This window comes from Nicotiana tabacum, chromosome 13 (assembly GCF_000715075.1).
Source record: "Nicotiana tabacum cultivar K326 chromosome 13, ASM71507v2, whole genome shotgun sequence".
NCBI lineage: Eukaryota > Viridiplantae > Streptophyta > Magnoliopsida > Solanales > Solanaceae > Nicotiana > Nicotiana tabacum.
The window spans coordinates 79,264,056-79,336,144 of NC_134092.1; the positions used below are offsets into that span (position 1 = coordinate 79,264,056).

Sequence of the window (72,089 nt, forward strand, 5' to 3'; positions counted from 1 at the left end):
CAGACTGATGGACAAGCCGAGCGCACAATTCAGACGCTCGAGGATATGTTACGAGTATGTGTGTTGGATTTTAAAAGAAGTTGGGATGAACATCTACCTCTTGTCGAGTTTGCATATAATAACAGTTACCACTCCAGTATTCAGATGGCTCCGTACGAGGCTTTGTATGGGCGTAAGTGCAAATCTCCTATAGGGTGGTTTGATGTTGGGGAATCTGGGTTATATGGGCCAGACCTGGTTCAACAGGCCATAGAGAAAGTAAAGCTTATCCGGGAGCGACTGTTGACAGCTCAGAGTCGTCAGAAGTCATATTCTGACGTGCGGCGACGAGACTTAGAGTTCAGGATTAATGACTGGGTATTCTTAAAGGTATCACCTATGAAGGGCGTGATGAGGTTTGGCAAGAAAGGCAAGCTTAGCCGACGGTATATTGGGCCTTATAGGATCATTCGGAGAGTGGGCCAAGTAGCTTATGAGTTAGAGTTGCCCTCAGAATTGGAGTCTGTCCATCCGATTTTTCACGTATCTATGCTACGGAAGTGCATTGGTGATCCTACCCGAGTGGTGCCCACGGATGATGTACAGATTACAGAGGACTTGTCATACGAGGAAATTCCAGTTGCCATCCTAGACCGACAAATCCGCAATCTACGAAATAAGGAGGTAGCTTCCGTAAAGGTTTTATGGAGGAGCAAGAATGTAGAAGAGATGACATGGGAATCGGAGGAAGAAATGAAGTCTAAATACCCCCACCTATTTCAAACTGAAGATATGGCTCGAGATGGGATGCTACAACACAGCTCTATTCAGGCTAGCAGGTCAGCAGGTAAGCTTTTATTTTTCACCTTTAGTATTTATGATTTACGGTTGGTGAGGCAAAGTGTTGCTATTTATAAACATTGGTCATGTGTGGCATGCATAGTATGTTTTCTGGCTACGTACAGGTTGGTTTTAACCTAGTGTACGAAGGATACTCTGGCAAAAGTTTCCAAAGTCTCTAAGAGTAAACATTCGAGGACGAATGTTTCCAAGGGGGAATGATGTTACACCCTATATTTTCGTACATAAAAATGCATCGTAAGCAAACTAATGTAGGACCAAAAATGAGATAATATTTAAAAGTATATAAATTAATTTAATCATGTTACCTCTGAGGTTACAAATATTGAAGATCATGAACAACAAGTACAAAGAGGGTTGGACGGTTCAGAAGCTAAAGCAATTGAAGAAAATAATATTTCGTCGAAAGTCGACAAGTTGGGAATGTTATAACATATACCTTTGGGGTGAGACTAGGGTGCTTAACATGATAAGGAGATTATGTTATGATTTATATTAGTCGTATGACATCCGTGTGTTATGTTTTGAAGTCAAGAGAGTTGTGGAACAAAAGTCGATGAAAGTCATCACAAGTTACATTCATAAGTTTTACTGAAACTTTGGGTCACATGTAACTGCGATTTTCTCCCAATATACTTAGAGTTATGGGGTGTTCCACCCATCAAATTAAATATCTATGAGTCTATTTTCTAACGCATTAAACCGTTTGTCAATACAACATTGGAGTAGAAAGATATGGGCATTTGTACGATACTGTGCAAGCTGCTAGGTGACAAGTAGGTGTGTCACCTACTTGCTTAAATGAGAGCCCAAAAAAATGGGCCATTTCGGGTCGTCCAAAGAGGCCTTTTAAGGGCCTATTTTCTTCATATATTAGACTTAAAATAGAGCATAATAACCAGATATAAGCTCTGCAAAGAATCCTCCCAAAAATTTCCCACAAACCCTAATTGATTTTCTCTCCCTTTCAAGTTCCAATTGGAGGTAAAACCTAGAGTTTGAAGAACCAAGATAAGAGCTGAGTTATCCAACAAATAAGGTGAGTTTACTTCTCTCTTTCATCCAATTTTTCTTCTGTAAATTCATGGTAAGTCGTTCTATACTTGTAAGAACTCACGGCACGTTGATCGGAAGCCGTGAGTTCGAGTTATTCACTTGTAGCGGACTGTTTTGTGGACTGTTTTGTGTTGCTGTTGGGCTGCGTGTTTTACTACTATTTTGTGGAGTTTTGGATGAGGAAGGGGGTTTATAAACACCATATAAATGTAGGGTGGTTGTCTGGTCGTTCGTCATAACATTTTCGGGTCGTTTGACACTACTACGGTGGTCGTTTTGTGTACGAAGAGATTGGGGTGTGTTGGGCTGTTTTGTAGTATTTGATGGTGTATATAGGGCTGAAAAATGATGTATATATGTTGTTATTGTTCTGTTCTTGTATTGTTGGTGTTATCTTGAATTTGGAGGAAGTAAGGATTATAGGGGAGATGCTGCCCGTTTTAATACAAAATAGGTTTGTCGTTCGTTGTGCGATAGTTGTACCTTTCGTAACTTGACGATAGTATTATTATCATTCTTGTAGATTAAGGTGCGAAGAGGTGAGTTCAACTTGGTGATTGGAAAGATTGTGATAAGGTATGTTAAGGCTAAGCCTTCATTCATTTTGGCATGATCTCGTAGCTACATGTGTTAGTAATGAGACAAAAAGAGAAGTTCATATTCATGAATTTATTCACACTATTCTAGTCTCATAAGTTACAATATTATTCCTTATCGAGACTCTATATTCAATTTTAGTATTGTCTTCTTCCAGTCAAGAGAGCAGCAAGCCTATATATACAGTATTACAGTATTTTCATTACCATCGAGCTATAATCGATGGGCAGGCCCCTATTGGGCAACCTCTGATCAGATGGAAAGTTATATACCGAGCCTACTGTGGCCGAGCGCCTATGAGCGAGCCCAGCATGGTCGAGATACATAGCCTAGTATGGCCGAGTGCCTATGAGCGAGCCTACTATGGCAGAGCAGTTATATATACCGAGCCTTATAAGGTCGTACAATTATTTTACTTACTATATTGAAGGAGTTGAGTCAGTATCAGCAAGTAAGTATATCTCCAGATCATCTTTGACTCCCAGTTACTTCCAGTTATTATATTATCAGTTCAGTTTCGATTTTTAGTTATGTTATTGCCTTACATACTCGGTACATTATTTCGTACTGACGTCCCTTTTCTGGGGATGCTGTATTTCATGCATGCAGGTTCAGATAGACAGACGAGTAGATCTCCTCAGTAGGTGTTTCCCGAGTTCAGCCTGATCGGTAAGCTCCACGTCTTTCGGAGTTGCCAGGTCTAGAGTGTTGTGTACATCTTATGTATATTTGTATATATGGTATGGGTAGGTCGGGGCCCTGTTCTGATCATAGTACATCTATCAGTAGAGGCTTGTAGACATATCCTGTTGGTTAGTGCAGTATGTTGGGTTTGTAGGCCTGGTATGTATAATTTGGTGGTTTGTCAGCTGTAGTAGCTATGACGGCCTTTTCAGCCTAGCTTTATATTGATGTTTAGTTAGCGCTAGTTTCCATTCAGTTTTATATTTTGCTTCGCAAATTGTCTTGCAAGGTGGCCCCACGGCCAAAGTATGACATTATGTGTTCAGAGTCCCTTAGTCGCAATTTGGTACGCCAGGTTAGGTGAGGCACCGGGTGCTTGTCTCGCTCCTAGGTTCGGGGCGTGACATTGATAGGTTTGATTCATAGTTGACTTTGTTGATATTGACATCCGTTTTGGATTCTGAGCCTTGGAATAGGTTCGTATGGTGATTTATAACTTGTGTGAAAACTTTGGAGTCATTCGGAATTTTTTAGACGTGTTTAGCGTAAGTTTAGAATTTGGAAATATAAAATAGTTTATTAAGTTTTAATTGAGGTACAATTAATGGTTTTGATGTTATGTTGTGTGATATGAGGCCTCGAGTAGGTCTGCATTATGTTTTGGGACATGTTGGTATGTTCGTATAGGGTCCCGAGGACTTGGGTGTGTTTCGGGGTACTTTCGGACCTTTTTGAAATACTTTGAGAAAACTGATGTTCTGGTGTACTGAAGCTCTTCGTGTTCGCGAGTAGTGGGTCATGTTCCTGTAGAAGGTTCTAGGGTTCATGGTGTTTTTTCATCACGTTCGTGATATAGAGAACGCATTCGCCAAGCATTATAGTCTAACGGGGTTTAAGCCATTACTTTTGTGTGGGCAGTGTCGCGTTCACAAAGGCCTGGGCAGCGTGGACCATCGCATTAGCGTAGATGAGGTCGCGTTCATGAAGCATAGCTAGGCTGGAGGTAGAATGACCTTTGCGATCGTGAAGGCGCTACCGAGAACACGGATGGTACTATTAGGCAGTGCATATAAGTTGTTATTTTCGGGCTAGGAACTCATTTTACAATATTTTGAGATTGAGAACTCGAATATGGATTGGGTTAGTGTTTTGACTCGGATTTGATTATTGTTCATGATTCTGTAAGGCCCCGTAAAATTTTACTAAAATTCGGGGTTTCATGGTGTCGAGGTAGGCTAATATGTTTGAGGACTTTTTGGGTTGTACAGTACGTAGAGGTATTGCGCACAGGTAGGCAGGAAGAGCGGACCATTCAGATGCTCAAGGATATGTTGCGCGCTTGTGTTCTTGACTTCAAGGGTAGCTGGAATGATCATTTTCCACTCATAGAAATCACCTACAACAACAGGTTCCATGTTGCACCGTTCGAGGCTTTCTATGGTAGGAGATGTAGATCTCCCATTGGGTGGTTCGAGATTGGGGAAGCAGAGTTGATAGGACCAGACCTCGTGCATCAGGCTATGGAGAAGGTTAAAATCATTAAGGAACGATTGAAAACTACCCAGAGTTGTCAGAAGTCCTATTTGGATGTATGTCACAGGCATTTGGAGTTCAAAGAGGATGATTGGGTATTCTTGAAGGTTTTCCCCATGAAGGGTATAATGTGGTTTGGTAAGAAAGGAAAATTGAGTCTGAGGTATGTCGGACCATACAGAATCATTCAGAGGATTGGTCAGGTGGCTTACAGGCTTGAGATACCTCCAAAGATATTCTTAGTGCACCCGGTATTTCATGTATCTATGTTGAAGAAGGTAGTTGGAAACCCGACACTCATTGTTCCAGTTAAGACTATTGAGGTTAGTGAGGAATTAACTTATGAAGAGATTCGAGTTGCCATTCTTGATAGGCAAGTCCGAAAGCTGAGAAATAAAGAAATTTCCTTCGTGAAAGTGCTATGGCGAAACCAACAGGTTGAAGAGGCCACCTGGGAGGCCGAGGAAGAGATAAAGAAGAAGTACCCTCATTTATTTGAATAACTATGTATTTAGGTAGTTGTGTTATATGAAAATGTTAAGAACTTACCTTCTATGAATTATGTATCACCTGTACAGTTGATATTAAGGGTGTTCCTTTCTGGTAATTTATTGTTTATGAGGCTGCGGTTGGTGTTGTTTTCATGTTATGTTGCGTCGTTGAATTATGTATATGTTGTTACGATTGGTTTCTAGGATTCTCTGATAGGTGGATAGGCCCAGTGGGGAAACTCTGCAGAAATTTCTGGAAATTTGGGGAGTTAGTCAAATTTGGAACTGCTGGTATATGAATTAAGAGCTGAGTTGCTTTGGATGCCGATGGTAAATTTTGACCCTCATTCAAGGACGAATGATCTTAAGCGGGGGAGGATGTAAGGCCCCGTAAAATTTTACTGAAACCCGAGGTTTCATGGTACCGAGGTAGGCTAATGTGTTTGAGGACTGTAGTATAGACCTTTTGAGGACTGTGTTTGAGGAATGTGTTTGAGGACTGTAGTATATCGAGGTGTTGAAAGGAAATTGTTGCAGAACGTGGAATTTTTGCGGTCCATTATGCGACCGCAGAATTATTCCACGGACCAAAGAACCGTCGCGGAGTGGAGAAGAAAAAGGGGAAAGTTTTGGAGACCATTATGCAGTTCAGTATGCGACTGCATAATCATTTTGCGGGCCGCACAATCCATTGCAGAACTAGCATAAAGATTTGCGGAGGCAGATTTCGCGGCGCGTTATATGGCCGGATAACCGTTCTGCAGACCGCATAATGGCCGTAGTCCTGACCAGTCCTACCCAGTTTTTGGGACCATTTTTGCGATCCCCTTTGTGGGCCGCATACTTTTTTTGTGGTCTGGTCTGCGACCGCAGACCAAGCTTCGTAAGCTTAAGCTTGGGAAAATTTCACTCGATTTCAATTTTTATAAAACGCCTTTGGGGGTTATTTTACAAGGTTCCAACTACTATTTTAGAGAGAGGAAAGTGCTCTAGAGTGAGAGGAGGAATCCCTAAGAATTTTCTTCATCAATCCTTGCTCAAGTCTTGGAAAATTCAGAAGGAAAACTTGCTAGTTATCTTCTAAAGAAGTAAGGTTCCATACCCTAGTCTTCAATTTCGAGTTTGGGGATAGAAGATGAGTAATGGGGAGTGTGACTCTTGGGTATGAGAGTGTTATTCATGCATACATGTACCAACAAGTTTTGCGGGAAGGTTGTTGATCTCAAATGGGTAAACATTGGGTTGTGGGCGGATGGAATCCACCATAGAAGAACCTTGAAATCATAATGCATACCTAGTGCTTGATAAAATGATTAAATGATCTGAACTCACGAATATCTTCCTAATTATGGTTCAATTTTGTTATGTCTCTAAATAGATTGAAGTTGCTAGAATTTTCAGAACATTGTAGTAATTTAAGGAATGCTCAAAGCGAGGTATGTTGGCTAAACTTCTCTCTTAGAATGGAATCCCACGATGTTCTCATAAGTCTCAAGTATGATAGGCCAAGTTCTTATTTCTCATGTTCCGAGTTAATCATTATGAATTTGACTATTCCGAATAAACTTTGGGTCGAAAGCTATATGTTCAAAATATTTTCCAAATGCTCTTATAATATTGTGTTATCCTTCTGGAATGTATTCAAATGTGACCATGTGTCGGAATATTATGAATTCAATCATGTCTCAATTGCAAGTTATTATGCCAAATTGTGGAAGAAAACTCAATGTGCTTAAGACTCGTAATTGCTCATATGTGTACTTAAAGTCTTAATTTGAAATGCCTTGTTATTGATAATCCATGATGGTGCTTGAAAGTGAAAGAGGTGAGCATGAAATATGAAATACGGCCAACGTGCCAAGAATGATATTACATTTTTGGCCAATAGTGCCAATGAAATGGAAAGACATGTGTGAGATTATGAAATGAGCTGAAAATCCTTTATATATAATAAACATTTCTGGATACTTTGGGAGTATCGTTAGTCACCGAGGAAGGGTAGGTTGAATAACCTAACCCTGAACCCACACATGCCGGTGTAGGAGTGATTGAGGGGTAAATCCCCATACTGATGTGTTGAGGATATTCCCCTTAAATGGGATGAGATTTATGTGTTGAGATTGTTTCCCCTTGATTGGTATGAGATTATTACTAGAGGAATGTGATGTCGATGCACACGGCATTGTGGTGAGACAGCCTAGCCGATCGGGTCGAGATCAGATGTCATGCCGCACACATGGTTGTGATTGTGATTGTGATTGGATGTCTTTGGGTGAAATGGCCTAGCCGATCGGGACGTGATCGGACTCTGTGCTAAAATGACGGTGGTATATCGATACTAAAGAGCTCCCAACCTAAAATAATGAAATTTACTTGAATACTTATCTTGCTCCTAACTTGATGTTTTGGTATTGTTTGAGGTTTCCATTGATCCTATGATTTTTTCTCCTGTATTGTTACTCGTTCTATTGAGAGGGTGTTTACTTACATACTAGTACTATTCCATATGTACTAACGTCCCTTTTGTCGGGGGCGTTGCATCTTCAATAAGTGCAGGTGGTTCCACAGCATGCGGCATTGGTCGGTGATAGCGGTACACCCTCTTCCCAGTTGACTTGGTGAGCCCCACTTTATTTTGGGGTCGTCTATCTTTTGTTCCTTGTGTATTGTGTTTTGAGGTATAGTCGGGGCCTTGTTACCGGCACTTTCATAGAACTCTGTTGTATCTGTTAGAGGCTCCGTAGACATAGTGTGGGTTGTACCTTGGTTATGGGATAGTCAAACTAAAGATGTTGTAATTGTATCACATGTTTCCACTTCTAAACTATGAATGTGTGATGTAATATTTTGGAGACTTATAAATGACGTGACTAATGGTAATGAATTGTTGTTGTTCACAGGATCTTCTCATCGTCTAATTAATGAAATATATCTCCTCTTTATTCATGGGTAAGTTCGGGTAGAAGGCATTGCATAGTCTTGCTTGACTGGGTATCTCAGTTGAGCGTCGGTCGCACACCCCAAGGTCGGGGCGTGATAGATTCCATCTTTGATTTTGGCATTTGAGTGGTGAATCTAAAAGAGAAAATTGGAGGGGTGGGGGGAAAAACTTTTCTAAAGTGAAAAATTGTGATTTGAACATCGATTCGGAGTCGGATTTGGATTAAACTTATATGGTTGGACTCGTATTCGAATGGTTTATCGAAATTTGTGAATTTTGTCGGGTTTCGAGATGAGAGCTCGGGTTGATTTTTTGGTTGACTTTGAGTATTTGATTAAAGATTCGACCTTTATCGTTTGGGTTTGATTCCTATAGCATTATTTGATTCTATTGAGTTGTTTTTGGCTAGATTCCAGCCGTTTGGAGATCGATTAGCGCGGGGAGGAATTTTTAGAGTATTATTTAGCTTGTTTGAGATAAATGTCTTTCCTAGCTTTGGTTGAGGTAATTTTTCCTACTAATTGATATTGTTTGCTACATGCGGAGTGATGTATATATGAGGTGACGAGTGTACATACATGTGCCATGGGTATTCATGCTCGGGGTATATTCTAGCTTACTCTATGCTTTATTTGATTGTGTGTTCTACTTGATTCTATGTGTTGTTCCATTAACTGACTACGTGAGCATGATAAACCAAGCTAGAGGAAATGTTGAGACTATTAGTACCTTATTTTGAATGTGTTGAGCAAATCTTGAGACTTATGCTATACTTGCCTTGAAAGTAGATGCACATATGTTATGGAAACACATATGTACTTATTTTTTGTTGTGCTTTGATTGGGACATGTACACTCTGTGATACATATGTGATATTTTGTATGACTACTTGAACTTGGTTTCTATATACGATTTTGCCGTAGTCATGTTTTATATGTTGAACCCCATCCAAACTTTTGTTGATTATGTCCTTGTGCACTTTATTGATGAGTTATAAGGGTATGCTTCTTGATGACGATTTTTTATAATGCATTATTGTGATTGTGGCACATGTGGATATGTTTTGGGTGGAACGATATGGGTGGCTATTGTGATTTTTGTAGGGTGGAGCGATACGAGTGGCTACTGTAGTTTTGTCGGGGCGGAGCGATACGGGTGGCTACTGTGATTTTTGTAGGGTGGAGCGATACGAGTGGCTATTGTAGTTTTGTCAGGGAGGAGAGATATGGGTGGCTACTACGATTTTGTCAGGGCGGAGCGATACGGGTGGCTACTGTGATTTTGTCAGGGCGGAGTGATATTGGTAGTTATTGTGATTTTGTCCAGGCGGATCAATATGGGAGGCTATTGTGATTTTATAAGGGCAGAGCGATACAGGTGGCTATTATGATTTTGTCAGGCAGAGCGATACAGGTGGCTATTGCAATTTTGTCAGGGCAAAGCGATACGGGTGGCTATTGTGATTTTTTTAGGGCGGAGCAATACGGGTGGCTATTGTGATTTTGTCAGGGCGGAGTGATACGGGTGGCTATTGTGATTTTGTGTGGGCACGAGGTGCCATATTTTTGTGTTTCTATTTGATGACTTGTTGTCAAAATTGGGTGCTGCTTTGATTTTGCAAGTGAATTCTTTATTATTTGTCGTGCGTTTTACATATTTTTACATTGCATCTAACATTTTAATCTATGACTTGATGGTTATTTGAAGATTTGTTTGCCAAGATGGAATTACCTGAGTAGAGTTGACATCTCCTGTGTTTGTGAAGTTGTTGGTAGCATATTGGATTGATGTGATAAAGAAAGATATCATCATGCACTGATACATTTGATTCTCGAAAGATTCTCTTGAACGTGTTATTTGGTAATTGATACGGAATCGGATCATGTAGGTCACCTTTACTATTGATATTCTTTATGCTGTAACTGTCTATCTGGAATATGTTTTATGTGTTATACATGATATTGAGCTACATAGGTTCTGCAAGTGAGTACCTTTTGACTTAAAAACCTCATCACTACTTCTCTTAGGTTAGTCAAGATACTTACTGAGTATATGGGGTCGGTTGTACTCATACTATACTTTTACACCTTGCGTGCAGATTCTAGAGCTGAGTAGCTGTAAAGACGGAGCTTTGTATTGCGGACGTACCCGCATGCCGAATTCATGCTACCTTTTTGTTTATGGTAGCTTAGGATTTCATTTCTGTTTATGTAACTTTCAAACAAATATTGTATTTATTCCTTTCATCAGCTTTGTAAATCTAAATCATAGCAGCTCATGACTTGTACTACCAGTCATGGGGTAGTTGTATCGGGTTATGTTGTAATTTTTATTAAATATATTGTTGATTTATCCGCTTAGTAGTAACTCATACTATTTGTCTTACCTAGTGGATTGGGTTAGGTGCTATCACTACTTGGTGGAGATTTGAGTCATGACAGCAACGTTTGGGAGATGGAAGAAACAGCTTTAGACTCATAGAAGATCTCTTCAGAGCAGGTATTTTGGTTTGAGGTACTACTGGGTGCATAAGAGGGAATAAGTGGCTCACGAGTTATAGGACAACAAGATTTCATATTGGGATCACTTGTGATGAGTTTTTATTGAGGTCCATAGTATACTTGGGAAGAGTAGTGTTGTCGTGAAGGCGGGTCATGAGTAATCTAAAGGAGTTGGGTCCATTTAGCGGTGGCTTGGGTCAGCATGGTAATAGAGACGATCAGTTCCTTTGGTATTATAGGGTTGTGCATGTGCTTTGTGGTGATATTATTAGGATTGGCAGTTGTATGACTTGGTTGATTTGGAGGGATTTAGTTCGGTTGGTTTGGTCGTGTGCATATGGGTTTTGAAGAGTTCATGATGATGTTGACCACGACTTTCAGTTGGTGTCTTCTACAGGCATGAAAATTTTGTTGCGTGTTGTGATTTTCTCCTGAATTGAGCTTAGTGAAAAGTTTTTGGTTGATGGAGTATGTATCATATTTGTGATTCAGAGTTGGTAATGGTTTTTCGTATTCTCGCATATTAGCATGATAGATACTGTGAGTTGTATAGAATTGGGATTGAATGGGCAAGGTTGTGGTTTAGTTTTAAAAGGAATGTCCTGATTTCCACACATCGTGAGAGATTTCAGATGATTAAGAGTATGCTAGAACTATTTTTATATCGCATGAGAAGGGTGTGTTTTAGGGAAGATGCATTGTGCAATGATTGTAGATGCTTGACTAGTACTATAGAAATGAATGGTTAGTAGTTATTTATGTTCAGGTTTTGCTGCATAGTGCGGAAGGTTATGGAAATATCTCCCATGAGATAATTATGTATGTGTGACGTGTCAGTTACTTGATCAGAATAGTTAGAGATTAGGTATGGAGGTCTTGGTATTCTCACGGTTTGGAGATTATATTTTTGAGAGGCAGACTATACCTCTGGTTGCAGACTGGGGAAGTATGTTCGGGATTTGACAGTTGATTGTATGTGTCATGGATGGGGCCACTATGGACCTTTAGATGGATATTGACTTATTTTGGAATGATATTAATCGGTTTTGAGGCCATTGGTAGGCCTTGTGAGGATGTTTATTCTACATTGAATTGAATTCGCGTATTCAGCGTAGCATTTTCTATGGGTGTGTCATCGGGCGAAATGGATGTTATTCGTGCCTTGAACTGTTTCAAGTGTTAGTTCTTTATGTCATGATGGGTTGTGAGACTACTTAGGCCTCATTTGTTTGCACTTAATGGAGGTCTGAATCTTAATCATTCAGATCTTAGTCATTAAGTGCATTTGATTTTTAGATCTGAATCTTGATAATTCATATCTTAACCATTAAGTCTATTTGTTTTTTTAGTTTTACAACCACTTAATGGGCCTAAATAGATCTTAATCATTAAGATCTATAACATAGTCTTAATATCATTAAGATGTTATACATTCAAAAATTTATGTAAAAAAATGACATTTCACCATAACTCTTACACTTTCACCACTAACCACCACCACCATTGCTATCGCGGTTCCCCACCGTTATAGACTACCAACACCACAAGCCACCACCCATTACTACCAATCCTTAGCCATAACCACCATCGCTATCAAGCAGGAATGTTAGTTATCACCACCATTAGCCATCATTTACAACCATCACCAACAATCACTATTACCATAATAATCATCGATCACCACCATCAGCCACCACTATATATCACCCATCACAATTATCAGTCACCACCACCATCAATCACCACCGTTTACTACTACTATCATCCACCATTTACTACCTATAATCACTACCATCAACCAACACCAGTGTTATCAGAGGCAAAAAGCACAAAAAAGTTCAAAGGCCTATTGGGGCTTTAAGCGCAAATAAAATAGGGGCTTTAATGAAGAAAGGCTCAAATGGAGAAAAACTACACACATATGTATCTGTCGTCCAAGACTAATATCTATAAGCATAAATACCACATATATGGAAAAAGAAATTGAAGAAAATTTACGATAAAGTAAAATATCAATTGTTTAGTGTCGGCTCTTCATGATTACACTCATTTGCAAAGAAAAGCATGTCTTAGACCCTTGATGACAACACCGAAGCGCCCGCTAAGCGAGGCAAAGCGCTCAACATGTATTGAGCCTCGCTTCAGGGCGTGCTCTTTAAGCTCACCTTTGATAACACTGACCAACACTACCACCAGCTACTACCCAGTAAACACCCACAACCACCACCGACCATAATATAATCTTAGAAAATATTTTACTAATATAATATTAAATCAATTATTAATATTTGATTGAATTTATATTTATTAATGTCTAAATAAGAGAAAATAAACAGTCTTAATTATTCAATATTCAGATCTTAATATAATATCTTAATATTCAGATATGAATTTAGATTCAGACGTTTTAATCTTAATACACATATTAATATTAAGATGCGTATTCAGATTCAGACGTCTTCATATTAATAGAAACAAATGAGGCCTTAGTTATTCACACGTATGATGGGGTTCTGTTTAGGCCTTGTGGCGATGTTTGAGCAAGATGGCTCTTGAGATGTTGATTTTCTTATTGCACCTTATCGTGCTTGGTCATTTTCCATAGCGCATTGTGATATCCGTCTCAATGTGGTTATGTTTATACACTTTACGTGCTTGTTGTTGTTTCACATGTGATTAGTGATTATGAGTACTATGGATCGATGGGTATCTCCATAGGGACTGATATATGTGGATCGGGTAGCACGCCGCAACGGTAATTATGTATGGATGGCTTGCACGTTGCAATGGGGTTGTGTTGGATATAATTCCTGGAGCTCGTTTTGTGTGTTTTCTTTCTCCGTTGTGGGATTAATTCAAAGAATCATGCTTTTATGGTTTTTTCCGTTAAACATGTTAGATAGGTCCCTTTTAATATTTTTCCCATTACTGATAATATTCGTGTGTTTTCTTGTTGGCGCACGAATTGCGTTGTATGAGGTTCTTGATGGTATTTGATATGGTCTATTAGTCGAGCAACTTGTATTGGGGGAGATGAGGTTATTGGACCTAGAATTAGTGTAATCGAATTTGTATAATGTATGTTGGGAGGAACAATGTCATTGATCAACTCAGAATTTGGCAATAGTTTTTGTCGAGCAGGAGAACTCCTTGACTTATTGATTCGACGGGTGGTTATGAGTTTTTACACAATTATTTCATCATTTGCATAATGGTGGGAATTAGAATAAGGTTTCATATGTCATGAGGTATATTATTGGATTTGGTAACGAGCAACTATTGTGGTTGGAAGATACTGCTATAGGTATATGAGTGATGCGGTACATCATATGATTATATCTTGGGAGTATAATTATGTTTTGATACAGCTTGTTGAGATTAATACAGTGTATATATATTAAAATCGGATCTTGGGGGAGCTCCAGAAGTTAGAATTTAGTTCTAAGGAAAGCAAGCTATGGTTGAAAGAAGAATTTTCAGGTAGGATTGTTTTAATGGGATTATATGGATTAAGGTGGCACGAGATCACCCATTTTCATGTGTATGATGAGTCCTACAGTGATTTTGGTGAATTGGGCACGAGTCTTGACACGTTCAAGGATGAACGTATATTTAAGTGTGGGATAATGTAACGACCCGACCAATCGTTTTGAGATTTAGCACTTCATTTAGGGATTTGATACTTTGAGTAGCTTCATATTATGCATTACGATATACGTGTATGGTTGGTTTTGATTTTCAAGAGATTCGGAGTTGATTTGGAAGAATAATTCTCAATTCGAAAGCTTTAAGTTGGAAAAGTTGACCAAGGTTTGACTTTTGAGTAAAATACATCGGAATCGGAATTTGATGGTTTCACAAGGTTCATATGGTTATTTTGGACTTGAGCGTGTGTTCGAATTTGAATTTGGATGCTCCTAAAAGGTTTTGGCTCTATTTGTCGGAAGTTGAAATTATAGGTTTGACCGAGAGTTGACTTTGGTATTATCAGGCTTTGATTGGTGTTCCGGGATATTTTATAGGTTCATTTGGTCGGTTGAAACTTGTGTGCAAAGTTTGGGTTCATTCCGGATTGGTTAGGCTTGAGTCGGACGCTTGGTTTAAAGTTGGAAGTTGGAAGTTTATGAATTTAAGTGATTGATCTTGATCGACAATTCTTAGTTTTGAAGTTATTTGTAGTGTTTTGAGACATTAGATGAGTTTGGAGAATGTATTTGGACTTGTTGGTATGATTAGAAGGGATCCCATGGAGCTCGGGTGAGTTTTGGGATGGTTTCAGACCACTTTTGGTTGTGAATGCATTGTTGGTTCTGGTACACCTAATCTGCGGAGTATTAGTCACAGATGCAAGGTCGCACCTGCATGCGTGAGGTTCGCATATGCAAAGATGGTGAGTCCAGGGTGTTGGCCGCTTATGCAGAAGTAAGTTCGCATGTGCGGAGTCGCACATGCGGATGAATGAGTGCACCTGCGGAGCTAGGCTGGACTGAGGAGTTGTGCTTCTGCACTTAAAGAGTCGCACATGTAGTATCGCAGATGGGACAATAAGGGCGTAGATGCGATGACGGCATGCACTATTGGAACTCGCAGATGCGAGTAGAGGAGTCGCAAAAAGCAAGCTCGCATATGTGAGTTGGAGTCCGCAGAAGTGAGAATGCCTTGCAGCATATTATATTTGAGGTTTTGCTTCATTTTACCATATTTTGAGATTGGGAGCTCGGATTGGAGTGATATTTTAGGCAAGTTTCATCCACTTCGATTTGGGTAAGTATTCTTAACTCGGATTTTATTATTATTTATGATTTTATTAGTGAATCTAAGGAAGAAATTTGGGGGCTTTGCCTACACTTTAAGAGAGTGTATTTTGGGAATTTGAGTATCGATTTGGACTCAATTTTGAAAACTAATTAAATATTTATACTCGGCAGATTATGAGTCATTGAATTTTGGTATTGGTTTCGGATTTTGGGCACGTGGATCGAGTTGACTTCGGTTGATTTCTGGGAATTTCTTCAAAGATCAAAGCTTTCTATATTGGGATCACTTTCTGTAGTATTATTGACTCTTTGGATGATGTTTGGCTTGGATTTACACGATTGAATGGCTAGATCGAGGTCTTGATGCGGTTCGAGGTTAAAGACTAGCCCGGATGAGGTAAGTATCTTACCTAAGCTTGGTTTGAGGGTAATTTACTCATTGGCTGTGATATTTGTTATGTGTTGGGGGGTGACGTATATGCGAGGTGACGAGCGTATATGCGTGCACCGTAGTTATTCATGATCCAGGTAGTTCATAGGCATTATATGCCTTATTTTACTATCATGCTTATTTGATGACGTGTTTTCTCCACTTGTATGACTACATGAGCTATTATCCATGCTAGTGTCTAGGCTATGTGCTTATCTTTTGATATATGATAGGGCTATTTTTGCTACGCTGAGCTGTTTGCCTTAGTTGTAGTCATACTTTTTAGTCATGATATTTTATCCGCGTGTTATATCACCATCTTTGTATTCTTCATAAGCGATATCTCATATGTTGTTAGTGATCTTGCTTGTGGGACACGGGTTTGAGTGGATTTATGGCACGTTCGTATAATTTGTACAATATATAGATTTCTGATACTGTGAAATGTTGTCATAGTGAGATTTGAGCGGATTAATGACTGAACTGGGGCCATAGAGCCGTATTGATATTGATATTGAGGTGATGCATATGTCAGGCCCATATTGGGCTGAGTGGTATAAATATTGAGGTGACGCGTGCGCTAGGCCATTTGGGTTGTGTTTTGATGATCGTTGACTTTTCATCCGATCAGCGCTTGAGCTAGGATACACCCCTCCGGAATCAGATGATAACCCCTGCTACTTTAGGCCATGTGAGTACGGGCACACATTATGTGCTGGGTGAGGGACTTATGTCAGGCACCCGTATAGAGCTAAGAGTGTGTATAGGTGTGTATCTGAGGATCTGTGGGCATCTTGCCAGGCACTGAGAGTTTTGAGACTATGATTTAGGGGCACCATGTGCCATACACTTTCAATGTGCTGAGATTTTGTATACTTGAATATAATATTTATTTATTTGGCATGAAAAACTGACGTGCAGGCACAGAGTTGTAATTTTTCTCATGCTAACTAGTATTCAATGTCTCCACTTGATGGTTAGATCTTGATATTACAGTTTTGTCTTGTTAAATACCCGTCTAAGTGAATTTTGTGGAAGTTGATGCCTTGACTGTTATATCTTAAAAGTATGCCTATTTCTCCTCCTATTATGTTAAGATGAGCATGTTGTTACTTGAACTACTTTTCTCTATATGCTATTATTTTGTGTTATTCTTGTTGTTGGCTATGAACTGTGAGAATTGGACCTTGCCAATCTCGTCACTGCTTTTAGCCCGAGGTTAGGCTTGCTACTTATTGAGTACATGGGGTCAGTTGTACTCATAGTATACTCTACACTTCGTGTGAGGTCTAGGTGTTGCTGATACGGCGGTTGCCAGTGAGCTGTATCCGGATTTGCTTGGAGGTTTTGAGGTAGCACTGTTGTTTGATTCGTAGGCCTTGAAGTCCTCTATTTTATCTTATGTTCTTACTGTTCAGTCTTCCAGACAGTACTTTATTTTGTTCAGACATTGTATTTGGTATTCTATAGAGCTCATGCACTAGGTGACACCAAATTTTATGGTGGATTCATTTGTATTAACATTTTAACTTAGGGTTATTTATACCATTCCCCTTTTGAGAATATTTCTCATTATTGTTAAAGTTATTTTCGCATATTTGTTGTTGGCTTGCCTAGCAAGCAGTGTTAGGCACTATCAAAGTTTTAGTAAAATTTTGGGTCGTGACATTTTGAGATGCGCAGGTTTTTTTTCTATGCGTTCACCACAATGGAATCGTGTTTACGTTGTGTGAGGAAGATTGGCCTTCACATTCGCAGCTGGGGCATCTCACTCACGAAGGAGTGAGGCACGTTGGGGATGGTTTGGTGCTTGGCCTTCGCATTCGCGGGAAAAAGACCTTGTTCGCGTTGGCCCTTTGAGTTGTTCATGGCATTTGTGGGCTGGAGACTGCTTCGCAAAGGTTAATTTGAGGTAGTGCACTTTTGTGATATAATTTCGAGACGTTACCCATTCTCTCATATTTTGAGTCCTAAACTTCGAGAGTTTTTTTTTTGGCAATCCACTGGGCAAGTACCTAGGGCTAATTTTTTTATATATATAAATCCAAAGAAATAACCAAGAGTATCAGGAGGTCTTACATGATGAAATAAATAAAATTTGACAAATACATAGATCTTATTATCCATTTTGTGCTTGTGATACCCAAAAAGGATATTACATTGTGATCTAGTATAAAAATAGAATATAAAGTGTAAAACATGTAAAAATACTAGAGTATTACAAATATAGCCATTTTCTTCATTTGCGCGGACTTGTTTGGCCTTATGACCCGTCCTGATGTACTTCTCAGCAATTGTGCATTCCATATCCACTGCTAACAGATGCATCATGTGTACATAGAATCTGCCTTCCATTGGTGTTGCAATATGTAGTGTCGAACTGTGGCCATTTTCATTTTCCAGCACTGCCCAGCAACAGATGCTAGTGATGATTGTCCATTTTTGTGTCCAATTTTCAGGCATGCTGCTCCTATAAAAATTTTACATTGCTCGTAGCTTATCTCCCCTGAACATCCTACATGTTGCAGATGATAAACTGCTCCATTTGGTATTTTTCAATGCATCCATATTACCAGTTGAAGAGCCTTGTGTCGTGCATGAAAGAAGTGGGCATCTGTTGTAGAAGGTGGTTATTTTGGGCCCTTTTCTTCTGTTGCAATGTTGTTTCGTCAGCACCATTTGTAGTTTCAACACGTTGAAGTTGTTTGTCTTAATCTTCTTCTTGATCTTCGATTTTCTGTTTGTGCATATTAAGAAACACAAAAGTGTATTGTTGCTGCACTCATTCATGGTAAACAAATCAATGGCCTTCACTGCCATTTCTCTACTAGCCCAATTCATTTCTTCCTCATGTTGTATAGTATCTATTGTTTTCCAGATTTGTTGTCTGCTGTTTGCACCAATAAATATTTTCTTCCAGTAGTTGTTGCATAACCACTGAAAAACAGTGTACTCCACAAATGCATTGTTCTTTATAATAGTCCAAAGAGTAGTCGTCGATCCCTTATTTGAACACCATAACCGTATGTCGAAACTGATTTTCAAGCATTTGGGCATTAGGTATTCCTTTTGAATGTTTCTTCTGATGTGATTATATGAGGAACCACCCAAGAATTCCAGTTTATTCATGTTGATATCAACCTGCCTATCTTTCTCATTAGCCATCATGCTTATGCTTACTATTAATTTTTCTCCAAGGGAATGTGCATTATGTGCTAATACCACCCTTTGGAGCGTAATGAATAAGTAAGGCATGTTTACAGTAACGTTTCCTGCAAGCAATTTCCAATCTTCCCACTAGTCCATTTTCATTGGCTTTAAGAAAACTACGTTAGTGTAAAAACGCATCTCTCCAGTTGTAAACATTTGCATTCCAGACTTGTTTGCAATCCATCCATTCAAGATCCCTTTTTTTACTCCAGCAGAACATTTGTCAGTGTTATGTTTCCCTTTTTGTTGTTCTGTCTTCTATGCATGCTCGCAATGCATTGGGATACCTTTTTGTATGTATACACAAGCTCTGTCCACATATGTTGAATTTTGTAGCATGTTACTCATGTAGTTGGCCATTGTTTTGCTGATAAGACATCCCCTTTTTACATTCTTAAACTCCTCATTGTCCTCCTTTTTTGCACCAGCTTTATAGTTTGTATCTCCCACATACTTAAGATATGTTGTTGCTTCTGAAGCTCTATGCATGAGCTGATTGAAGGTATAGAGAAATTGGGTGTTTCCAGTAGTCCTGCACAGCCTACTATACTTCTTTATGACCCATTAAAATATGAACTCCTCCCTATTGATAACAGAGTACTCTGCTATTTTTTTTTTCTTTTCATACACTTTCTTTATCATATTTCTAGTTTCTTTTAGGCTTCACTCTCAGGTATGGACATTGCATTTTGTCATTGTTTACGATCTTTTTACCATGCGTGTCCAGGTCGGTGAATCTAGTAGCTTCAATATTTCCAAAATTCAATGCATAATTAGCTAAGTAATCTGATAGACGATTACCTTCCCTCAGTAATTGGGTGAATGTAATTGTGCATCTATGTCTTAACTTATTTATTTCCTCCACAATTTCAGTCACATTCCAAGGAGCTATCCACACTTCATCTAACACATTCTTCAGTGGCATTGAATCCGTTTGTATCAGGACTTGTGTGTACTGCTGATTTACACAGTAGGACAACCCCTCCAGTATAGCCCAAGCTTCTGCCTCAGTATTAGTAGTTTCAGGTATTTCCTTTCCTCTAGCATATACTACATTTCCTTCTTCATTCCTCAATACAAATCCAATGGAACTTCTTCCTGGATTACCCCTCGATGCCCCATCTGTATTTACTTTGATCCACCCCAAGGCTGGGAATTCCCAAAGCACCTTTTTGAACTGCAGATCTGGAGTATAATTTTCCATTCTTTGCAACAGTTCTGGCCATTTGTGAGGTACGTTCAGCATGGTAGGTTTTCTAACTTTGACAATCGATTGTAACACAGATGATGCTTGATAGATAACCCTGCTGACTAATACCACTTCCCTATGTTTGAAGTTGTTTCTTCTTTTCCACAGCTCCCAAATTATCACAGCTGGTAATGCTTGCAAAATTGGTTCCAGTTTTGGAATAACTGTAGCAGTCCAACATTTAACTATTGCTCGATGCAAAGTCAGCCCTTCCATATTAATTCCTGCCCTTGTTAAAAAATATGACCATACCTTTGTTGCAGCCTACGATGTGAAGAACACATGAGACATAGTTTTCTCATTTGGTTGATCGCAATACCAGCACCTTGAAGGCATGCAGTAGCCTAGTCTTCGCATGAAGTCATCTAGTGGTAGTTTAACTTTTCAGACCTTCCATAAAAAGAAAGAGATCTTAAAAGGCATTCCCTTTACCCACATCTTATTGAAAGCATTCCTTTGATCTTGCCTTCTCCTCAAGTAGTTCCAGGCAGAACTAACAGTAAAGTTACCTCTACTTTCCAACCTCCAAAAAGGTTTATCCAATGCATCTTGCGTAGTTGGTGGCCTTATTGTTTCCACAATGTGAACAACATATTCCTCTGGTAGAATTTATAATAGCTTATCAACATCCTATGAGTCCTCTACTACTACGTCACTCACATTATTAATAAACTCATCCATTATAAAATCTGGATTCATAAGGAAATACAAAGCTCCAAGGCCAGTCCAATGTTTATACCAAAAGAGGGATGATCCCATTTTTGTGTGCCATCCTATTTTGTGTTCAGAAATGTCTCGACATTCTAGCATCCTCCTCCATACATGAGATCCTTCTCTCCAAGGAATATTAGGGTATCATCTGCGTATGCAAGGTGATTTATTTTTGGGCTCCATTTGGGCATTCCAAATCTACAAAAGTATAGATTATGATGTAATGCATTCAACCCTCTTGGCATCGCTTCTGCCGCTAAGATGAATAAAGTAGGCGATAGCGGATCTCCTTGCTTTACTCCCCTTGTCTATTTAAAAAAACCATACGACTGTCCATTTAGCAATACAGAGTACCAATTATTAGAGATTATACCAAAAATCAGAGCTATGAACCTTTCATCAAAACCTATTTTCCTCAAGACCTTTGTCAAAAATAACCAAGATACTCGATCATAGGCTTTCGTCATGTCTAATTTAATGACCACATTTGGCCCCACTTTAGTTCTCAGTCTAGTATCAGTAATGATCTCCTGAGTTAGTAACACATTCTCAATTATGCTTCTGCCCTTAACAAAACCAGATTGCTCATCAGAGATAAGATTAGGAAGAATCCCGACTAACCTTTCATGGATAACTCTTGAGAATATTTTGTTAACAAAATTACTCAGGCTGATTGGTCACATATCTGAAAATGTGTTAACCTCCTTCTTTTTTGATAAGAGCACCATATTATTTTGTGTCACAAATCTTGGTAGTTCATGGCCACAGAAGAATACATTAACCATCTGAAAGACGTCTTCACCAATTGTATCCCAACATATATGAAAGAAACACCTAGTGAAGCCATCCGTACCTCCTGCACTCTCACTGTTTAATCCAAAACAGCATGTTTTACTTCTTCTCTCGCTGGTGTTGTTAGTAAGCCCATGTTCTGTTCATTACTAACCATGTGAGGTACATTGTCAATAATTCTGAAAGCATCAGGGACACTGCCTTCATGAAATTGGTTACTGAAATATTTGACACTTCTTCTGCAATTTCTGGAATATTTTCGATCCAGTCACCTACATCATTCTGAATCCTTTTTAATTGTAATCGTCTCCTCCTCCCATTCACTTGAGCATGAAAAAATTTAGTATTTCTATCCCCGTCTTTGAACCAAGCCATGCCTGCCTTTTGTTTTCAGAACTCCTCTTCTAAGGCCAAATATCTTATCAGTTCTGCTTCAACCTTTTGAAGCCTTTGTCAATTATGTTGAGTTGGGCTTATTTCAAATTGAGCTTCATGAATAATGACGACTTCTTCAAGGCTTGCAATCTTTTGAAAAATGTCCCCATATGTTGTCTTACTCCAAGTTGATAGAGCTTTCTTCAACTTCTTCATTTTGTACTAAAAGAGATAGAATGGACTTGCACTAAAGTCGGCAGTCCAGTTTTCCTTGACAACATCAGTGAAAGATTCATGTTTTATCCAAAAGTTTAGGAATTTAAAAGATTTCTTGACTGGGACAGTGTTAGTAGAAGCTGCCAATAATAATGGGCTATGGTCAGAGCCAATTTTCGGGAGGTGGGTAATCTCTAATCCTGGAAATGTTAGCTGGAATTCAACATTCGTTAAACATCTGTCCTGACGCTTGAAAATGCAGTCCCCTTCCGCTCGTCCATTTCACCATATGTAGATACTTCCCTTAAATCCTATATCGTATAGGTTACATGTATTTACACAGTGTCTAAAGTCAAGCACTCCATTCATGTGGACTGGCAACCCACCAAATTTCTCCTCTTCATCCCATATAATATTAAAGTCTCCTCCAACCATCCATGGTAACGACAAATCATTTGCAAGTGCATACATCGAGTCCCATAGTTTGATCCTTTCTATCGCATCATATTTTGCATACACCAATGTAAGGACAAAAGCTTTTTGTGTATGAACATGATGTAACTTCAAAGTTAACTGCTGCTCCATATCTATCAATATCACAACGTCATATACCTCATCGACAAATGCCCAGATCTTGTTGGTAATATCACCAAATGCTTGTGCGAATCCAATTTCCCTCCTATATTTGTCCAACTTCCTAGCATGCTGCATTGGCTCCATTAATCCAATTAAATTCAAAGTGATGTTGTCTATGCATTGTGATTGTCCTTTGAAATGCCTTCTTTGTGTTTACTGATCTTACGTTCCAGATGAGTGCATTCATGGCAACAAATTGGATTTAGACAATGTTCGTCGTGTTTGAACACCAGTAGGCTGCATATTTGTGCTATCTTTCTGCTGCTTCTTCCTACCCTTTCCAGTAGATTTCCCCTTGTCAATTATCCTTGGTGATAAATCACCTTGTTTAGCTACATTCATAAAGTTTTGGTGCAGTTGACTCCTCATCTAGATCTTTTCCTTTATTTTCCCTGTTGCTATCACATACAGTGTGTTCCTCGTATTGCACAGCAATCTGATTCTTTGTATGTTTAGAGAGCACCACTGTATTCATTTTGTCGAGTGAAACTTCCTTTGCATGCATGTTTACTCTACCTTTTGCTGACTGTTGTTTTCCCGACTTACAACCTGAAAGTCATCAGGTATAGCAACATTTTGTTTTAACAAGACAGCATCGTGTTCATCACCCGAATTGATAATTGCATCAGTGTTCAGTTCAACTACTTTAATTGTCAGCACTGTTGCATCATACTTAGTTCCTCCTTGATTAATTGCATTCATATTCATCACCTGAGGGTCTAAAATTTTCTTGTAGCTGTTCAGTGTTCTGCATTTCCTTATTGATTTTGGTTCCACTGGTGTGCTCCTTGGGAGTGGTCTCACATTGCTGAACTGTAACTTGCATAGATGAATTTCCTTTATTATCACTTCTTACTCCATGATCAATTGCACTACCATTTTGTTCTCCAGCTATAGGAATTGATGCATCTTGTTCCACTGCATCAGCAATTTTCAAAAGTGAATTGTTAGTGCTCCGGTCTTTGTTTGCCTCTTGTATTAGGTCCTTCATTCCAGTCTTAAGGTTAGAATTAGGAAAAGGAAAAGGGTTCTGCAACATGATGGTATCTTCACCACTCTGATTTTGTACCAGTAGAATCCTTGGCCTTCCCATTAACACTTTGTTCTGCTTCCTCTACCTCCTCATCAATAGATTCATCATCTGCTTCCATTACATCTGGTATTTCACCTTCCTCAGAATCCTCTTCTATTTGATCAGTCCATAATTTCCCTCCACTTAACTGCAGCCTCTCTTTTTCCATAGGTTCTTCAAATGAATTAGTTGTATCAGCATTTTGTGATAGTATTTCCTGACACGATCTATTAGTAGCCACTAAGTTACCACCTGCAAAGGTCATGTTCACCCATTGAGCAGTAGACTCCTTATGTAGTTAAATATCTATGTTGTTTTGGGCAGATTTATCCCCCACCAAAACCAGTTGGTTGTTCTCGTTTATATCACTTTGTTCCACCTTGAAACCACCATGTGCCCACTTCTTCTCCATATATCATCAGTAGGTAGTTTGCCTTTCCATAGTCTCCATAGAAATAAGAATATTTTAAAAGGCAGCCCCTTGGTCCACAACAACTTGTATTCAGCATCTGTGGGAGATCTATGTCTCAAGATTTGCCATGTACTACATACTCTGAATCTCCCTGAAGCTGTAGGCATCCACCTAGGTGGTCCCAATACTCATCATTGTTGTCAAAGGGGACCTTCTGCCTAATGTGATCTGCAATATCTTTAGGAAAAGATTGTTCCAACAGCACATTCCAATCATCTCCCTCTCTCAACTGAGCAACCTCCTAAAGATCTTCATTGATGTGGAAATCTGGAGGGACCAAGTGATATAATGCCCCCTAGTCCAGTCCAGTTCTCATGCCACACATTAGTCGACCCCCTATTTATCTCCCATAGTATTTCATGTTCAACTTCTTCCCTTGCCTCCAACAACCTTTTCCAAACATGTGAGCCTTCCCTAAATTGGACAACAGTAGGTGGTTCTTTTTTATAGTATTTGTTCCACATAAAGTTTGACCATAATGATTTGGTAGTTCTAAACCTCCACCACAACTTAGCAAATAATTCTTTAGAAATATCTACCAAGGATCTAAAACCTACACCCCCCCTCCCCCCTCCTTAGGAAGGCATAGGTTTTGCCATTTTGTCCAGTGCCTACTCCTGCCTTCTTTATTATTGCTCCAGAAATATCTAGCAAATATTTTGTGTAAGTGTTCAAGCATATTAGCAGGTGGATCAAGTACAGAAAGGATGTGTGTAGGCATGCTTTGCAACACACTAGAGATCAATGTAGCTTTTTTCCCATAGGACAATAGTTACCCCTTCCAAGAATGCAGTTTTGCCTTCACCTTCTTTATCAAATCATTGTAGTGGTCCTTTCTCCTTCTTGTGTAAAATATTGGGCATCCAAGATAGGTAAAATTAAATTCTCCCTTTGAGAAACTAGTGATATTTCCTATTGTATTAACCAAAGTTCCAACAACATTGGTATGCATGTAGTAAGAACTCTTTGCCTTGTTAATCAATTGTCCAGAGGTGTGCTCATATTGTGTCAAAACCTCAACTATCTTCTGTAGGGAATATAGATCAGAAGAGGCAAAAATGATAGTGTCATCAGCATAGGCTAAGTGGTTCAAAGGGTCAGTCCACTTAGGCAAACCAAATCCTTTAAATTGTTTGTCTTCAAAAAGTTTATTTAGGGACCTAGACAAAGCTTCTGCTGAAATAATAAACAAAGCTGGAGATAGAGGATCCCCTTGTTTGACACCCCTAGTTGAGTGAAAGAAACCTGAAGTTTGCCCATTAATCAGGACAGAATATGAGTTGTTAACAATCAGATTCCACACTATGTTGACAAAGCATTCTGCAAATCCCATTTTCCTTAACATATGCATCAAGTACTTCCATAATACCCTATCATATGCCTTTTCCATGTCCAGTTTGATGATCACATTGGCAGGTTTACCCCTCAGTTTTATGTCAGTAACAATTTCTTGAGTCAGCAAGATATTTTCAAAGATACTTCTCCCCTTGACAAAGCCAAACTGGTTTGACAGATTAAGGAAGGCAGAATGTTCTCCAGCCTATCATGAACCACACTAGAAAACACTTTGCTTATAAAATTGCTCAGACTTATAGGTCTGAGATCAGAGAATGTTTGGACCATTGGTTTTTTAGGCAACAATACAAGATTTGTATGAGTTATAGATTTAGGAAAAGAGATTCCCCCATAAAACAGTATTAGCATATTGTGGATGTCTTCCCCTACAATATCCCAGCAAGCTTGCAAGAACAATCCTGAGAAGCCATCTGGACCACTTACATTGTCACTGCTCAATGCAAAAACTGCTGCCTTCACCTCTTCTCTAGTAGGACTTCTACAAAGCTCTAGATTCTGCTCACATGTCACCATTGAAGGTACATTGTGTAGGAGTTCAAAGCTTGTAGGATCATCTTCTTTAGTAAACTGCTTTTGAAAGAAATCAACTGCAGCATCGGTCATTAAGTCTTGTGACTCAATCCATGCACCCTCACTATTCTGAATTCTTTTGAGTTGGAGCTTCTACCTCTTATCATTGACATGGTTATGAAAAAATCTAGTGTTTCTGTCTCCCTCTTCAAACCATGTCATTCCTGCTTTTTATTTCCAATACTGCTCCTCTATGTTCAGATACTTCTTCAATTCAGCTTGAGCTTGTTGAAGTATTCCTCTGTTCTCCATTGTTGGTGCTTCTTCAAACAAAATCTCCTTAATTCTAACCACATCTTCTCTAATTGCCAACTGCTTGAATATATTCCCATAAGTGAGTTTTCTCCATTTAGAAAGAGCAAGCTTAACCCTTTTTAGCTTCTGCTTGGAACTCAAGAATGGATCTATAGTGAAATTAGCTATCCAATTTTACCTAACAACTTCTATAAAGGTTTCATGTTTGGTCCAGAAGTTTAAGAACTTGAATGGTTTAACAAATTGCATTGCCTCCTCTCCACAACTCATCAAGAGGGGAGCATGATCTGAGCCTGTTCTGATGAGATGCTCCACCTCTATGTTAGGGAATAATGATTGGAAAGGCAAGTTAACAAAGAATATGTTCAAGCATTTGAATATGCATTCTTCATTTGGCCTGCCGTTCCACCAAGTGAAGGGACTGCCTTTGTAACTAAGATCAAACAGTCCACATGAATTAATACAAAAGGCAAAATCCTCATACTCTGGGGGGTACACTGGAAATCCTCCTATCTTCTCTTCTTCTCCAAGGATTACATTGAAATCTCCTCCAACCACCCAAGGGAGTTCCATATCAGAAGCAAGATAATACAAATTATTCCACAGCTCCAGTCTTTCCTGTGAGGAGCATTTTGAATATACAAAGGTCATAATGATGTGCTTACCAATTCCATGATGTAATACTTTGATTGTTAGTTGTTGTTCAGTGTCTATCAGGAGCTCCCACTCCACATCTTCATCTATGAGTAACCATATCTTCCCACTGACATTTGATAGTGCACTTTCCATTCCTAACCTTCTCCTATACTTGTTTATGAACCCTTATTTTTGAAAAGGCTTTAATGGTGCTACAATGAAGAAGCCATGTTGTTTTTGCATGTTGATAACCCTTTGAAAGGCCTGTTGAGTCTTGACAGACCTTATGTTCCAGATGAGTGTTTTAATCATCATTTAATTGTTGAGGCTGCCCTCTTGGGCATAGTTCTTGTTGGTGGTAGTGTTTCCTTAGCTTGTCTTTGATTTTTTTTCCTTTCTTACCCTTCTTGTTCGACAACCTAGGTGACAAATCTCCTTCTCTTGCAACAGCCTTAAAGTTTCCAAGAGTTGATTCATCATCAGCTTCATCTTCTATGTGTTGCTTATCAAGCAGAGGTTGATGAATCTCAATAGGCAGTTTCTTGTGTGTAATGATGTCATGTAGTATCAGATTTGGAGATATAAATAGCACATTTAGTTGGATCTGAAGTGGAGAAATGGTAGTTGAGACATATGCAATTGGCATTGCTATTGAAGGATTCTCTACAACCATTAGTCTCAGCTGTTCATCCCCAACTTTTTTAACCTTATCACTTTCTATTTGTAGTTGAAAAATCCCTGTGTCATTTGGAACTTTTGCAGTAGCATAAGTGACCAGTTGTCCAGGTAGGTAACCTAACCGAGTACTATCAGTTTGTTGCATTTTCTGCCCTGTGTCATTGTAGTGTTCTGTAGTTTTGGCTTTTGAGTTATTGGTGCACTCTGGTACTGTTTTGGGGTTGTCATCTTCATTAGGGCTAGCTCTATTTGTATCTGCATTATGTGCTTCTTCTTCAACTGCCTGATCCCAGATGTCTGCACCCTCTCTGGTGGTGGATGGATATGATAAACAGGTCTGAGAGGGTATTTCTTGATATGATTGGTTCATTTTGACATTGATAGTTTCCTTCTGCTTATCAAAGGTCCTTTGAACCCAGTCAATTGTATTGTTCTTTGTAACCTCATCTTTTGTCCCTGACTGAGTATTTGCAGTGTTTACAGCACTCCTATTATGTCATGGACTTGATATATAATTTACATTATTTTTGGGATGGTGATTCTGCAGTCCCAACTCAACAGTGTTCACAATCTCGATTTTAGGTTGTATGTTTGTGTCATTCACTCGTTGTTGACTGTGGGATGCATCTTGATCTTTCTCAAATCTTCTGAGTTGATGCCTAGAGTCAGGGGGATTAGTGTCATCTAAAGCAGCCTTGGAATGACCTTGTTGAGTGGTGTTAGTATCTGACTTACCACTACCTGTATGAATAAGAGTAATCTCCTTTGAAGTGCCTGCTTGATCAGTTGGTGTTGCATTCTGATCAACCTCTATTTGACCAGTAGATTCTTTTGTGGTGGTGTTTGTAATGGGTTCTGTCATATGGGCTATGACAACTAGTTGTTGTGTTTGTGTCTATGTAACTGTGATGTTATCTGGCTTGGTCATATTTGTACATGTTATTTGTGTTATGTGATGTTTGTCTTTCTGATTCTTGTTTCTTTGGTGTACTCCCCTGAAGTTTCTTCTTTTGAGTATGCCATTGATCATTGGAGTGGTTATCCTTTTTTTGTTGTTGATTTACTGCCTTGTCATTTGATCTTTGCTGTTGTTCCTCGATTTGGTGTTGTAATTCCATGTTTTGTTTTGTGTCTTGAATATTCTGGAGTATTATGGGATGATCCTAGTGTTGATGAGAGGTAGTATTATTAATATCCCTGATTGTATTCTGATTGTCATTATTGTGATGAAGCAGTAGCTATTTTCTTCCTCTCTTCCTCATATTTTTTCTTTATAGAACAATAATAATCTTCATGCCCCAAGTGCTTACAGTGACAGCAGTATGGTGGAAAGTCTTCATAGATAACTTTTAACCATTGGCCATCTCCATTGACATCCTGATCCTCATCAAAGCCAAGCAAACATGATGAGGCCTTGTTTGTGTTAAGTCTACTTGCATCCTTACTTTGGCAACACTTCCCCTGGTCTTTTGCATGGAGGCAAGGTCAAGGTGCAGAATCTTCCCAACTGGTGATAATAAAATAGCCAACACCTCTTTGTAGTAGAAATGCCATGGAAGCTCTGGAATGACAATCCAAATAGGGATAATGGGAGTATCCTCATTTGGATTAAAGGTAGGTGTCCAAGCCTGTAATTCCATCCTTTGACCTTGAATGTACATGAATTTTTTTGTCCAGACAGTTGTGTGATCATACTCATTGTGAAGGTCGATGTAAACTGTCTTATCATTAAAATGAGCTATCTTAACTCCTTCTCTGAGTTCTGACTGGATAATGAAACTTCTCCTAATCTGCTCCATTCTACGTATTGTGTTTAGAAACTTGCCTACAATTGTGTACTGGCACCTGCTGGCAAGTGTGACCATGTAATCCTTTCTAGTAAAGATGACTGTTAGCTGACCCTATTTGGTAGTTATTCTAGGAGCTGTGAATCCTATTGGTTCAATCTCTACAGCCTGCATTGCTCGCAATTAGGTAGCTAAAGATTGTGTGATAGTAGGAGGTGGTGGAGTAGGATAGGAAGGTGTTTTACTTGGTTGAGTAGTATTGTCACTTTGTAATGTAGTTGCAGGTGTCTTAATGTGGTGAGACTGGTTGTTGTGACTACTGGGAATGTTTTGCTGCTTTGGTTGGTTAGATGGAGCTGCAACATGAGGGTATGTCTGTACAAGGGCTAAAGCAGGGGTGTGATTGAGGTTCTGTGCTTGAGGGGGAGTTTCTTTTGGAGATGAGTCACAAGTGTGATTGTTGGAATAGTGGTAGGTACCTTGTTTTTTATGGTGAGCAGCATGACTTTTATCAAAATTGGTTGATATTTTAGGGAAGGTCGATGGTGTTGGTCTGCGTATTGGCTGGGACTGTGTGGGATCATTTACCTTATTGGTTAACACAACATATGTTGTCAAATTTGGGGATGGTGGTGTTGAGCGTGGTGGTTCAGTAGAATTTGGTTTGACAGTCTTCGGCCTGTCAACGAGAGGCTGCTCAAGTAATCGTTGGGCAGTTGAAGGAGTAGCAACAATACAGTCATTCAACTTCATGACAGCATGGGTACTATTTGGTCGAGCCTCAAGGTTCTTACTATGCGAATGAAGTTGGGCATTCTGGTGGCTTCCACCAACATGTTTTGAGTCTATTCCACCCAATTCAATCACAACTTGGTCCTCAGAATTAGCATAGGCAAAGTGTGCTCCTGTAGGTGTCTGCCTTCGATCACTCTCATTCATTATATTTTCTTGTAACTTCGCTTGACGACCAATCTCAACATGACTTTGTGAAGCACAACTATTTATATATTCGTCAAAATTGGCATCAAAACTGACCCTGGCATTTCTTCGAACAGATGGTATGTGCGAATTTGTGTAAACTTTATTCTGCAAATTTGCAACTAATTGCTCATCGTGGTTGTTGTTTGAAAGGTCGGGATTATTATCCAAATCAATTGGAGTGGCCTTGCATTGGCTGTGATCAATATGGATATATGTACCTCCTCGCGTGACCATCAGTTATTTGTCAACATTGTTTCCCTATTCTGAATCACAAACTCCTGTTGTGATATTGTCGGATGCTTTGTTTATTGGTTGTAAATGGTGTGTTGAACCATCTCTATGTCTTTGAATCATTCGACTTGACCCAGAAACATTGAAAAGTTTCACAGTTGTGTCCTGGCGATTTTTTTGGTGAACACACACTTCTGCCATTGTTGATTCGTTCAGCAGAGGGGGAAGAAATGATTGAGTCGCCTACCTGGATTATGTGCGGAGTGTGTAGACGCAACCGTTGAGACTGGTCCAGTGGTTTTTCACCATCGGACGAGGGATTGGTGGCCATTTTTGTCGTTCAGTTACTGTTCCTCTTTGTCGCCTCTCTAGAGAGCGTTTGGCTGCTGGTGGAGAGCATATTTACTACTACATTTGAGGTAAATAATTTTTACTTGAATTTGGCTTTAAATCTTGAATCCTCATGGATTTCTACACTAAAAACTTGGAATTGTAATGGAAAAGTTGGGAGTTTTGTCTACAACTTAAGAGAGTGAATATTGGGGACTTGGGAGTCGATTTGGACTCGGATTTGAAATCTAATAATATAATAGGACTCATGAGGTTATGGGTAATCGGGATCTATTACTTGACTCGGGTTTTGACCGTGTGGACCCGGGCTGACTTTGTTGACTTTTGAAAATTTGATTAAAGATCATAGATGTATTCTTTGGGGTTGTTTCCTATGGTTTTATTTGATGTTATTGAGTTTTTTCTTTTTTTGCTAGATTTGAGTCGTTTAGAGGTGGTTTCTAAAGGAAAGGCAATTTTGGAGGGTTGATTTGGCCCATTTAAGGTAAGTGTCTTGCCTACTCTTGTTTGAGGGAATAGCTCTTAGAGTTGGACCTTATATGTCTAATTGTATTATATGTGACGAGACGTATATGCGAGGTGACGAGCATATATGCGAGTGCTATATATGAAAAATGACCGGATTATACTCTAGGCTTCTACTCTGCCTTGATTTTATTGTGTGCTCTCTATGATACATATGTAATTCTTTGTATGACTATTCGAGCTTATCTTTTCATGCTAGAGATCATGCTTTAGGATTATTGTTTTCTAATTAGCCAAGATGGGTATTTGTGAAATTATTGCTAAATTGATTTAGCCATAGTCATGTCTTATATCTTGAGCAGACATTCGCACTCTATTATTTTCATATCCAAGTGCACTTTATTGATGAGTTATGAGAATACATCCCGTGATGATAAAATATTATCTTGAATGTAACGACCCAGTCGGTCGTTTTGAGAATTTGCATTCTGTTCAGCTATTTGAAGTCTTGAGTAGCATCGTATAATATATTATGACTTGTGTGAATCGTCGGTTTTGGTTTTCAGGTTATTCGGAATTAATTTGGAAGAATGATTCTCAACTAGGAAATTTTAAATTGGAAGAGTTGACTAAGTTTGACTTTTTAGTACTTGACCTCGGATCTGAGTTTTGATGGTTCAGTTAGGCCCGGATGGTGATTTTGGACTTGGGAATATACCTTGATTTGCATTTGGATATTTCTAGAAGGTTTCGACACTATTTGGCGAAAGTTGAAAATTTAAAGGTTTGGAATGTTCATAAGTTTGAACGGGAGTTGACTTTGATGATATCGGGTTCGAATTATGGTTCTGGGAATTGAAATATCTTCGTTATGTCATTTGGGACTTGTGTGCAGAATTTGAGTTCTTTCGGAGTTGATTTGATAATGTTTGGCATGAGTTTTGAAAGTTATAAGATTCAAAGTTCATTAAGTTTGATTTAAGGTGCGATTCGTGGTTTTGATGTTGTTATGCATGATTTGAAGCCTCGAATAAGTTCGTGTTATGTTTTGGGACTTGTTGGTATGTTCGGACGGGATCCTGAGGGGCTCTGGTGAGTTTCGGATAGGTTTGGGTTGTGTTACGCTCATTTTTTTTATGTTTCGACGTCGTTTCTTCAAGCATAAATGGTACCACATTAAGCAAATGAACTCCAATTTCTATTTTGATTGAAGCCTTATATATGTATCGTCATTACGGAGGCATAGCAAAAAGAATCGTCGAATTTTGACATCGTATGAGGAGTTTATGATCATTTTACTAAAAATTGGGTTGCTAAATTTTCAGATTAATTACGAAATTGCCACTGACTTCGTATTTAAAAATCTGCACTATTTCCAAATATTGAAACCAACATATCTCTTTCATTATAAGGTCAAATGGAGTGATTCAAAAGCCTAAGCTGACTAATTTCATAAGGAATCTGATGGAGGCATCAAAAGCGAGTTTCGATATAATTTGGCACCAGAAACGAGGCAGAACAGCTGGCAGAAATATATAATATCAAGGGTTTGTTCATTTGTCATATTTTGAGTTGGAGAGCTCAGATTTGGGCGATGTTGGATGCGATTTTCACCACATGGATTGGAATAAGTGTTCTCTATTCGGTTTGGTTATATTTCATGAATCCGTCTTTGTTTTTGGCATTTGATTGATGATTTAAAAGTGAAATTTTGGGGGTTTTGTTTAAAATTTCATTAAGTGAAATTTTGGGGGTTTTGTTTAAAATTTCATAAAGTGAATTTTTTAGTTTTGAACATCGATTCGGAGTCGGATTTAAGTGAAACTAGTATGGTTGGACTCGTAATTGAATGGGTTATCAGATTTTATGAGTTTTGTTGGGTGCCGAGGTGCGGGCCTGGGTTTGACCTTTTGGTTGACTTTGGGCGTTTGATTAAAGATTCCACATTTATCGATTGGAATAGATTTCTTAGACTTTATTTGATGTATTTGGGTTGCTTTTGGCTAGTTTTGATCCATTCAGATGTCGGTATGCGTGGGACGGCATTATTGGAGCATCGTTTGGCTTGCTCGGTATTGGATTTTGCTTGTTCGAGGTAAGTAACACTTCTAAACTTGGTACCGAGGGTGTTGAGGTAACATACATGCTAGGTGACGGGCGTGTGGGCGTGTGGGCGTGCACCGTGTGAATTGTGACTTAGTTATTTCCGTGGTACTGTGTAGTTACCTGATCTTATCTGTAACCATGAAATCTCTACGTGCTAGAGTAATTAAGCTATGATCCATGTTAGGAAACATGTCTAGGCTACATTCTTATCCTGTTGGGACCCACTGAGGTCATTTCTGCTGTTGAGTTATTTTCTTACATTACAATTACATACTCAGCCGTACACATTCATATGCATATCATATCTCAATCTCTGTTACCATTTATTGATACATCACATCATTATTTTTGGGCTGATTTGTATGACATTGTGAGCCCGAGAGACTGGAGAAATTGATGACAGAGCGAGGCCGAGGGCCTGATTGTGAGGATATTGGTGGGATCGGGTTGCACGCCGCAGCAACTATTATTGATTTATCTATGGGATAGGGTTGCACGTTGCAGCATGTTTTATTGATTATGCCATGATTGGCTTATTATAGTGCTTGGGCTGAAGGAGCCCCTCCGGAGTCTGTACACACCCCCAGTGAGCGCATGTACCTACTGAGTGCGAGTGTCAAGTGCGAGTGTCGAGCGCGAGTGCCGAGTAATTGGGAGGATTGAGTGACTGTGAGGACTAAGTGGCTGTGAGGACTGAGTGACTGTGAGGATTGAGTGATTGGGAAGACTGAGTGCATTGATACACCGAGAGTATGCATATGGTTTTATCATTGCATTGTATTACTGTTGGCATGCATACATTGACATGTAGGCATAGAGATGTACTTTCCTTATGCCATTTGATAATGGAACATCTTACCTATTGTTGGAAGTATTTGGGAAAAATCACAGTTTTCAAACTTACTCCTATTTTTGGTGTTTTCGGTGAAAACTTGGGATTTATTGTTATACTTGAAAAGTATGCCTATTTTCCGTAACTGCAAATGAGCAGAGCATCATATCTCTGAGTTACTTCATGTACCATTTTTATTATATTGTTACGAATTGTTACTGGTTATTGGAGTTGTATTCTGACCCTTGTCCCAACTCGTCACTACTTTCAACCTAAGGTTAGGTTTATTACTTATTGAGTACATGGGGTCGGTTGTACTCACACTACACTTATGCACCTTGCGTGCAGGTTTTGGATGTTGTTATTGTTGTGTGTGATGGAAGCTAGCATTGAAGACGTACCTGCATTCCGGTTATAACTGTCTCTTGTTCATGGTAGCTCTAGACTTATGAAATATATGTTCATGTATATTTCAAACAGATGATGTATTTATTTCATACAGGCTTTGTAAACTCCAAATCTTAGAAGCTCATGATTTGTACTACCAGTCCTTAGAAAATGTATAAGATTCAGATGTTTTATCATTTATTTGTCTCAATAAATCTCATTAAATTGGATAGTTGTTAATTGTCTTACCTAGCAGGTTAGGTTAGATGCCATCATGACTAGTTGGATTTTGGGTCATGACAAGCTGAGCTCTAGGTTCATAGGTTCTATGAGTCATGAGCAAGTGTCTAGTAGAGTTTTGTGGATCGGTATGATGACGTCCATACCTATCTTTGAAAGGCTATAGGGCATTTAGGATAAATTTCCCATCTTTGTTTCCATATCGTGCGGTATTGATTCAGCTTGAAGTGTAACTCTTTGAATTCCTTCCACAGATTCGTATGCGCATGTGAGCGCTCGGTATCGGCTGTGCGTCGACAGCTTGTGATTCTATGAATTAGGTACGAGATGTGATTTCAGTGTGCTTATGATAGGCCAATCTGAAGGACTTGAGGCCGAGTTTTGACTGTAGCTTGAGCACGGGGATTTCGGTTATGTGAGCATGTGTTTTTGGACTTATAAGTCTGGTAGTGTCCCTATTAGTAGAATTTGTGGCTCGATGAGTGGTTGGATAGCTATATGATGAGTATGATGTGACTGCGGGATGTGTTCAGATGGATTAATGTGACGAGAAGAGTTTGCTTCCGATGTAAAAAGGACTATTGGGTGCTTGATTTCTGTCTTGATGTAACATATTATCTCGAGTTATGAGTGTATTGGAGGATCTTTCATGTTGCTTAACTGTGGAACAAATTAGGTTCTCATGCCTTGTTGGTGAGTTCAGACTCAGGAAGATTAAGTGACTACGTAGTAGTTGTGCTTGTGAAAGGGTATAAAGAGATGTCAGTTTGAGGCTAAGTAGGTAGGTTATAACCTACGAGGTAATTTACGGGTGTGTGATTTTTATGATGTTGTGTAGAGGCTTTCTTTTTTACCAGTGGGTTATATTTGTGTGATTTGAGTTTGGATCGGTTGTAATAGTTGACCTGACCGTCACGAGGATGAATGCGAGATTTGCCGATGATTTGAGGTATTAGATGGTTTGTGTTACATGAGCTTATGAAGGATTTAGTTGAATCTCACAGCGGTATTATGGCAGTAATGGGGTATGGTTATTGTAAGTTATCAGATGTTTTATTCTATGGCTTTGAGCCAAGTGGGGGGGTCTGCTATCGATGATCGGATTGCATGGTTATGTGTTGTATTGGTTTCTATTTGAGGTATACTTGTGAATTAGTTATGACTTGCAGAGGTTGAGATCGAGGATGACTCAAGTAAGAGAATTTCCAGATACTGGTTATATTACACTCTATGGGTATATGGAAATTATGGAATGATTTGAGTTGTTATTCGTGACGGATGTAGTGCTCATGGTGTAGCAATTTGCTTGGTTGTGTTAAGGCGAAGTTACTTCTTTGGGTGTTTTCATGCTAATGGGGCACAGGTCGTTCGTCCCGTTTGGGCGGTGCAATTGATATTTGAGCAGAGTAGATGACTCTCGAGGAGGTTCTAATGGATTCAAGATTATATGCGGCAATTGAGAATTTTCCAGATTTGTATATGGTTAAGATCTGAGATTTTTATTGGATGGATCCGGGACTTGCAGTATTTATGTATCACTATGGATTCTGTATTTCAGTATCAGGGAGGTAAAGTTAACGGCTTTAGGTTCATAGAAGGTCTTTTTAGAGTGGGTGTATCAGTTGTGGTACTTTTGGGGTGCTTAAGAGGGAATACATCAGCTTATGGGCTTTAGGGTATGTGGTTTTATGTTAGGACCTCTTGTGGTGAGTTTTTGGTAAGGATCGTGGTGTTCTGGCAAGGAGAAACGTCAATTTGAGGGTAATTCAGAAGGAACTCGGAGAAATGGGACAGCTTGGTAGTAGGTTGGATCAGTACAGTAATGGATATGATCAGTTCTTTGGGTACTTATGATGTGTTGTGTCTCTACAGGTGTTTTGTGGCAATAATCTTGGGTTTGGCGACCTGCGTAGCTTGGTTGAGTTAAAGAGATTTAGTTTTGATGGCCTAGTTATTTGAAAATGGGTTTCGAAGAGTTCTCGATGATTTCTATTAGTTCGAGGTGGATATTTCCTACTGGCATGAGGAAACATATTGCGTATTGGGATTTACTCCTGGATGAGATCAAATGGAGGGTTTTCGGCTGACTGGGTATGTATTCTGCTTGTGAATCAGAGTTGATTATGAGGTTCTCGTACTTTTCATATGATGGCATGATAGATGCGGTGTGTTGTGTGGGATTGAGATTTGCATGTGCAAGGTCACAGTTCAATTTTGAAGGGAAGGTCATGAATTTTTAGATAACACGGACAATTTCAGATGACTAGATGAATGTTATTACTACTTGGTATTGCCTGAGAAGGGTGCGCATTTTAGAAGGCGCACTGTGTTTTGACTTACGGATGCTTCATTAGTATTGCGATACTCATCTGGTTGATCAACTGCTGATGTTCAGATTTTTCTTTGTGGCATGGAAGAATTATAGAAGAATTTATCGTGGGGATGATTATGTAAGAGAGATGTGTTAGTCATTAGAGTGGTGGAGTTGGGATCGGCTATGATGATTCATGTGTTCTATGGATTTGGAGACTGAGAATTCTCAGAAACATGTTATTTCGTGGTTGTGGACTGTGAAGATGTGGCCAAAGCTAGCCAGATGATAGTATGTGTTATGGTTAGGTCATTGTGGACTTTCGGAGGGTTAATTATCTATATATGGATGACCAGGGTTGATTTTGGAGCTCATTGGTAGGCCTAATGAGGATGTGTATTCTACATCGGGTCGGATTTGTTGACTCGGCATCGTTATTGCAGAAAGGTGTGTCATTTGGTTAGAGTGAACTTGTTCGTGTTCTGATTTGTTCTATGTGTTATCCTTCTATGCTACGAGAGGTTGTGATTTGTGGTTATATGCACGCATGATGTGGTTCAGTTTGGGCCTTATAGCGGACTTCGTGTGATTTGGTGATTGGGTGTGGAATGGTCAATTACGCCTTGGTTATGGTCCTTTCGGGTTGTGGTATTGTGTTAATTGCTTCTCTGTGGTTATGGTCATGCACCTTGGGTACTTGATATCGAATTACGCGTGGTTACTGATTTTGAGCATGGTGGCTCGAGGTATCTCATATGGGCCAGTGTTCGGATGGGGTCGCGCATTGTGGTAGAGATATGTTGAGATATGATCCTTAGTGTTAGATTCGTGTGTCATGGTTCTGCGGTGTGTGATGGGTTCTTAGAATTTCGTTGTGGCGGTACTTGTTGAGCTGGCGGGACGGTTCTCTCATTTGAGTCATTTCCTATGTTTGACTATACTTGAATTGTTGCGTGTTGGTACACGGATTGCACGGTTTGTAGCTTAAGGTTGTATTGGTATGGCACATCAACAAGGAGGATGCATTTGATAAGACGAGATCATCGGACCTAGAATGGGTTCTATCAGATCTGATTGCGGTATATTTAGAAGGATAATATTGTTGATCGGCTTAGAATTTGGTTGTAGTTCTTGTCGAAGGAGAGGGAGCTCCAAGACTTGTTGATCTGATGAATGGTTATGAGTTCTGCATGTTTCTTTCATCATCGGCAGTGTACGAAGGTTTTAGAACAAGGTTTTATTTGATATAAGGTTTATTACCGGTATTGGGTTGTTTTGAGCAGCTACGGTGATCGAATATTTTGCTAATGAGCATGTGATTTGTGTAGTATTTCATGTGAGTACATCTTGGGTTATGGATATGTCTCGATACCGCCTGTTCAAACTTATATAGTGTGTAGATGCGAGGTTCAAGTCTTGTAGGAAATTCCAGATGTTGGAATTGGATTCTATGGTTTACGGGCTAAGGTTGAAGTAATGATCTTCAGTTATGTTGTGTTGTCGGGCCTATATGGAATAGGGGTGATGTGGGATCACCCCCGGGTATGTGCATGGTAAGGTTACACGGAGGTTCGATGGCTTTGGAATGACTCTTGGCACGTTCGAGAACGAACGCTTGTTTAAGTGGGGGAAAATGTAATGACCCAGCCGGTCGTTTTGAGAATTTGTATTCTGTCCAGCTATTTGAAGTCTTGAGTAGCATCGTATGATGTGTTATGACTTGTGTGAATCGTGGGTTTTGGTTTTCAGGTTATTCGGAATTGATTTGGAAGAATGATTCTCAACTAGGAGGCTTTAAATTAGAAGAGTTGACCAAGTTTCACTTTTTAGTACTTGACCTCGGATCGGAGTTTTGATGGTTCCGTTAGGTCCGGATGGTGATTTTGGACTTGGGCGTATGCCAAGATTTGCATTTGGATATTTCTAGAAGGTTTCTGCACTATTTGGCGAAAGTTGGAAATTTAAAGGTTTGGAATGTTCTAAAATATGGCCGGGAGTTGACTTTGATGATATTGGATTCCAATTATAGTTCTGGGAATTGGAATAGCTTTGTTATGTCATTTGGGACTTGTGTGAAAAATTTGAGTTCATTTCGATTTGGTTTGATAAGGTTCGGCATGAGTTTTGGAAGTTGAAAGATTCAAAGTTCATTAAGTTCGATTTGAGATGCGATTCGTGGTTTTGATGTTGTTGTGCATGATTTGAGGCCTCGAATAAGTTCGTTTTATGTTATGGGATTTTTTGGTATATTCGGATGGGGTCCCGAGGCGCTTGGGTGTGTTTCGGATAGGTTTGGGTTGTGTTGCGCTCGTTTTTTTATGTTTCGACGTCGTTTCTTCAAGCATAAATGGTACCATATTAAGCAAATGAGCTCCAATTTCTGTTTTGATTGAATAATTAGATCTGTATCGTAATTACAGAGGCATAGCAAAAAAGAATCGTTGAATTTTGACATCGTATGAGGCATTTATGGTCATTTTACTAAGAATTGGGTTACCAAATTTTTTATATTAATTACGAAATTACCACTGACTTCGTATTTAAAAATTTGCACTATTTCCAAATATTGAAACCAACATATCTCCTTCATTATAAGGTCAAATAAAGTGATTCAAAAGCGAGTTTCGGGATCGTTTGGCATGAGAAACGAGGTAGAACATCTGGCAGAAATATATAATATCAAGGGTTTGTTCATTTGGTCATATTTTGAGTTGGGGGCTCGGATTTGGGTAATTTTGGATGCGATTTTCACCACATGGATCGGATTAAGTGTTCTCTACTCAGTTTTGGTTATATTTCATGAATCCATCTTCATGTTTGGCATTTGATTGATGATTTCAAAGTGAAATTTGGGGGGGTTTGTCTAAAATTTCATAAAGTGAATTTTTGAGTTTTGAACATCGATTCGGAGTCGGATTTGAGTAAAACTAGTATGGTTGGATACATAATTGAATGGGTTGTCGGATTTTATGAGTTTTGTCGGGTTCCAAGGTACGGGCCCAGGTTTAACTTTTTGGTTAACTTTGGGTTTTTGATTAAAGATTCTATCTTTATCGATTGAAATTGTTTCCTTAGGCTTTATTTGATGTATTTTAGTTGCTTTTGGCTAGTTTCGAGCCGTTCGGAGGTTGGTACACGTGGGATGGAATTTTTGGAGCATCGCTTGGCTTGCTCGGTATTGGATTTTGCTTGTTCGAGGTAAGTAACACTTCTAAACTTGGTGCCGAGGGTATGATACCCCAAATTATGTGTTATGTGTTTGGTGTTGAGGTGACATACATGCTAGGTGACGGGTGTGTGGGCGTGTACCGTGTGAATTGTGACTCAGTTATTTCTGTAGTACCGTGTAGTTACCTGATCTTATCTGGAACCATGAAATCTCTACGTGCTAGAGTAATTGAGATGTGATCCAGGTTAGAAATCATGTCTAAGCAACATGTTTATCCTGTTAGGACCCACTGAGGTTATTTCTATTGTTGAGTTGTTTGCTTACATTGCAATTACATACTCAGTCGTATGCATTCATATGCATATCATATCTCAGTCTTTGTTACCATTTATTGATATATCACATCATTATTTTTGGGCTAATTTGTATAACATTGTGAGTCCGAGAGACTGGAGAGATTGATGACTGAGCGAGATCGAGGGTCTGATTATGAGGATATTGTTAGGATCGGGTTGCACACCACAGCAAGTAGTATTGATTTATCTATGGGATCGGGTTGTACGCCGCATCATGTTTGATTGATTATGCCATGATTGTCTTATAATAGCGCTTGGGCTGAAGGAGCCCCTCCGGAGTCTGTACACACCCCCAGTGAGCGCAGGTACCTACTGAGTGCGAGTGCCGAGTGATTGAGAGGATTGAGTGACTGTGAGGACTGAGTGACTGTGAGGATTGAGTGGTTGGGAGAACTGAGTGCATTGATACACCGATAGTATGCATATGGTTTTATCACTGCATTATATTATAGTTGGCATGCATACATTGACATGTAAGCATAGAGATGTACTTTCCTTATGGTCCATTCTCTCTGACTGGTCTTGGAATTATATTATCGCGGAGGAAAAAAATACTCCCATTAAGGCGCTACTTAGCCTGTAGGTTGTGCCATTGGTGACTACGCATACAAAGAGATCTTTCCAGACATAACCAAAGAAGGAAAAAGATTCCTCAAGTTTCTCAAGTCTCAGAAGTGCATGATAAATGCCACCAAAGCATAATACTGCAGAAGAAATTAAATGAAGTACTCCAGATACAAAGTATGGAATGGTGTCTATAACTTCTCCCCCAGGGCCTACCCCCCAACCTAGAGTAGCTAGGTGGGGAAGTAAAATTAATCTTTGTTCATACATAGGCTTTTCTGGTACCCACTTAATAATGGAACATATTACCTGTTGTTGAAAGTTTTTGAAAAAAATCACAGTTTTCAAACTTACTCCTATTTTTGGTATTTTCGGTGAAAAACTTGGGATTTACTGTTATACTTGAAAATCATGCCTATTTTCCGTAACTGCGAATGAGTTGAGCATCATATCTATGAGTTTCTTTAGGTACCATTTTTATTTTATTGTTACGAACTGTTACTGGTTATTGGAGTTGGACTCTGACCCTTGTCCCAGATCGTCACTACTTTCAACCTAAGGTTAGGTTTATTACTTATTGAGTACATGGGATCGGTTGTACTCATACTACACTTCTGCACCTTGCGTGCAGATTTTGGATGTTGTTGTTGCTGTGTATGACGGAAGCTAGCATTGAACACGTGCCTGCGTTCTGGTTATAGTTGCCTCTAGTTCATGGTAGCTCTAGACTTATAAAAAATATGTTCATATATATTTCAAACAGATGATATATTTATTTCGTACCGGCTTTGTAAACTCTAAATCTTAGAAGCTCATGATTTGTACTACTAGTCCTTGGGAAATGTATAAGTTTCAGATGTTTTATCATTTATTTGTCTCAATAAATCTCATTAAATTGGATAGTTGTTAATTGGCTTACCTAGCGGGTTGAGTTAGATGCCATCACGACTAGTTGAATTTTGGGTCGTGACATTGAATTTTTATGTTTATGGCACATATGGACATGCTGGGCCGAAAATTATTATTGTGATGATATATGGAGTATAAGGGAGGCATTCTTGTTGATGAAATGTGGGGTATAAGGGTGGAATTCATAGCTATGATATATGGAGTATAAGAGTGGAATTCTTATTGATAAAATGTGGAGCATAAGGTTGACATTCATATCTTTAATATGTGAAGTAAAGGGTAGTATTATTGTTCTTCTAGTTGACATTCTAGTTGATGAAACGTGGAGCATAAGGGTGGCATATTTTATTGAGCAAGTGCATTCTTTATGCTTTGTTATGCGCTTTACATGATTTTACGTTTTTTTAACATGATACTCTATGATTCAATTATTGACTGATTATTTTTTTGATAAACATGATTTACCTCTGATGAGTTGATAACTCCTGTTTCGTTGTGTTGATGATTCTACATCTCGTTATATTCTTGTTGTCAGATATTTGAGTTATTGCACAGGTTTTCTAATTAGTGAGTATCAAATGATTTGAACCTCATCACTACTTTACCGAGGTTAGTCTTGATACTTACTGAGTACATGTTGTCCCGTACTCATAGTACACTTTTGCATATTTTTGTGCAGATTTGAATGTTGGAGGAGGTAGCGGACCTCGAGAGTGAGCTTGTGATCGTTCGAGAGGATTCAAGGTAGTGTTGCATGGACGATGCAGACCCCTTGGAGTCCCCTTCCCTTATTTTTTATATATACTATTGTATTACTTTCGAACAATATTATGCTTATTGAGACTTGTTATGTATTATATTTAGAGATATGACTCAGTATTACCTGGTTTTCGGAGATTGGCATATGTACCACCGTTTTGGCTTTATCGAAACTTTATTTCGCTGTTACGTTAAATTCAGACTTATTATATCTTATTTCGATATTTTGTATCATTGTGTGATTGACTATGCAGTCTTAGAGGTTAGGTGTCATCATGACCATTGGTGAAATTTTGGATCGTGACAATTATGGTCGTTTGTGAAAGGCTAAGACCTTCAAGGGGTCGTTGGGCCAGGCCTGCTTTCAAAGCCAAAAGGCCAAGTCTGCTGGCTCGAAAGCTTGAGGCCAATTGGGCTTGAGCTTGCATGGCTATGAGAGTTCTGATGGTGCCTTCGTAGGCCGGGATTCTGTCTGTAAAACAATGGCCCAACACCTCTGCTTGTGGGGCAATCAGGCAAAAGCTTTGGCCCTGCAATTTTTGATACTATTCCTATTTAGTGAATTAATTAATTATGGCTGAAGTCAATTATTCGTACAATCTGTTTTAGCTTAGTTAATTCGTACCAATTCAAGAACTCCCCAAAATCAAATGTTAGCATCACCATTAGCCCGAATCTTGGTAAAGTTTTGTGATTGGATAATTTCCAAATAACATTGTCACAAATTTGTTAAGTTGTGAATAGCCTTAGCAATGTAATCATTATTACCTTAGCTTCAAATTTCTTTAGTAATTATGATGCTAGTAATCCATTAAGTAGTAAACACTTTAACTTAGTAATATAATCGACTTTATTAGTAATTCCAATTAATTCAAGTTAACACATTTTCCCATAATAATCCATGACTTATGCTTCATAACAATCTCAAATGTAGTGAAGAACAATTAAAATAAGTTAGCATGTTTTTTAGGCGCGTTTCAAGTGACTCAATTATCGTGGCTACTTACACATTTGCGTGGTGTAGTAATTATCTATAAACTAAAGGCAAAAGTACATGTTTGTGTGACTTGACTAATTAATCCTTTAAAATAATAATAATAATATATTTTATATTATTTACACGCATGCATGACAAAATTTTTGACACGCCAAACAAGACAAGTATCGTATGCGTGACTTGTTTCAAGATAATTTTTATAAAGAAATAACTAAGCAATTGAACTCGGTTAAAGGCAAAAAGAAATGCATAAAATCTTAGAACATAGATATACGGGAATTAATTAAGCCAAGTATTTATTAAGAGACCGTGCTAAAATAACGAGACTCAGGGAGTGCCTAACATATCCTTCCTGGTCAACAAAATTTCTTACCTGTCCTTTTGTGTTCACGAATCATAATTCAGAGTCAAAACTTTTCTTGAACTGGGATTAAATAATTTGGTGACTTGGAATACCGAAATCAAATAATTCAAATGGCGCCTCCTTAAAAATAATAAATAATCTCTTTTCGAATAATATTACTTCGATTTGAAAAATAACTTTGCCTATCCCCAAAAAAAAGGAGGTGGGACAATTAAGAGAACATGTTCGTGCGTTACAAGGAAAATATTAGCTCAAGGAATTCATGATCGAAAAGGATTCTACAAACAAGAAAAACTTGCGTGGAAAGAAATGGTTGAGGAGGAGGAAACAATTAAGGAAACCAAATTAAAATATGAGTGATTTTTCTTAACCTAAAAATATTCTAAATCTTGGAGCAATGATTGTAGAAGATTTTCGGTCAATCTCACACCTATATAAAGATACCTTCTACAGCTATTCAGTTGATGCTATTGGAACTAACTCATATAAGTATTCTTCGCAATAGCAATCTCGGAAAGAAGTGCTCTTGGAGATTCAAACTGCTCAACTAAAAAATATGTTACTGAAGACGAAACTTCTGAAGTTCTTTAGTTGTTTAGGTTGAGTCAATTATTCTAAATTATAACCTATTTGCTTTTGAGAAGTATAATCAGCACAGAAACCTTGAGCTTTTATTAGGTTCCTAAACTAGAGTTAGTTTGAGAAGGGGTAGCTGCAATTGAGTTGATTGTAGGGGTTAGGGTACGAGAGTTAGTCCCCTTGATTATAAAATTATAATCTAAAACTGTAGAAAAGATATAGTTCTATGATGTGCAACTCCACATTTTAAATAACACAGCCAATGTATGTGTGGGTGTATATTTGTTTTCATCATATTCTTTTTCTAAAATTCTTTTGAGTCGCACAATTTCTGGCAATTGATCGACTATACAACCAAAATGTTTAGCGAAAGATAGATTCGAGCCTATTGAACGAGTTTTGTAGACTTTGTGATTTATAGCAAAAGATCTTCGAAAGTTGTGGCTGAATAATATTCTTTAAAGATATTGTTTTGGATCACCAATCAAATGTTGCAGTATCATTTCTTTGAGGACTGAAATCTGTCAGCATAACTTTTATTTTTAATTTTTTTGTTAATAAAAGCAAATTCAATTTACCAATGAGGACTAATGTGGATTATTACAAGTTAGCAAGAAAGTTGAAACTCAAAATTCATCCCTAAACACACGACATAAACAGTCATACGCGTTAAAATTTGTCACGAACACACTCCTTTATTGTTAATAAAAGCATATTTATTAATGAGGACAAATGTGGATCATTACAAGTGAGCAAGAAAGTTGAAACCCAAAATTCATCCCCTAAACACACGACATAAATAGTCACAGGTGTTATTTGGTATTCAGATCTTATTTCTCAAAGTTACTTTAGCATAAAATTAAAAAATAATACAAAACAGAACCATACAAAAATATTATTATATGAAATATACAATTGGATAAACTGGGCTATGGCCATTGTAGCAAAAAATGTGGTGGTTTTATTGAAGCAGCCCATTAGGCATTGATTGAAGAGCAATCTACGCTGAATGCCCATGAAACATAAATTTATTACCATTCTTTACTCATTTTTAAAATAATTACAAAATATACTGCTACGCCCCGAACCTGGGAGGCAAAATCGGCACCCGGTGCCATACTCGGCCCGAGCGTACCACTCTGTAACTGTGAACTCTGGAGGGGTAACCCTCAACTTAGGCCGATGAGACCATATTCTGAATCATTTGAAAATAACATCTCTCATTTGTGGGATAAACATACCCAAAAACTGATATATATATATATATATATATATATATATATATATATATATATATATATATATATATATATATATATCAGTTTTTGGGTATGTTTATCCCACAAATGAGAGATGTTATATATATATATATATATATATATATATATATATATATATATATATAATTGTGTATAAAACATTTTAGGCCTTTAACCACACCTAAAAAGTGTGGCCTTAACTATTATAAACTATGATCTTTAATAAAAGGTCATACTTTTCGACCTAAGGCAACGTTTTTTGAGGAGCAGCCTAAACGAGCGTAACCTTTATCCTAAGGCAACACTTTAAAACGTGACCTAAAATGTAACAAACGCCACACTTGTAATACCCTCTATGGCAACACATTTAGGTACTACAACAACCCATTAAAAGCGTAACCAATGTTACTCTTTAGGCTACACTTGTCAAGCGTGGCTCCAAAAAGCAGCACTTGTAAAGTACAGGTTTTGCTACCATATAGGCCACAAATTTTGCTAATCCCTATTGCCATACTTTTGCGGTCAGTGCATTATATTTTGTACATATTCTCTAATCAAATTTAAGTATGAAGACCTCAAGCACCCAATGAACTAGTAGATAATAAAAGAATAATTCAAATGCATAAACTTGCAATGAACTTCAAACAAGGAGTAAACCTCGTGTAATACATCAACGAATAAAGAAAACTGTCTCAAGGGGCATGCTAACAATTAATTAACTTTATAAAAAGCAAATGTATTATTATAGTATCAGGAATAACAAAAATCGTAATTGTCCAAAGTCTTGATGATTACGTTCCATTAGATCAAATTGTCGTTTGGCCACCATTTCCAACTGCTCACCAAGACTTTCCTGCACATTTAAAATAAAATTAGTAATTAGATAGAAATCAATAGTATGCAAGTGCAAACTCAGAGCAATGTAACAGAGTCGCCCCTTGAAAATTTAAATACCAAGCACTATTCTAAGAACAAATGTCTGTTATAAGTATAAGACTTGAGCCTAACCTAAACTAGTGGGGGTACACTATAATACTTCTCAATATTTATCAGTTTTCTCATTAGTAGTTTTTTTTGTGTGTTGGCATCAACACTTTGTTTTGTATTTTGCATTATCATCAACACTTTCTTTTGTACTTCTGTGAAAAATACATATCAGAAAATAGAAGGAAAAAAGAAGATACTTTCAAATTTCAATCAGTTGTGTCCATTACCGGAACACAAGTAACATTCACTCGATCATGTCCAATATAGAAAGACATATCCAAATTAACAGCTGATAGGACGATGCTATTATAGATAAAGAAAGATCCAAGAAAATAATGGGTTTGACGAGTACGACTTTATAATCCAAAATTGATGATAATCTGATCTAAGAGTAAATTACATATACATAAACTTTCATATCTTCAATGAGAATGTAAAACAAGATACAACTCGCGAACTATGTATCATGCAATATGTAATGGATAAAAGAATCAATCAATTATTCTATCATTAATATTTACAAGTTTCAACTTACTCTTTGTTTCTACCAACCCAACCTAATCAATTTTACAATAGTTCAACATTAAAAGCTTGTTCAAAAGCACCTCCAAATAGAATAGTGTACTAAAATTCCATAACATATCTCGCAGTACCAAAGAGAATATTAGCTTCATCTTTAAATGAAAACAATGTTGGCATAGGCTAACACATTTACATGACATCTCAATACCTAATCACATAATTAAAATATATATTAAGAACTTTGTCCCTGTCATTTAAGTACTTTAAAATCTTTAATATTGGTTTCGTATTTTGATGCACAAGGAAATTATGCCTTTCTAACATATAATTGTGAATCTCATGACATATATATGTTTGGGTTATCAATTGTACCTTTGATGTTGTACGTTCATCAAAATCCATATGGAGCAGAGCTCTAGCCAATTTTGAGATTACTAATTCTCTGAAAACCTTGTCCTCCTACAAATAGCCACAAGACAGTAACTCTATAACTGACAAAATAAACTAGACAGGAAAATCTTATAAATAAATATTCGAAAGACAATCAAAACCACCACAAAGAAAACAGTAGAGATGAAAATGCTAGGACCTCTGTAGCAAATCCAAGTGAAACTACTATGCAATCCTGTAAAAGACAGCTGGAAACAAATTTGTATCGATAAGACAACAGCATACCCCTTCCGCTCCATTTCTACTTCCTTTGTTTGACCAGAACTTAGATTGTCAAGGTATAATAACTGAGCTTGCACTAATTAGTTGAAATGTCTACTCAAAAATTCTAAAAGACAATAAAATATTATGTATAATGGTGCAATTGATTTCTTGTGATCTGCTAAGTAAAGGACAATAAAAATGATTAAGCATGAGCAAATACATAAACCTGCACTTGCACCTGCAGATTTGACTAAACGTTTTTGCATGCTAATTAAGACAAAACTTTATGGTGTGCTTTATATAAAATTCACCTTCAAAACTCCAGTATATCCTCCAGAAATGCTCTCTTCAATAACATCGAGGCAGGCTGTATATGTATAATGTGATCAATGCCTGGAGAAGTCTTCAAAACCTGTTGTCTAGTAGTTTCTAGGATAGAAGATGACTCATGTATAAGTTCAATTTTATCTATCCTTTGAAGTCTATTAGTACGAGTTTTACGTCCTTTTGCAATATGTAATGCCCAGATAGAAGAAATTACTAAGAGGTCTTAAGAAGATACCACATTATAGATAATACCCAACACCTTCCTTCATCAGAAGTATTGATCTTGGATGATTGTCACATGGTAATAACTAGTTTTAAGTACAAATACAGGTGGAAAAGAAAAAATACAACACCCGATTCTTCTTGCATTTAGATAATCTTTTAACTACGAAAAAATGTCAATCAGTGCAAACATTAATAAATATTACTGGAAGAAGCTATGTAAGAATGGGCTATCTTGTTTGCCAATTTCAACAGAACTAAATCGGCTTCGACCCATTGAATTTGCTATGTAAGAATTGGGGATGAAGCAAAATCTCGGTCAAGCAACAACAATTTAAAGAAGCAAGACATTTTTACCTCCGCAACTAAATAATTCCAACCTTCAGTTCAGGTAGACCTAGTTCAGCTCTCCATGATGCAATTCGAGCACTGCAGCACTAGAATAAACCAATGATATAAACATGTCAGCTTAAAAACTGAAGGCTACAAAAGTGTAAAACCATGAAGTTGAACAGTACAATTTACGAAAATAACAAACCACGGCCTATTCTAAGCACACACCACTGGCAAATCCTTGAACAATAGCAACAAAAAGATTCTTTCTATCTAGAATAACCAACATTAGAACAAATAATTTATTGATAATTTATCTATGTCAGTATTTAAACACCAAAGAACGTCTCTAGATTCTCAAAAATATGACCAAAGACTTAGAGACGAAAACAAATTAGCAACCTACTTAAATAGTCTAACTCCTACAGTCACAAGCATGATATGGAGAACAGAGTTCTGAATGATTCTAAAAATCTGGAGAAAAATTGTGAGCTTGCAACAGCAAGCCTTAACTTTTGGCAAAGAAAAAGAAAAACTCACTAAGGTAGAGAACAAACTGCAAGAGGAAGAAAATGAGTGAGCAAAATCAAAGTAGTGGAAGTGGGTATTGAAGTATTAGTGGTAATATTAGCAATTACAGAGCAAATTACATGGATGAGTGCTCTGCGAGTAAGTCTCTGGGTATTGGACGACAATGGAGATACTATCAAGGTGGGTGGGAAGAACCAAAACCCTAATTCAAGCCTTAATCGAAATATTCAAATAATCAAAACCCTAAACTGGAAACAACTGAAAATAAAGGGACAGGAGGTTACCATTTCAAGACTTAATCAACCATTAATGTGGAAGCAGCGATAACAGCAGCAACAGAGGTGGTGGAAGATGCGGCAGTAAAAATGGAAATTTCTTCAGCACCAGCAAGTCGATGAAGGGTGGGATAAAAAATGGGCAAATATTTCCTGTAGTGTCCTTTTTCCTTTTAGAAAATGGGAGAAAATATTTCATTTTTAAAAAAATTCCCTCCCAAATATTTCAACAACAACAACAACAACCCAATAAAATTCTACTAATGGTGTCTGGGGAGGGTAATGTGTATGCAGACCTTACCCCTAACCCGAAGGAGTAGAGAATCTATTTTCGAAAGACTTTCGACTCAAAAAAAAAAGGACAAAGGGCAAAAAAGAGACAATATTAGTATCACAACAACAATCATAAGATAAATAGAAACACCATGAAATCCATAAGAAGGATGCAAAGCAAAGGGAGACAATATTAGTAAATATTAGTATCACCACAACAATCATAAGAACAATACGAACACCATGAAATCTAGAAGAAAGATGCAAAGAAAAAGCGATAGCTAGTAAATAGGACATGCACTGAAAAGTGAAATAGTAAGCAACAATATTGCCACTAGCTATCTCAGACAAAAATTCTACATGGCTAGTCCCACAATGGTACGAAGTAAGGCATGATTCAACTACCCCCTAACCTACAACCCTAATACTCGACCTCCACATCTTTCTATCTAGTGTCATGTCCTCGAAAATCTGGAGTCTCGCCATATCCTGCCTGATCACCTATCCCCAATACTTCTTAGGCCGCCCTCTACCTCTTCTCGTGCCCTCCACAACCAGCTGCTCACACCTCCGTACCGGAAGCATCTAGGCTTCTCCTCTGAACATGTCCGAACCATCTAAGCCTCGCTTCCCGCATCTTGTCATCAATGGGAGCCACATGCACCTTCTCCCGAATATCATCATTCCTAATCTTATCTATCCTAGTGTGCCCGCACATCCACCGCAACATCCTCATTTTTGCTACTTTCATCTTCTGGATATGTGAGTTCTTAACGGGCCAACACTCAGCCCCATACATCATGGCCGGTCTAACCACCACTTTATAAAACTTACCTTTGAGTATCGGTGGCACTCTCTTGTCACACAGGACTCCAGATGCTAACCTCCACTTCATCCATCCTACCCCAATACGGTGTGTGACATCCTCGTCGATCTCCCCTCCCCCTGGATAACCGAACCAAGGTACTTGAAGCTGCCTCTTCTCGGGATGACCTGCGAATCAAGCCTCACATCCACGCCTACTTCCCCTGGCTCAGCGCTGAACTTACACTCTAGGTATTCCGTCTTCGTCCTGCTCAGCTTGAAACCCTTAGACTCAAGAGCCTGTCTCCAAACCTCCAGCCTCTCGTTAACACCAGCTCTCGACTCATCAATCAGAACTATGTCATCGGCGAATAGCATGCACCATGGCACATCCCTTTGAATATGGTGTGTTAACGCGTCCATCACCAGGGCGAATAAGAACGGACTGAGCGCAGAACCTTGGTGTAACCCCATTACAACCGGAAAATGCTCAGAGTCGCCTCCTACTGTCCTAACCCGAGTCTTAGCCCCATCATACATGTCCTTAATCGCCATAATGTAAGGAACCGGCACACCTTTTGCCTCCAGGCATCTCAAGAGAATTTCTCTAGGAACTTTGTCATACGCTTTCTCTAGGTCAATAAACACCATGTGCAGATCCTTCTTCCTCTCTCTGTATAGTTCCACCAACCTTCTAACAAGGTGTATAGCTTCTATAGTCGAACGACCCGGCATGAACCTGAACTGGTTGTCGGATACAGACACTGTCATCCTCACCCTCGCTTCAACCACCCTCTCCCACACTTTCATGGTATGACTCAGTAATTTGATACCCCTATAATTGTTACAACTCTGGATATCACCTTTGTTCTTATACAATGGAACCACCGTACTCCACCTCCACTCATCCGGCATCCTCTTCCCCTTAAAAATAATATTAAACAACCTAGTCAACCACTCCAAACCTGCTCTCCCCACATACTTCCAAAATTCTACCGAAATCTCGTCTGGCCCGGTCGCTCTGCCCCTACACATCTTATGCATAGCTCCCACGACCTCCTCAACCTCGATACGCCTGCAGTACCCAAAGTCACGGTGACTCTCGAAATGCTCCAATTCGCCTAGAACAATACCCCCGATCCCCTTCTTCATTCAAAAGTCTATGAAAGTAAGTCTGTCATCTCCTCTTAATCTGGGCACCTTCCATCAATACTCTACCATCTTCGTCCTTGATGCATCTCACTTGGTTCAAATCCCGATCCTTCCTCTCTCTCAACTTGGCCAGCCGGAATAACTTCTTCTCCCCACCTTTTTTCCCTAATTCCTCGTACATACGACCATAAGCCACAGTCTTAGCCTCTGTGACCGCCAGCTTAGCCTCCTTCCTAGCTGCCTTATACCTCTCCATGCACACTCGCCTCTCCTCTTCACCTATGCTCCCAACTAACTTCATGTATGCCGCCTTATTTGCTTCCACTTTACCATGGACCACTTCATTCCACCACCAGTCTCCTTCGTGCCCACCAGAGACGCCCGTCGAGACCCCTAGCACCTCTCTCGCAGCCTCCCTAATACAGTCTGCTGTCGCTGACCACATAGTGCTCGCGTCACCATTGCTCCTCCAAGCTCCCATAGCCGACAACCGCCCCTCCAACGCTTGGGCTTTATCCTTAGTTAAGGCTCCCCACCTGATTCTCGGTCTTCCTCGAGTAGACCTTTTCCTCCTCTTTAACATAATACCAACGTCCACCACCAAGAGCCTATGCTTCGTCGCGAGTATCTCACCCGAAATCACCTTGCAATCCTTGCACAACCCTCTGTCACACCTCCTGAGGAGGAGATAATCAATCTGGGTCTTTGCCACCGCATTTTGGAAAGTAACCGAATGCCCCTCCCTCTTCTGAAAGCTAGAGTTCGCAATCACCAATCCAAAATCCTTAGCGAAGTCCCAATAATGCATTGTCTATATATTCAAAGAGAACTCTTAACATGTGTGGTCTAAACTTCGTAGCCAAAAGTGATTAACAAAGGCCACCCTTTATAAGCGTTCCCATAGACGATTTTGACAACACTTTCCAAATGTTGGCTAAAGTTACTATGGCCTTAGGCCAAATTTGTTGTAGTGTGTGCAGGCCGATGAAACCGCCATGAACATCTACTAATATACAAAATATACAGGACTCGTCTACAAGCCTATAGAGATAAATGAACTATACCATGGTCGGGACAGGGCCTCGACCTACCCATCAAACATGTATAGATAAAATGGACTCCAAGGTCTAGACCTGGTAACTCTAAGGAAGTGGAGCTTACCAACCAAGTTGATGTTTGACTATGTCTGCTAGGAGGGTTTGTCCAACTGTCAATCAAGATCTGCAGGCATAAAATACAACGTCCCCAGCAAAAGGGACATCAGTACTAAATAATGTATCGAGTATGTAATGCAACAGAATAACTGAAAGCTGAAACTGAACTGATAATATAATAACTAAAAGTAACTGGGAGTCAAAGATAATCTGAAGATATGCTTACCTGTTGATACTGACTCAACTTTCTCAATATAGTAAGTAAAATAGTTGTCCGACCCTGTAAGGCTCGGTATGTAAAATTGCTCTGCCGTAGTAGGCTCGTTCATAAGAGCTCGGCCATACTAGGCTTTGTATCTCGGCAATTCTGGGCTCGCACATAAGCGCTCGACCACAGTAGGTTCGGTATATAACTTACCATCTGATCAGAGTTGCCCAAGCCCATCGATTATAACTCGATGGTGGTGAAAATACTGTAATATTGTACATATATAGACTCTCTGCTCACTTGGCTAAAAGAAGACAATACTAACTGAATATGAAGTCCCGATAAGGGAGAATATGATAACTTATGAGACTAGGATAATGTACATAAATTCAGGAATATGAACTTCTCTTTATGTCTACTTATCAAACACATGTAGTTACAAGATCATGCCAAAATGAAGAAAAGTTTTAGCCTTAACATAAGTTAACCTCGTTGAGTACTTAATAGCTTCCAAGCAACTCTTCAAACAACTCAACTCAGTCTACCATAGCATAAGGAGATTCAAAATCAGTGCTGAGTAAAGGCTAAGTCTGTAACTTAAGCTAGTAGCTTGTTTTATGTAAATTTGGGCAGCATCTCCCTTGTAACAAAGGCCTCCTCCAATACTATATACCAACAAAAACAACAACCAGAGCAATACAATAAGAACATCATCAATAATAGGGTACAAAATATTTCATTAACAAGTCATTAACATATCACGACGAGCGGCAAGCTCGGATTCAGTCCCTTCAGCACCTTTCAACCCCATTACATTCATTCTTGAACTTAGTAATATATTCATTATAATAACCAATACCCTTTAAAGGATTTCCAACCTTGTACTAAATTTTTAAGTTACCCAAAATAGCCCAATATAAGATAATATCACTGTTGACAACTTCCAAGTGCTTTATAGCCATTTACTTTTCTAGTTACCAATTTCTTCAACAAGATTGACATATAAACCAACATAATCAAACTAACAATATTATAGACAACTTATTTTCCATAATTTCCAGCCACTTAAAGTTCATAAGAGCAACTTTCTAATCAATCCATCAAGAACAACAACATCTCAAGTTAATTCAAGTATTATCTTGTAGTTTATCATCCTAACAACTTAACCAACATACAAGAAAGATTAAGAACAATTAGTAGGCTATAATACTCACCTTATAAAGTAGCAACAACTTGAAATTTCATTCAAGCACAGCCCACAATTATCCTTAATGACACCACAACACTATAGGTGTTGTATTCTCTTCTTGAATCAACTTTTAGGGTTCAAGTTGGTGTGTAAACACTTGTAGTTATCCTTGAAAATCCAATATATAAGAAGGAGGGACTGATTATTACCTTAATAAACAAGAAAAATATGAAACTTGAGGTTACTTCACTTTGAAGAACCCTCCAATACAGCCATAAGATGAAGAACAACGATCTAGCAAGCACCACGCGATTTCTAGTATTGGATTTATGTTTTTATATTAGATTTTTACCATAGAATCATGGAGGAATCCTTGGAGAGAATTTAATAGGGTTTAGGAACTTTTTTGGAAGATAAAAATGAGTGGAAATGATTAAGAATGAACTTAAATACAAGCTGGAGTTTTACACCGACTTTGTGAGTCCCATGGGAGCTGCTTGTGCAGTCTCGCAAAAACGCGAATATTTCTTTACTCCGATATCGTATCGACGAACGGTTAAATGCATTAGAAACTAGACTTGTAGATTTTATATTTGATAGATATATCATCTCTTAATTCAAAGTATATTGGGATAAAATCTCAGCTACATTTGTCCTAAGTTTCAACACATTTATGAATGGAACTTGTGATGACCTATTCCAACTTTTGTTCCACAAATCGCTTGACTTCAAAACATAACACACGACTATCATACGACTAAAATAACTCATAACATAATCTTCTTATAATGTTAAGTACCCAAGTCTCATCCCAAAGGTACATGTTATAACATTCCAACTTGTCGACTTTCGAAGAAACTTTTTTTCTTCAATTCATTTAGCTTCTAAGCCTTCACATCCTCTTGGTACTTGGTATTCATAATCTTAAATATTTGTAACCTCCAAGTTAACATGATTAACTAACTTTTTTAAACTTTTCAAAGATGATTTCATTTCTGAGCTTACATCAATTGACTTACTACGTACTCTTACGTACGAAAACATGGGGTGTGACATCATTCCCCCCTTTGGAATATTCGTCCTCGAATGTTGACTGATGCGCTTATTAGTCTCATAACCTATAGATCTTACAAATACTTTACTGTTGTCTTCTCCATCTAGGCAACTGCTTTGTGAATAAATCCAAAGGCCAGGGCATTCCCCCCTTTAGTCCTCTTTCTCACATCACGACTTGTGGTCGGAATTCTTCCAATCTCGTAACTGTTTCTACCTTATGTCATGCAGCCTGTATGATTCTATCCTTATATGTGCGCCTATGTGACTCTTCTATTCTTTTTCCTTCAGATTTTAGCCAACCTCTAGGCCTCACTTTGTAAACATATACAGAACTATGACAAGTTGTCTCTTTGGGAATCTATAGATGTACTGATATTTTTCGCTCGGTACTTTGTCGAACTTACGACTATTGCTATATCTTGGTTCATAGCCTTGGTTAGATATGCTTATGGCTTTACTATATCTAGGTAGCTTATACTATACCACAACACTTACTTTAATTTACTATGACCAAGGTCTGCTACCCAACTCCAGGTTACTCTCTCGCTGCTTATCATATATGTATAAATTTAAGTCCCTTAATGATTTCTCATTACTATTCATCTTAAGAATGGCAGCCTAATCCCATCTCACACTTTGGAACATTCATCCATCTATTGTTGATTCACCTTAATATTGATCTATAATCTACCACTGATCACTTGAAACCTCTTAGGTAATATATTGTCACTAGGGCTCACATCTCATCGGGGAACATCTAAAGTTATTTGCCTGATCCACCTAGGGGCGATACTATACTTCAATAACCGTATTTCATGGCATCCCAATGCGATTCACCTTTTGGGGGTATTCTAATCCTGTGCAATTCATGAAATCCCTTTTCTTTGAATCATTAACCAATCAAAGGCCTTAACGCCATCCTCTTATCTATCATAATTACACCCTTATTATACTACCAGGGCAACATTTTATCTCTTCAAATTGCTCATAGTCTTATACTCCTCTGAGTTCATTCAGGCTATACTGAGCTTTCTATAACTTACGGAATTCATCAACCCTCTTGTTTTGATGAGCTTAATCTCGAGGCCTTACATATTCTCATCACCTTTTCACCCACATTTTTCTAATTCTTACTCCTGTCTACCTAAAACCTTTTCACTCTACCATACTTTAGCTTGTGACCTACCCATATCTATTTATACTACTTGCATCCATCCTTTAACTTGCTAGCACCATAGATTTCCTTATGTTATTCTGGAACCTCAAGCAAGACATCACACTTTCTCTAACTCTTCTTTACTCTCTTAACTAGACATCTCGATACCTGAAAACCATAGGGTGGAATATATGCTACTGATGACACTAGTATCATTTTTGAATACTGAATCACAACACTTCTAGCCCTCTACCTGAAGTATGAACTATTCACAACCTTCTGCACTTGAATATCTTGTACCTTCTTCACCTTTACCTTTCTTATATTTAAATATCGCATCGTATCTTCTATCACTTTCATAACATCCCTTCCACATAGGTGGAATTCACATCCACACCTTAAAGCTTTACTATAATGTTTGCACCTTTGATGCATACATAATCTAGCGGGAGCTTCATACTAACTTCTTTTGAGGCTGGTACCCTTCTAACTGCTTTATCATAGAGTTGTTATAGAATATGGACGTTTTACTGTCTCTCTTGTACCTCTTATATTAAGAGTGATTCTGCAATATTCTGAATCACGATTTCTATAATTATTTGGATCTAATAATCAGACTCCTGATTCACTGAGCTGATGTAACTCTTTAGTTTCCTCTTCTCTCTCAACCTTTAAGTAGGCTTAAGCTATCTTCCGATATGTGGCTCAGGGTATTAGTTATTACTTTAGCCCCTCGTGGACGCTATGGAACATCCATGATATAACCTTCTAGTAATTCAAGCTTTTGTCTGTGACGTGGACTCAATTGTTTATTTTAACTTATACTGGAGTCTCCTATAGTCATACCATTGTCAACATATATGCTACATTGATAACACTCTGAAATCTTAAGTGTGTTCATAATGTAACTAACTCTGGGTCATAGATCGAATAATTCCTTTTGTGCCTTCTTAGCTTTCATTAAAAGTAATCAATTACTTTTCTTGGTTGTTCTGCCACTTATTGCATGAATACTTGGCTTATCTTAGTGCCCACATATATTGTAATTTTGTACAACTCATATGATCTCGAATATTACTTTAGATTTTACTTCTCGTTCTTTAGTCACAATAGGTACCACTTTCTTATAGAGTGCATACGATGTTGTAGTGAGACTGTTGTTAGAAGACCATTATTTATTTAGGTCACTATGCTCACTACAAGAAATATGATTTTTAGTGGCAATGATTTGTGGCGACCCTTGTAGTTGCCACAACAAGTAAGGGTTTTCATGACGACTTGTTAAGGTAGCCACAAAACATGATATTTGTAGTGGCAACCCGTAAAATCGCTACAAAAGCAAACGTTTCTGTGGCGACAAAAAATAGTTGCCACAAAAATGATTGTGTTGGTGGCGACTTTACATAAGTCGCCACAAATATTAACTGAATTTTTGTTTCCAATAACACAAGAGTTTTTGTGGCGACTTACTCGCCAGGAAAGATAATGCTTTTGGTGACCTTTTAATCATCGCAACTACTAAAATACTACAAGGTAAATATACTACTAATTAATTAGAATTCACATTATAAATAGTAAGTGGTCTGAATAAGTAATAACTCTTATGATTGTTTGTTATTAAAAAAATAAACTTATTATGATTTATATAATGTAAAATAAATACAACAAATTATAGATGAATATAGGATATTATTACATTCTTTAATTTATAGAAGGTGAAGCTGAAATAGTCATAAAAATAAATATACAAATGAAATCATACTCAACCCATGTTTTTCTTACTTTTAATAATTAAAAAAGAAAAAAAGCAAAAGTAACCAAATAAAAAAGAAACTCAAAGTGGTCAGACTCAAACCCAAATATCCTCTCCATAAACGTTCCCCAAGCCCATACCCCACCCCATGCCAGCCCCCAACGAACCCTAGAATCTCATTTCCCACAAACCTCCCCGTAAAACCCTATCTTCCCCTTCCCCAAATTCATCCAGTTGAGCAACTTCCACCGGCGATTTCGTCTCTTCGACCAGAAATCACTAATCCAAATCTCACGACTCCTTTTAATAAGGCGGATAGTGGATAAGATTCGTTGGCTCGACTGCTATATAATAAGTCATAAGTATATTTTTTTTGAGTTGATTGCTTAAATTTATGCAATTTGGAGAAGTGCTATTTCCTTGTGGATGTGATTGTACTTTTTCGATGTGTGTTGGTTATTTCAATTTGACTTGCTTTTTGGATTTTTTGTTGCCCTCATTGCTTCAGTGTTTGAGCGACTTTAATTTTTATCTCCATACATTTTCTTGAGGCTCTTTATCCTGTAAATTAAGGTATTTCATGTTTTAATTTCTGGGCATATAGCAAAGTTCTCTAATTGGAATTTGTAAGAGCTTGCTTTGTTAACTGATCTTGGCACCACTAACTCTAAAAAGGGGTGAATTTTTGCTTATGTTGTAGGTGTCTGTGAGGAGAAGCCAGAAGCTATCTGACAAGATACGAAACTAGTTTCTCCTTTATGGCAAGGTAATCAATTACTAGAAGCTACAAATTAATAATCATTCTGTTTACTAACTAGTTTCACACTTTATATTTAAGTATGTACTGGAGTAGTTAATATCTAAAGAAGGTTTGACTCAAGTGCAAATGGGCTCACTGTTAGTACTGCATGAAGCTGCAATATCTGGCCTTGCTCTTCATGGTCAAATACAAGTTTAAGAATCTCATATGATGTGTTGCTAATACAGTTTGCACATGTGAGTGATGCATTATATTTATTGTACGATTTATAATTAATCTGTTAATTTGACAATCTCATTATTTATTTCAAACTCTTAGAAGATTGCAACATAAGATTCATTTTTAGGTGATATGCAAAATTACTCTTAAGAAACTTATATCTTTTTTAAAAAAATATAAAATTGCAATAGCAACTTGGAATTGTAATTCTACCTATTTATCTCCTACCACTATCATAGGAAATCGTGTGTATATGGATAGTTAGTTATCAAGAAATTAGTAAAATTCTACTAACAGCCTTATAGAAGGCATTGTAACTTTCTTGATGTTTACTCTCTTCTTCCACATTTTGCTAAATTAACGAGGATATATCAACTCTTAGTTTATCTTGCTGATTGAAATTTCAGGGACGACCAAAAGGAGTCACTCCTAAATTTAACCTAGCACTGCTCGTCCCAGGTTATCTAAACTGCTTGTCCAGGTATATCCTTTAGCCATTTAATATTATTCCTTGATTTACATGCTGTATGATACATTATGCTCAACGCTTTGAATTTTTCTCTGAACTTTCAACAATATGTAATGCCATGATTTATTTGGAGGTTCTTATAGTTTGCTGAGAGATGTTTCCAATTTCATTAGAAGTCACAAATTTGAGAAAAAAATTATACAGTACTCAAGACCTTAATGTCGATTAGTTTTGGATTAATTAGGATGCCATAAAAGGATAGTGCTTAGGGTAGAGATGAAGGTTTACTGGTGTCAGCAGTAGTGGTTACTGAAGTTGTTCATTTCATAAGTCTATCTTGTATACAAGTTGATATGAACCTTAGTTAGATTTGATAAGTATTTCACATATTATAAAGAAAAAGTTGTTTTTTGTTATGAGGGTTATCAAAATGATCATTGGCATTTTTGCTCTTTAAATTGCAGGGACAAAGGTTCGTCGAAAAGGAAAATGATGTTGGCAAGGAGGAATCCATAGACAGTTGATTTTATTTTCCGTGTGTTATGCACAATTGAATGTATTATGGAGTGCTATATACTTTGTAGAATAGACGGTAATAAAAAGTTCCTATGTCATTTTGTTCAATTGTATTTGGTGGTGTTTCTTATAATATGATATGTTGTTGGGTAAAGCAGTAAAATGTAGCTGCCAATTAATTTTTTTTAATAAAAAATATACTTCAGTAGCGACCCAAGTTGCCACAGAAAATAGGTTTCAGTGGCAACTTTAGAAAAATTAAACACTTTCTGTGGCGACTTGCTATCGCTATTGTAGGTCTTTGGTGGCGAGTTGGTCGCCACTAAACGTACATGCAACCCATTTTTGGCAACTTTCGTGGGTCATTTTGGTGGCGGTGAAGGTCGCCACTAATATATATCTTTTTGTGGCGACATTGAATGGTCGCCACTAATAAGTATCTGCCACTTAGTATAGTCAACGACCATAGGGTTGCCACAGCGTCACCATGAATACCTTTTTGTGGCGCCTTTTCTAGTTTCGGTGGCGATATTTCTCGCCACCGAAAGCCCAATTTCTTGTAGTGGCTTTTGAAGACTTCTTCCTTATTTCCTCAGCTAGTCTTTCATTGTAGCATTTAGGGAAGATTCTCTTACTCTTGTAAAGCTGTGAGCTTATCACATCATATACATGACGGAATTTTTGATGTTCTTACTCACCTATAAATATCCTTAGTTACATACCTCCGTGCCCTTATTCTCGTAGGGTTACTTCTGAACTCAATTTTTTTGTCTCCCCAGTGGCACTCTCTTTTATTTCCGTAATACTTTTACGGCAACTATAACTACCTCAACTCCTATCTGAATATTTCTTAAGGATTATGATATCGTATCTGCAAGACTGAATTTCCTATGTTGGGGTTCACTAGGTTTATCTTACACGATCTACTGATTTATCTGTATCCTCTTGTCTAGCCATAACTAGGCTCTTCCCGAATCAACTACTAACTACTCGTTAGTTCATTCTCATATCTATATTTCACATAATCTCTCTTGGGTTGTTTGCTTTGTCTTAACTTACCTCTCACACTGACTCCTTATGTATCAAGTGTTCATTCACACTTATTTATAAATAACACCCTGGGAGAGAACCCTTACTGCATCTCCCCGCCATCGTGCTTGTATAATGTTCTGGAGTCATAACAAATATGTAGGATCTGAATAAATGCAATCTCACCCCTTTCGCCTTTTTATCGCATTCTTCCTTTATTAGTCCATAGTCACCTCTTCATCTTTGGCATCTTTTTACATCTTCACAGACTCTTACTCGCCTTGCGGTAACCCTTCTATACCAGGGATAATTGAATTTCTTACGCGCGAGGGTGACACCTAGTGTAACTGGCACACTTAGTTCCTTAAGCATAACTCTGCTCATATTAATTGCTTTAGGGAAGCATCTTCCTGAATGACCTTTAAAGGTTATTCTTCACTTTTCTGGAACACGATTTCTGAAATTCTTACGATGCCGACTATTATTGAATCCTTTGGTCCCTAAATCATGTTCGATTTTTTTCTTGTTTACTAGCTTATATTAATTTCTATTACTCTGGGGGGTCTAACTTAGCCTTCTGGTAATTACGTTAGAGTCGCCAATTCATTTTCTCGAAATGAGGATATGACTTTATGGCTTATACTCTTTTATAGTCTCAAGGCCTGTTACCTCTTGTCTTTTCCTTTACTTGACTATAAACTATGTCATCCTGTCATATTATGATTTATGGTTACCACCCTTGTATCACATCTTACTCGTAATGCTTCATTTACTCTCTTCTTATTCTCCTGCTAATATCTCTATTTATTACCTTATTCTGAAAACTTCAACAAGACATTCTTTCACTTTTATCTCCTCTTGCTCCATCTCACTGGCTCTTCGAGTCGCCTACTATTCTCTTTTTACTAGGGGCGGGAGTCATACTAAAGTAAATATTTGTCCCTTCTAGGATGCCACTACATGTCTTCTGATATTTTTGAATGCTCTAGTTTTCATATCTGACTGTACTATTCTAGAGTGCACCATATGGTATGCACGATCTAATAGGGCCTCAAACAGGGCCACGTCGTCAAAAATTCTCTCTCTACTAATGCCCTTACCTGCTGATGTATTAGCCCTCTTGCTAGCTGTAATTTTTTTAATTGCAAGCATCTATATAATTAGCAAAAATAAATCTTGCCTCGAACTCTTATGACTCAGCTCTATAGCACGATGTGGATTTGAAAAAAGGGTAACAAACTCCTAAATGCCTTGTAGCTTCCTGTTTATATAATGTGGTGCACAACATATCTATAAACAAGGATCTACTAGACACGGCTTGTAGACTCCCTAGGACAGAACTGCTCTGATACAAAGTTTGTCACGCCCCAAACCTGAAGAGGCGAGACCGGCACCCGGTGCCATACTCGGCCCGAGCGTACCACTCTGTAACTGTTGAACTCTAGAGGGGTAACACTCAACCTAGGCCGATGAGGCCATATTCTGAATCGTCTAAAAATAACGTCTCTCTCATATGTGGGGTAAACATACCCAAAAGTTGATATATATAACTGTGCATGTCGATGAAGCCACCATGATATAACTATGCAGGCCGACGAAGTCGCCATGAACATCTACTAATATACAAGACTCGTCTACAAGATTCTAGAGATAACTGAACTGTACCATGATCAGGACAGGGCCTCGACCTACCCATCAAACCTGTATATATAAAATGGACTCCAAGGTCTAGACCTGGTAACTCAGAGGAAGTGGAGCTTACCAACCAAGTTGATGTTTGACTCTGTCTGCTGGCAGGTTTGTCCAACTGTCAATCAGGACCTGCAGGCATAAAATGCAGCATCCCCAGCAAAAGGGACGTCAGTACGAAATAATGTACCGAGTATGTAAGGCAATAGAGTAACTGAAAGCTAAAATTGAACTGATAATATAAAAATTGAAGGTAACTGGGAGTCAAAGATAATCTGAAGATATGCTTACCTGCTGATACTGACTCAACTTACTCAATATAGTAAGTAAAATAGATGCCCGGTCCTACAAGGCTCGGTATGTGTAACTGCTCTGCCGTAGTAGGCTCGCTTATAGGCGCTCGGCCATACTAGGCTCTGTATCTCGGCCATTATGGGCTTGCTCATAGGCGCTCGACCACATTAGGCTCGGTATATAACTTACCATCTGATCAGAGGTAGCCCAATAGGGGTCTGCTCATCGATTATAGCTCGATGGTGGTGAAAATATTGTAATACTATATATATATATATAGACTCTCTGCTCACTTGGCTGAGAGAAGACAATACTAACTGAATATGAAGTGCCGATAAGGGAGAATATGATAACTTATGAGACTAGGATAACGTACATAAATTCAAGAATATGAACTTCTCTTTATGTCTACTTATCAAACACTTGTAATTACAAGATCATGCCAAAATGAAGGAAAGGTTTAGCCTTAACATAAGTTAACCTCGTTGAGTACTTAATAGCTTCCAAGCAACTCTTCAAACAACTCAACTCAGTCTACCATAGCATAAGGAGATTCAAAATCAGTGCTGAGTAAAGGCTAAGTCTGTAACTTAAGCTAGTAGCTTGTTTTATGTAAATTTGGGCAGCATCTCCCTTGTAACAAAGGCCTCCTCCAATACTATATACCAACAAAAACAACAACCAGAGCAATACAATAAGAACATCATCAATAATAAGGTACAAAATATTTCATTAACAAGTCATTAACATATCACGACGAGCGGCAAGCTCGGATTCAGTCCCTTCAGCACCTTTCAACCCCATTACATTCATTCTTGAACTTAGTAATATATTCATTATAATAACCAATACCCTTTAAAGGATTTCCAACCTTGTACTAAATTTTTAAGTTACCCAAAATAGCCCAATATAAGATAATATCACTGTTGACAACTTCCAAGTGCTTTATAGCCATTTACTTTTCTAGTTACCAATTTCTTCAACAAGATTGACATATAAACCAACACAATCAAACTAACAATATTATAGACAACTTATTTTCCATAATTTCCAGCCACTTAAAGTTCATAAGAGCAACTTTCTAATCAATCCATCAAGAACAACAACATCTCAAGTTAATTCAAGTATTATCTTGTAGTTTATCATCCTAACAACTTAACCAACATACAAGAAAGATTAAGAACAATTAGTAGGCTATAATACTCACCTTATAAAGTAGCAACAACTTGAAATTTCATTCAAGCACAGCCCACAATTATCCTCAATGATACCACAACACTATAGGTGTTGTATTCTCTTCTTGAATCAACCTTTAGTGTTCAAGTTGGTATGTAAACACTTGTAGTTATCCTTAAAAATCTAATATATATAAAGGAGGGACTGATTATTACCTTAATCAATAAGAAAAATATGAAACCTGAGGTTTCTTCACTTTTAAGAACCCTCCAAAACAACCACAAGATGAAGAACTACGATCTAGCAAGCATCACGGGGCTTCTAGCATTGGATTCATGTTTTTATATTAGGTTTTCACCATAGAATCATGGAGGAACCCTTGGAGAGCATTTAGGAGGTTTTAGGAACTGTTTTGGACGAGAAATATGAGTGAAAAAGATTTAGAATGAACTTAAATACAAGCTGGAGTTTTACACCGACTTTGTGGGTCCCATGGGAGCTGCTTGTGCAGTTTTGCGAAAACGCAAATATCTCTTTACTCATATATCGTATCAACGAACAATTAAATGAATTAGAAACTAGACTCGTAGATTTTCAATTTGGTAGGTAGATCATCTCTTAATTCTAAGTATATTGGGAGAAAAGCTCAGCTACATTTGTCTTAAGTTTCAACACATTTATGAATGGAACTTGTGATTACCTTTTCCAACTTTTGTTCCACAACTCGCTTGACTTCAAAACATAACATACGACTATCATACGACTAAAATAACTCATAACATAATCTCCATATAATGTTAAGCACCCTAGTCTCACCCAAAAAGTACCTGTTATAACATTCCAACTTGTCGACTTTCGAAGAAACTTATTTTCTTCAATTTATTTAGCTTCTAAGCCTTCAAACCCTCTTGGTATTTGGTATTCATGATCTTATATATTTGTAACCTCTACGTTAACATGATTAACTAACTTTTTAAACTTTTGAAAGATGATTTTATTTATGAGGTTACATCAATTGACTTACGACGTACTCTTACGTACGAAAACATGGGGTGTGACATATACCCACCCCACTCAAACTTATTACCCGGTCGTCAACCATAACTCTAGTCCTTCAGTCACAAGAGACTCCTAAAGCCAAACTGATAAACTTTCCTAGTTATTCTTTGGTTAATCAACCAAAAACAATGTAATTTTCTTTAAATTCTAATTTTTTTGCAAGATTTTTGATTCTGGAAATAGCTAAACTTTTTCTTTATTTCTCTCCCTCTTTCATTCGGTTTCAGTTTTAAATTCAATATTGAATTAGCTACTAATTTATTTATTATTTGGATTAGCTGAGCACATAATTCAATTATGGTAAAATTTCAAATTAAATAAAAAAGAATGTAAACTCCATGTGCATAAGTTTAAAATTTCAGATATGAATTTTCATGTGGGGTTTGAAGTGTTTATTGTTAGAATTTAGTGGGTATTGTTTTATGATGTGTAGATTATGGTATTAATGATGATTTTTGAAGATTTAATTGTGACAAACATTAATCTGCCATTGGAGGACCTTGAAGCTTAAAACTCATAAATCTGGTTTGTTGAGTTTATGATTATTTTGATCCGATTCTGACCTGGTATGTTCGAAATGTTAATTGGAGGATGTGGCTATATTTTGAGTCAATTTGGTGGAGAGTTTAGAGTAGATTTTTAAATTTTGGGTTGAAATTGAGTTGAACTAGCAAAGAAGACAGATTTGTACTGTATACCAAAATGGTATATTGTATACTGTATTGGTATAGAATAATTAATTCAAGAGTATATAATTAACTACAATAGTATACTACGAATATTTTTTTGAAGGAATGAACCAATACCCTATATACCAAAATAACATATTATATACCATTTTGGTTAATTCAATAGTGTATAATTTATTGTGTTGAACTGGCGAAGAAGAATTTGTACTGTATACCAAAATGATATATTATATACCATTTTGGTATACAGTTCATTCCAATGATATACTATTATAGTATACTATATAATGTAACGGTATACTCTTATTATTAGGTCCTTTTAGAATTTTTTGAAATTTTTATTGACAACTGATATTATTTCTGTTTAATAATTAAAATAAAAAAATCTTTTTTAAACTCTTTGCGTGCAATTGTATACCCTGTTGGTATAGCTATATACTATAATGATATCATATGTTAGTTAGAATATTTTTTGGTTGTATTAGCTACATTTAATTGGTACACTATTCGATTTTTCTTTGGTAATAGTAGAACAATACAGTATCTTGAATTCTTTTAATTTTTCTTTATGCATGTGTATTATGTAATCATTTTAATTTTTTTTTATACGCTTGTTTTATATAATAGTATTATAGTACAATATCTTGAAATATATTATTATATTAATATGTGGTACACTATTTTTTGATTTTTCCCTTTATGCATGTGTATTATGTAATAGTAGTATAGTCATATATAGTTGTCTGAAATTAATTAGTAGAACTGTATACCCTATCGGTATAATTATATGTCATATTGATATCATATGGTAATTGGAATATTTTTTGGTTGTTTTAGCTGCATTTTAAGTAAATTATATTCTGAAATGATTTATATGATCATGTTTTGCTATTTTGGATTTTCTTATACCTATGGACATAGATTTTGTGTATTATATAATAGTTTTTATATTTATATGCAGTTGTTGGAACGACCCCATACAATTATATACTCTATTAGTATAGCTATATACTATATTGGTAGCATATGCTAGTTGAATCATTTTTTGGTTGTATTAGCTGCATATAATTGGTACACTATTTGATTTTCCTTTAATAGTAGTAATATAGTACAATATCTTTAAATGCATTATTATATTAATATTATCACGACCCAATTCCCCCTCCGTGAGATGTCGTGACGACACCTAATCTCTACGACAAGGTAAGCCTAACATTTGCGGAAATAACCAAAAATGAAAACAAAACCTTAACAACAACAGATAATTAGATAACTGGTAGAAATGCCGCTCGGCATATACAATAACCAACTCTCGAAATATACACAGAATTTCCCCAAGACCCGGAACATCATAAGTCACAAGCTTCTATGAATTTGACTAACTATTTCTGTACATCAGTAACTAGAAGAACTAAAGGAAGAACAACATAAAATAGAGGGGGACTCCGAGGTCTGCGGATACGGGCAGATGTACCTTGAAGTCTGTGGAGTAGCAGCAATACGCAACTAATAGCGGGGCTAGTAGGAGGTACCTAGATCTGCACACGAAAACATGTGCAGAAGAGTAGCATGAGCACACCACAATGGTACCCAGTAAGTGTTAAGCCTAACCTCGGTCGAGTAGTGACGAGGTCAGGTCAGGTCCCACTGGTGTATATAAAATAATTAAGGCAAAGAAAAGGTTGTAATGTAATAAAAGACTGGAATTTAACAAAAAGGAAATCCACAGAGCAGTAATAGTACAACACACAAGGATAAATAACGGAGGATCTCCCGAGATACCGTCTCGTAGTCCCAAAAGTAAATGTACAGGGAGAACTCCCGAGGTACCGCCTCGTAGTCTCAAAAATAAATGTGCAGGGGGATCTCCCGGAATACCATCCCGTAGTCCCAAAGTAAATATGCAGGGGGTCTCCCGAAATACCGTCTCGTAGTACCAAAGTAAATACGCAGCTCAAAACAATGGAATAACAGTTACAGCACGAAATCCTAAAGTTTAGACTAAGTGCAAGTCAAAGAGGAAGCAGGAAATCCACTAAGCATGTTGCACAGAGTTCGGATAAGCATTTAAGACACGTAGACATGCTATACTAGGCTAAACAGGATAACTACACATGCAGGTATAATTCATTTAAGATGAAACAGGTTATTACTCAGTAAAACAAATTAGGGTTTACAACAAATAGCCTGTGTACGCACTCGTCACCTCACGTACACGACACTCACCTATCATAATAGTACCAAATCCTAAGGGGAGTTCCCCCACACAAGGTAAGGCAAGTCACTTACCTCGAACCAAGCTCAATCAATCGGTAATAATACCTTTTCCACGATTATCCGAATCCGAATGGCCCAAATCTAGCCAAAATCAATTACATACCATAAATATAACTATAAGAAACTAATCTAATTAATGAAATCAAAGCTTAAGCAAAAAATTAGAAAATCACCCCAAAGAGTCGACCCGGGCCCACGTCTCGGAATCGGGTAAAAGTTATAAAATATGAACACCCATTCACTCACGAGTTCACTCGTACCAAAATTATCCAAATCCGATGAATAAATCCCAATCAGAACCCAAAATCTTAGTTGAAGAACTTCTCCCATTTTTCCCAAATCTTTCAACCCAAATCCGAAATTAAAGTATGGAATTAATGATAGATTAGTGGTATATAACCAAAATCAAGTATAGAATTATTACCCAATCGATATCTCTGAAAATCTCTCAAAATCTCGTCCAAATCCGAGCTCTCTAATTTCAAGTTTTGATAAAAATGGCTTAACCCTCGATTTTGAAATGTTATATTCTGCCCAGTGATTCCTTAATCGCAATCACGAAAATAGCCTCGCAATCGCAAAGCACAACTTCGCTACCCCAGAATTTAAGCCTATGTGAATGCGGAAAACCCCACGTGAACGCGATGCACTGGACCTCATACCTACGCGATCGCGAACGTACCCACGCATTCGCGAAGGGCAAAGCGCGTGACCCAACTTTAGCCTCCTTAACACTACGTGAACGTGACCTTGGCCACGCGTTCGCGAAGCACCACTTCACACCAATACACGTTCGCATACTCCTGGCCGCGAATGTGAAGAACAAATCCTTCCTCTGCCCAGCTTAGCCTACGCGATCGTGGACCATCTCTCGCGATCACGTATAAGGAAACCAGATGCAGCAGGTCACAGAACTTCAGCCATCTTCCAAAATTAATTCCCAATCCGTTAACCATCTGAAACTCACCCGAGGCCCCCGGGACCTCAACCAAACATACCTACCAGTCCTAAAACACCATACGAACTTAGTCGAGCCCTCAAAATACATCAAACAATAACAAAAACATGAATCACTCTCCAATCCAAACTTAATGAACTTGAAACTTTAAATTTCTACAACCGATGTCGAAACCTATCAAACCACGTCCGATTGACCTCAAATTTTGCATACAAGTCATATTCAACATTACAGACCTACTCCAACTTCCGGAATAAGAATCCGACCTCGATATCAAAAAGTCCACTTCCCGTCCAACTTCCCAAAAATTCGACTTTCGCCATTTCAAGCCTAAATCAGCTACAGACCTCCAATTCACAATCCGGACACGCTCCTAAGTCCAAAATTATCCAACGGAGCTAATAGAACCGACAAAACTCCATTCCAGAGTTGTCTTCACACAGTTCAAACTACAGTCAAAATCATAAGACTTAAACTTTCGATTTAAGTACTAAGTGTCCCAAATCACTCCAAAACCACAACAACAACCTTCCGGCAAGTCACATACGCAGAAAAAGATACGGGGGAAGCAGTAAATTGGGGATCAGGTCTTATACACTCAAAATGACCGACCGGGTCGTTATATCCTCCCCCTTTTAAAACAATTATTCGACCTTGAACTAGTATAGAGACATACCTGAAGTGGTGAAAAGATGAGGATAACGGCTGCACATATCATGCTCGGTCTCCCAAGTCGCCTCCTCGACCGGATGACCCCTCCACTGAACCTTCCCTGAAGCACTGTTCTTTGACCTCAGCTTTCGAACCTGCCTATCCAAAATAGCCACCGACTCCTCAACATAAGACAAATCCTTATCCAATTAGACTGAGCTAAAATCCAACACATGAGATGGATCGCCGTGATACTTCCGGAGCATAGAAACAAGAAATACCGGATGAAATCTTGCCAGGCTGGGAGGCAAGGCAAGCTCATATTCAACCTCCCCAACACGTCACAATACCTCAAACGGGCCAATAAACCTTGGGCTAAGCTTGCCCTTCTTCCCGAACCTCATAGCACCCTTCATGGGAGAAACCCGGAGCAAGACCCGCTCTCCAACATGAATGCAATATCACGTACCTTCCGATCTGCATAACTCTTCTGCTTGGATTGGGCTGTGCGAAGTCGATCCTGAATTACTTTAACCTTCTCCAAAGCGTCCTAAACCAAGTCTGTACCCAATAGCCTAGCTTCGCCCGGCTCAAACCAACCCACTAGAGACCGACATCTCCTACCATACAGAGCCTCATACAGTGCCATTTGAATGCTTGACTGATAACTGTTGTTGAAGGCAAACTCCGCAAGTGACAAGAACTGATCCCAGGAACCTCCAAACTCCATCACACACGCTTGAGGATGAAATGCTGTGCTCAACTCCACTCGAGTACCCAACTCATGCTGTACGGATCTCCAGAATCGTGTTGTAAACTGCGTACTCCGATGAGAGATGATAGATATCGGCACGCCATGAAGTTTGACAAACTTGCGAATATAAACTCGAGCCAGCTATTCGAAAGAATAAGTAGTCATCACCGAAATAAAATGAGCTGACTTGGTCATCCTATCCATAATCACCCAAACTGCATCAAACTTATGTTGAGCCCGTGGAAGCC

At 38.1% G+C, this 72,089-nt stretch overlaps 1 protein-coding gene across 1 annotated transcript; it reads right to left on the minus strand.

Annotated features, from left to right (window-relative positions):
• Positions 1–26,660: 26,660 nt before the first annotated feature.
• On the minus strand, positions 26,661–27,533 carry LOC107808078 (uncharacterized). Its single transcript, XM_016632561.2, has 2 exons — positions 26,923–27,533; positions 26,661–26,880 (listed from the first exon to the last, which is right to left on the minus strand). Exons 1-2 carry the CDS (start codon positions 27,531–27,533, stop codon positions 26,661–26,663), a joined length of 831 nt encoding a protein of 276 aa, XP_016488047.2.
• Between the last annotated feature and the right edge of the window lie 44,556 nt (positions 27,534–72,089).

Bases quoted from the DNA above. Each gene is read 5' to 3' on its own strand.
- LOC107808078 (XM_016632561.2), bottom strand. From the start codon at position 27,533: ATGGAAAGTGCACTATCAAATGTCAGTGGGAAGATATGGTTACTCATA. The intron at 26,881-26,922 runs GTAAAATTGGAT...TCCATTCTTGAG, and splicing joins ACCTTTATAGAAGTTGTTAG to TTCCAAGCAGAAGCTAAAAA.